Below are 61071 nucleotides of genomic sequence, written 5' to 3'. Positions count from 1 at the left end.
AGATATCAAAAACCCTGTGAGTTGACTTTGCCAATTCAAGGTTTTGGAAGAGAATGGAAAGTGTCCCCTCCACACCCTCCCAGTAAGCCTCATCTGCTTGATGGGGAAGCCTGAGCCCAGGTGGGAATGACTAGAAGAGGATTCCATTGATAATTCTGAAATACCTTTTTTTTTCTTCTTTCACACCATATTAAAACACTTAGGAAATGGTAGTTGAATATGGTCAGTACTTTCCTGAGGCAAATGCAGAGATGAGTACCTCCAAACTTAGTTGATCATGATCACTGTTACAGTAGGAAAATGACTAAATCCAAGGAAAAAGATATAGCACATTAATACAGACTAGTCACTTCCATTCTGTCAAACATCCCTGAAGCAGGGCAGTTACATCCAAATTTTCTCTTCCTCGTCCACGCTCATGCCTGAACTGCACCCAGGAATTTTTTTGGGGGAGACTACAAGCAGTACCAGGCTGTCACCATGCTGTAGTGACAGATCAAAGTCGATGTTGGTGTCTTTGTCAGTTTAGTAATTTACACATAGTTACAGAGGCAGTGTGACAGAAGAATGCAGCAAGGGGCAGAAACCACAAGTTTTGACAAACATGATGCCTTGGTCGTGTGTGTTTTCTGTAATCCCACTGTTTTTTTCCCTGTGTCTCCATTTAAATTTCAAACTGTGCTCAGCAGGCAGGGAATAGCCAGGCTATGGGCAGAGTCCCACACATACATAATTCATCCACTGCTTTGCATGGGACCATAATGTTCCTGCATAAACTGTCATCAAATGTGGCTCATAGGCCTGCAGCCCTCTCAGACCTTCCCACCTTCTCCAAAGTATGCAGGATGAGAGCTTCCCTTCCTGCCTGCAGGCACCACAGACTGCAAACAAGACCTGCAACGCTGCCATTTGTATATTTTATTGTTGTCATTAGCATAGCTGGAAAAACTATACAAGCTTTTGAGTTCACAAACCCTTCTCTGGGCCTACAATAGAAGTGGAAAATGCTCTAACTTGACTGCTTTCATTTCAAAATTAAAGAAGGGACTTTGTATCTCGAAATTAGTGGAAGTGCAAATACTGTGTAAATACAAGAACATCCCGCTCCTCAGGTCTTCTAAGTAATTTTAAATCCAGAATGATATTTCACTATTCCACTGGAGCAGGATTATAAAGAGTGTGGCCTGTAATAAACTACATTCTCTCCACATCGCTACACCCAAAGTATACTATTATTCCACATTATCCATAGCCTGATTTCCTTTTCCAACATATCTTTGTGATAGTTTGAGTGGGAACTATAGGAGGTCTTTATGAATGGGAACAATTAAAAAAATATACCATAAGAGCAGGATTCAATTACCCTGGAATTCAAGGAGCCAAAGACTCTCAGCATATTTTAGGACTGGTGTATTAATAGTGAGTTCACAGTGACTTCTGAGACTCACCATACATATCCCCCCTTTTTCATTATTTATGTTTATTTATTTTATGAGGAAATAATATAACATCCAATATTTTTCTTCTCTCTTCTGTAAAATAGTAAATGGTTAAAAAGCCATAGCTGAAATATATGTCAAATCTTACCCAATACATGTGGTAGGGACTTTTCTCTAGGGGCAGCAGTGGGTTTGTAACCCACCTGTTATTAACCCAACCTGAGAGGCTCAACCATGAACAGCACAAAAACATCTCACTGTTATTCCTTTTAGTGTAATTCGTGATATACCAATGACCTCTACCTTTGGAGTGTATTTCTGGTGGGACAACCTCACAAAGCAGAAACATGATGTATTTTGGAAGTGTGCTCAGTTTAGAAGCATGCTTGGTTGGTCACTAGAGGGCAGGAAAGGAAAGGAGATAAAAAGGAAGAAAAAAAGAAGGAAAAAAAGAAAAAGAAGAAAAGTAAAAATAAAAATAAATAGAGAAAGATATAGAAAATGAAACAAAAAGAGGGACTGTTGTTCTTGGAAAGCCTTAAAAATAAATGCTTTTCCTTTCTGCTTAGAAGATTAAGGTTTACTTATAGGGAGAGACATTGTTCATGCCAATCTACAAGGCAGTCCATCAGATTTAAGATTTTCAGCTGGCAGCCCTTCATGTTATGAGAATTTTCTAGTTCTTTCTAATTGGTCCCTGAAGTGCTTTGCCTTGCACATGGAACGCTAGAATAAAATGCTAAAATAAATAGAACATTTCAAGAGTTCAGAAATTTAGCTTATTCCAAACAGAGAATGATTTAAAATTTATTCAATTTAAAGTATTTCCAGATGAGACTTAGAAAAAATCCCAAACCAGGGATAATTAATGTGTGCATCAGGAAATAATAAACAATTCCTACAAAGAAAAGGGTTTATTTTGGAGAGAAACAGAAGTGATCTGTTGTTTATTACTAAGTTTTTATAAATATAAACTTTCTCAGTGCAAGCTTCTTTTTCTAAATGAAAATATCAATTTAAGAAATACAGGCTCACTGCAAAATCAAGGCAGTACAGGCTGTACATACATCAGTGACATGTTTAACACTGGATCTTTAAAGAAACATTCTCCTTTCCCCTTCTTATGTCATCCATTAAGTTCTTTGGCTATGTCTTATAAACAAGCAGGAACCAGTTCTTTTGTCTGCCTGGGTGTAGTTAGTGGTGTTTTGTAGGTACCACCTTTATTTTACCAGCAGATGGGGGTAAAGTGCAATAATTAAAAAATGTTCTGGAATAATGAAGGGATTAAAAAAAAAAAAAAAAAAAAAAAAAAAAGAAAGAAAGAAAAAAAGGAGACATGGAGATGGTGAAATGTTGAGAGACTGAGCTTTTCATAGAGAAGTAAACACAAAGCTGAGTGGTCCCTCCAGGAGATGGGGATACACTGTGAGTTGTTAACAAGCTGTAAGGATAGGCCATTTAGTTATCAAGTTACTGTATCTGTGTATGCAGCAGCCTAGAAAATTGTTCAGCAGCTTCATGACCAGCTGTGGTGACTGCACTTAGAGAAGATTCTTTTTAGTGGTAGGGAGAAGCTTGTGATTCAGACACCAGCAGCACAGATAAGTGTATGAGAGTTCGTGGAAACTAGATTACACAGAAAAAAAAAAAAAAAAAAAGCCAGTCTTTGGTCCAGGATGCCTGTGATTTGTTTAAAATTGTTCCAGTTTTCTGTCAAAAACTGCTAGACAGGAATATGTCTAGAGGGCTTAAAGGGAGCTCTTGTTTGTTTTTCTGTAGTGCCTGGAACATTCTGGGATGACAGAGAGCTTTTTTAAAAGCGTAGGCTCCTTCCATGCAAAGCAGAATTACACAGGGTGCCAGCATGGGAACATGGCAGAGGCCTGGGAAGGTGTTATTTTTTTATTGGGAAGAAACCACAAGCAGCAGAAGAGCAGTAGGGCCAAAGATCAGCCTTGACTGGGGATGCTAGCAAAATTCAGATACAGATTCATCTGTACCTCAAACAGGTATAATAGTATGAAAATGCTACAAACAATTAAAGGCAAACAGAATATCTCTCCAACCATGAAATTCATTTTTTCTGAAGCCAGTCAAAATCTAAACAATTGTAGGCTAATTAGGTTATAATCTGTGTAGAATGGACAGAGATAGTAATAGTGAAAGAGCAATTCTCTTGAAAAATTATCTTAAGGGAGAACATTTCAGAGGAGTAATCAACAAGTAGCGAGAGACTCTCCATGTATTTAAATTGCAGTTCAAGTGACATTTATTAACAAAATTCCCTGGTCCTCCAAGTAATTGACCAAGCAGGCAGGTTTCTCAGTGTTTTATACTTAACTGCCTTCTGAAGCACTGTTCCTCTTTCCACTGATGGCATAAGAAGCCCACACTTCTAATTTTGATACTGAAATTGGTTTCCTATAGTACGTAAATACCATACAGAGCAGGCAGTGTGAAGGAAAGCAAAGAAGAAACTAAATGTAATGTTTTTAAAAAAGCAGTACAGTATCACTCCAAATAGTTGCACATAGGTTGTCAAGTTGTTATTTCAGGACAGATCTTTGAAAGGCAATTTCTCAACAATTCAAATGATGGCTTCTTGGAACAGCTAGTTCCACAGTCCAGGGAAAAAATAAGAAAATGAACAGGCTATTCTTGACTTCAGCCTAAGAAAAAGTTACTTAGTTTGAGAAGCTTTTATAGTTTCACCATGAAGTAATTGTTGTCAAATCCAGTGAATTTCAGGGTTTCTAATGGAAAGCTCTTGCTGAAAAGTAGTCCATGGCAGTGATTCAGAAGAGGAATTGTGATGAGAAGAAGGAATGTCATTACAGTGATATTAAAATCCAACATGAAACCATTAAAATACTAAGACTTACTGTGAAGAATATATTTATGCAGATTTTCAACTGAGTGAAGGAAGTAGGAAATGTTCAAATGGTTGTTGGAGTCACACTCCAATGGCCAGAAATTTTCAGTAAAAACCTATAAAAATAAATACAATTTTTTCTTTTTAAAATGAGGATTATGAGAGATCAACACAGTTATGTATATGTCCTACTAAGCATAAGTTATCACAGATCTAAACCAACATTGCAACTGGAAACTTCTCCTTTGGGAGGGTTTTTCTCACAGCTTAAAATTAATTGTAACCAGTAATGTCTCAAAAAGGGTAGAGTACATTTTTGTGAGGGATATTCTTTAAGGAAAAAAGTGCTCTGTTAAGACAACTCTTATGTACCTGGAAGCAAGGTTTAAAATCTTCATCCAAAGAGATTTGTGTCTTTAACAGAAAAATCTCATAATACTCAGATATTTACTTGGTAAGGATAAGGATATTTGCCTTCCTACCTGAATGCAGATCAGCCACATCGCAAATAAGTGGCTAATCCTCACTTCAGTTATATCTATTTCATTTATTTGTTCCTTCAGTCAAATGAAGACAGAAGCTCTTTATCAGACCCCTGAGGTAAAAAAAAGCAACAGAACTGCTGGTTGCACCTTAAATTTATTGAAGACTCAAGTCTAACAAAAGTTAGAAAACATCGAGTAGTCAGAAAGTTCTAAAATAACTGTACACTCGAACAATGCTGAAAGCAAATTAAATTGCAAAAATAAGCTAAAAGCCCTTAATCTGGCAACATTTTAAGGCTCTGTTACGTAGTCTTTATTTTTGTATGTATTTCTTGACTAAATATGTGCAAGAAAAAGAATGTTGCAACAGTTTCACTGATACTCTACAAAAGGCTTACACAGAATTTTACATTGGAGTTTATTAAAACATTTTAAAAGCCAAATGTCTTTGGCATCATTCTCTCTCTCTCTCTCTCTCTCACACACACACACTACCCATGAGTAAAGCAATTTTTAAATAGAATAGTAAATTGGTTGGCTTTGTTTATTGTCAATATTGTACATTTAAAGGATGGGAAAATATTAACAAATTAAGTATCATTGGTTTTCATCACAGTTCAGGGGCATAAATGCATGGGAACATACCATTCATTCATGTGTATACACAGCCTTTCTCTGGATTTTGGGGTTTTTTTTTAGCAAGATAGAGAATATTTTAAAGACTTTATTCAGGCAGTTTATTCTAGGATTATTGCTGTGATCTACTTTTTAAATTCTCTAATTATTATAAGCAACTGAGATTTCTTCTATATAGTTTATATGAAGCCTTATGGCAGTAATTTATGTCTTTATTTGTCCATGGAAGTTAATTTTTCCATTTAGTTCAGAAAATTACTGCTTTTCTTCTTTTATCAAAAATGCATTGATTGATGAAATATTGCCTCGTTGTCACTCTCCAAGATCAAGGGTACACAGTGATGTAATCTGACTGCCTAAAATAGTAAATGGTGCTAAATTTCACCTGGAATGTGATTATTTGGCATGGCACTGTGTACTTGGCCAGTATAGCCAATGCCTAAGACCTGATAAATTCCTCTTTAAATGGCGGTACTTTTTTTAGTGTATAGGGTAATTTTGTGTAGTGAGGATTTAAGCTGTCTGAGAAATATATTTAGAAGTTTTCCTTTTTATATTTTAGAGGTTACTGAATACATTTCTTTATAATTAAAAAGTGGGTAATTTTTACTTTTCAATGCTAACTATTGCTGCTAAGTTACTAACTATTGCTTGTGAAGTTACACAAGATGTCATTTCAACAGCAAGGTTACTTGGGGTTAAAACTAAATATGTCTCAAGTTCTAACTCTCTGCAATTGTTGCAGGAGCATGAATGGTCATCCTTCTCTCTTTCCTTTTCAATTCTTTGCCTCATCTGGCCAGGCTCTTTGGTCTTAAAGATGAGAAATACTTAACTGAGTCTCCTACCTCACTTTCCCCCAAAATGCCCATTTTTGGGAGCCTATTTTACTTCCAGATGTGTCTCATGACTTGAATGACTTCAAGGCTGGAAACAGAACAGCTGAATGGAAAGTTAGACCAGTGTGGAGAAGTGGGCATGATGAAGACCTTACAACCTTAAAGACATTTGAAATGCACACAATATATGTGCACAAAAATAAAGCTCCCATAGGCGTCTAACAGCGAAATAGCTTTTCCACATTAGGTTGCTAACTGGTTTTCTTCAGAAATAATTTCACTGATGATCCTTTCTCTTCTGTCTAGACAGCTCAGAGAGCAGAGCTGCTGCTGTCTTCCTCAATACTGTCCCTGCATGGAAACTATTCAATGTGGACCAGAACAACCCTTGCAGTCTAGATGATGGGACCCAGATGTTCTTGTGACCCTCTTAGCTTGTAAACAGAAGTCCTCTGCAACAGATAAACACTGAATACAAGTTGGCCTAATTTGTATTTGATCCAAGATAAATGGTATCCCTGGAAAAAAAAAATACATGGAATGCATTCTAGTTACTAGGAATCTTAAATTGTAGGCAAACAAATTTGAGTAGTTTGAAACAGCCAGCAAAGTCAGCCATGCATTCAGAAGGGTGGGGAGCACTATAGAACTGATGACAGCATGAGCACAAATGGCTCAGGGGTTTTCTTCTCCATTCAGGCACTTTACACTGTAACAGTATTTAATAATGCTATTAAGAATATCAGTTTCCCTTTTTATAGCTGCACTGAGTGATCCAAAAGCAGTCTGTGCTGTAGCAAAGATCTGAGAGGTCACAGTGCAGATGTATCGCAACAACTGATACATGGCTGTGTTCATTTTATCCAAGACAGAGCAATCACAATAAGGAAAAATCAGGAGGTACTAGGAATCCTCCAATTTAGCCAGAAGAGCTTTTAGCAAAACAAACTTGGAATAAAATAAAATTGTACTTTTTCTGACCAATTCTCACTTGGCATCTACTTAGGTAACACAGAGAGGGAAGTTTTGGGAAGTTGGATTTACCTTATAGGGAGTGTGAAGTAGAAACTCTCTTTAGTATCTAACATCACAGTAACACCATCTTCTGGGGGAGAACAGGTCTGCTTTTAGCAGAGATCTCACAGAGTCCTGTAGGTGTAGCCCACCTTGGCTAAAAGCTGAATTAGTCATTTTTTCCCCATGTGGCCTAGTTCTGTCTAGCAAAGTATTGGAATATTTGGAGTAGTCATGTTGACTTACATAGAGAGACCTGCATATGGGAAGTTCAGTAACATGCCTAAATGCTTTGCTAATTAAGGTGGTCAACTGCCAATCCCTTTAGGATAGGAGAAGAATCTGAAGGCTTTGCCTCTTAACTGGCAGAATAGTGGGAGAGAAAGAAATAAATCTACTATAGATTCCCTTAGCTAACATTCCTCAGCACTGTGTTATTTATTTTTAGACAGATTTATAATGTACTTTGATGCAGAGCTCATAACATTCTTAAAAGGAATATTTAATAAGCCCCTGAAGAGAAGAACCAGAAATCAGAAGATAATATGCTTTAGTATAGTAAGAAATTAAACAATTATTCATGCTACTTACATTGTTAAAAAAAACTATGGGAAACCATAGTAATTATATCTAAGTTATCCATTAATGGCTGCCCTGAGGCCACTCTCTGAAGCAACATACCTGTGCAGCAGATGATGACTTGGAAGCTTGGGTTAAGACATGGTGTGAGCTGGTGCCTTATGCTGCACAGAGCCACTAAGGCTGCAGGCTGCAAGGAGCTTGTGAGGATGGATGGTGGATGGGCAGGGATACAACACTGCTGCAAGAACTCTTGGAAAAAAGCATTTAAACAGCTATCTTGTCTTTCTTATTGACTTACCCCATTGAGTTTTTATTGAATTACTCGGGATGGTAGAAGAGCTCACTGTAGGTGTGATGAGAGTGAATTCAAAAACGAAAAAAGAGTGGAGTAAAAGCAGACCTTCTGCAAAGTGATATTAGAACCACCTAAATAGTTCTGTTGGCAGAATGGAGTAGCCATAGTCTTGCTATTATTATTAGTCTGATCAGAAACAGTGAAATCCAAGCTATGTTCCCACACAGGCCAAGCTCAGAGAATTACTCAAGATAGAGATCTGTATGTATGGACAGAAGTGACCTTGGCACAGCACTGAAGCTCCTCCTTTAGGAAATCAGCCTTTAGTTACTGACTTACTTAGGAAATATACTTTTTCTTGACAAAAACAAGGAATCCATGATCGTGTGTTTGTATTTTGAAATTGCCTGGTTACTGATTCTTTTTAATTTCTAAGTTACACTTTGTCCAGATACTTTAGACAGAAGATTTATTGTCAGTTTGGGTTTTTTTCAGGCAAACAGCCAATGTCCTCTTTTAAACCCCTGCTTCTGCTCTAGCTGTTCCCAACACAAATGTGAAGGCTTAGGTGACATTATACTCTTTGGACAGGGGTTCCAAATTCAAACTGGGACAAGGCTTAATATAGCCCCTCTGTGTCTATATTGGGAGGAATTGTGCAAACCAGCTGGGCATGTGGTTATTACGAATAATGGCAAAGTCTGATGGTCTTTCTAATTCTGATGCCAAGCACCCTGATAAATCTTAGAACATGGTGTCATTTGGAAACCCTGCCTTCTGTCCATTGTTTAGGAAAAAGAAGTTGAATGAAGAGAAACCACCATAAACACAATATGAATTATGTGTCAAAAAGTTTCAAACCAGAAATTGAAAATCAGTAAAAAAAAAAAAAAAATCTTGATTTTTTAGGTCAAAATGGTGCTTTTGTTATGCTAAAAAATGCACTAGAAATATGGCAAACAAATTAAATTGTAATTCTGCACACAGGATAATTTGTATCCTGTTCTTTTATGAAACACCACAGCACTTAAAATTACTAAATGGAAATTCTGACATAAATGTTAACCAAGAATCCTAAACAATAAAAAAACTCCATATAAAAAAAAGTCTAAGATTTATTTTTTTAATTTTGGGAGGTGAAGGGGGAAATATTTTCAGCAGTTATTGACAATTATCTGACTTTGTGGCTACTTAACAGGAAAATTTATATTCCTTCTCTTGTACAAAAAAACCCCTCAAACAGTAACAATCTTTCCAGGGACTAGTCACAGAGAAAGATCTATCAAAGTTTTTTGGTACCTTGATTGGTGTTCACATTCTATCTTTCAATTCAGGGATCTCTAAACAACTTCTTAAGTAGCAAATTTTCTGTCAGCTATTGGAAGGTTTTAAGTTATCAAGAAGGAAAAATATGAAAGAAATAATTGAATGTTTTTCTGTTTGAAGCTTAGCTTGGACCAGTTCTGTTGTGCTGTGTACAAAACCAACTTGATATGGGCATTGACACTCCAGGCTAAAATTGGAAGGAATTCAAAGCAGGGCCACAGTGACCTGCAGGGATTTATTTGAATGTTCTTTTCCTTTGCTATGTACCTTTTATTATCTTATGCCAGTCCTCCAAGTTTATCTATGTGAAGCCAACTCTCCTATTTTTAATTAGCTTCTGAATATGGAGTAGAATATGGAGTAGAGCCTTTCCTTTAAAATATATATTAATATTGTGCATTTGTGCTACCAACTTGGCACGTGTTTGCAGCAGACCTACTGACACACTGTGTTTTTGCACCTGTTTTGTCAGCATATGGCAAAACTAATTCACTGATTGTGTGAGGCACCACTTTGGAACTCACAGGCTGCTCACCAGCTAGAGAGCTGCCTCCCAGCTGCAACTGAGAGCAAGACTGATCTTTGTCATTTTGCAGGACAAAGGAGCTCACCTCAGGTCCTGCTCTGTCTTCAGCAAATCCCTGACATGACCCTAAATTTCTTGTAAAGACTTACTGAATTAGTTCTTGACTGTCTTTTGTTAGCTACAAGTGGGAAGAGGCAAGGATGAATCTGATGCCCTTGTGTCCTCTGGGTAAGAATGGCACATTGAATCCCTGTTGTATTTCCTCCAGTAACCTGCCTTGCCTCAGTCCAGGGATGAGTTTTTCACACTGGAGAGTTTGTTGTGCAGATATGTAATCCCAAGACTGGCACACAGAGCTGTTAGACACTCGTGACAAGCACAGATCCTCTAACTGTAGGGACAAAAAAAAAGAGGTAGGAGGAGAAATGGGATGTCAGGAAAACGTGCTCCTTGAAATGTCATGTGTTATTTTAGCTGTCACCTTTTCCTAAATTTTGTGCTGCAACACTTGAGGCACAAGGTGAAGGAGACAGAGCAAAGGAAGGGCAGTGGCCAGCACCTCCTCTGAACTAGAGACCTTGTGCTTAGCACTGCTCAAGGACACTAAAAGATTTTGGTTTTTTTTTTTTTTTTAAATAACATCCAAGACTGAATTTCTATCAGAGTAATGAAATTCAGATAAACTCAAAAGTGCTACAAAACACTTACCTGCAGTGAAAATACAGAATTTATGAAGATTTAAAATTTCTCTTTGTATTTAGACAATGTATCTAAATTATTTTTGCTGGTTTTTTTCTTGGCATATATTAAATATTTAAATATTAAATATTTAAATTATGACATTTGTGATGGGAGAAAAGCACCAACATCAACTGGCAGTGCTCCCTTCTGGGTCCCTTTTGAAGAAAATGCATGAGCCCATAAAAATAGGGCTCTGTCATAGCATCTGCTCAGATACAGAAGAAAGCCTCTAGATACAGAGCCTCTATCCCAATTTTTTCCTAGCCCAATATCCATTTTTTTCACCATGATTTCCTCCTGCTCTTTGCTTCCTACTCCAAATTAACCCAATTTTAGTAGGCAATTCCAGACCTTCTTATTTGGAAGTATCCCCTGGCAGGAAATCAGTGCCCTATTTTTTAGATTAAAAAAACAGCGAGCAAACTAAGCATTTTCTCAGGATGTATGCTTATATCTCACCCACTCTAAATCCATGCACATGCTTTTTGCATCAGCCATCCTATCATCAACTCTCTGAGCCTGCCTACCAAAGCCAAATTTCAGGTGGTTGAGTAGTGAATTATCTGCAAGAGTGAAGTCTCAGTGAGTAATTGAACCCATCTACTTATAAAGGAAGAAAACTGCGTTTATATTTGATACCATATATCAACAATGGAGTCGCAATACATTTTGGTAGTTGTTAAAAATACTGTATGACATAGCAGCAGCTCTAAGAGTTCTATGGTACTTTGATTACTACAAGGTGTTGGAGTGTGTACAGTCTGGTTTATCTGTAAGTCATGTTTCCTTCCTGCTATGAAGTCTTGCTCTAATTCAGATCTTTGACTATCTATTTCTTTTGATAATGCATGGAAACATCATGTTAAACTTATATCAATACGAATCTGCAGGGACAGTGGGTTTGCTCAGTTGGTCTGCTGAACCACTCCTTCCATAAACAGACAATACAGACAGATGAAATAAAGTGTTAGGCAACACTCCACAAAACTAAGTTTTTTATGACATTTCTTTTCAGCATTACAACAGATTTGGGTTGGTTTTTTGCCATTTGATCTGATTATAGTATACTGGTGCTGAAGTACAGAAACCCACGGATTCAAAGGAACCCCATGCTCTGTTAAATTTCTGCAAACTGTTTTGGCTGTGGGGATGATGCACAGTGAAAGTATAATTGTCCCTAAACTGGGAACACATCCCACTGAATGCATTTCTAAGCATCATCTTGCCCCATCAAGAAAAGCCTGGCAGGAGTTTCAAGTGGGAGTTCCCACCCTTGTTATTAGTTGCATTGTAAGGGTTACACACTGAGTGTGGTAACATTGCTCAGGGAGAGATCTGCAGGAGTATAATTACTCTTTCAAATCCATATTGATAAAGAAAGGAAACGATCCTGAGAACAGAGGACCTCAGAGACCCACAAAAGCAAGAGTCTGTATCTCTATTGGCTTAGCTGAGAAGGTATCATTAGAAATGTCAGCCAGAGAAGCAGGGCAGGGATGTTTTATATTTATGTGGTAGATGTTATTCATACTTCACACCAGTCTGGTGTGCTTACACTGGAGTAGGTCTCATGCAGTTTCATGAGGAACAGCTGCTTTTTATCAATTTTGCATCCAACTCTAATAGTTTATACAGTTTAAACAAAATAGAGATTAATGCCTCATTTTGATAAAAATGGCAGAAAGAATGTTTTGCTAACTTTGGCAAACTAAAGTAAAAGTAAAAGCCATAAATGTCTGAGTTCAGGAAGCTCCTGTCTTGGACAGAATGACATTTTCCTGCAAGGAGGATTAATTTGTCTTCATTTTTGCATATGGCTATCATAAAAAGCAGGGCACAAACATAAGCCTGGAATAAAATGCAGTAGTATGCTATCAACTATACAATGTATTTTTAAAGTTTCATATGGTGTTTGAGAACACAGAGCACAAAACAAGTATTATATCACTTGCAGAACTTATAACAAGGAATGGAAGAAGCAGAATATACTGGAAGAGATGTTAAATGCTGCTGACTCCAAGACTGATTTAGACCTTTTGATTTAGAACAAGGTCAGTCACAGAAAGCCCATCTCCTGTGCACAGCATCTAGAAAGATGATTTGACAATAGTCAGGAATATGTTTAGACTTGTGAAGCTTTAGGATGCAGTATGTGAATCAGCATTCTTGGTTTTTGGATGAACAGATAATGAATCATCACTTCTCTTCCCCTATCTGTACTTACGTTGTGTTACATAAAAGGGCCAGGATTACTATTTTATTTTCTGGTATTATACCTGCAGGGCATGCATAACCTGATTTTGAAACTAGTAGCCCTGATAATAGGGTGTAATTTCTAAAATAGAGACATTCCATTGACCAACACCCCATCCTGCTTTCAGCATTGTTGTGCTATGACTAGCAGTGAAGTTTCTCCTTAAATACCTTCTTCATGAGATATTCAAATACAGACTCTGTAAATTATAAATATGGCTATTGAGAAGCCAAATGTGTAATATATGACAACAGTGATAAAATGAATGCATCATTTCTGTGCTACCTGTTTTATACAGAACTAGAGTTTATTTTCTGTCATACTGTCTTTATCATTGCTCTGAGAAAAAAGATGCTAAGGGAGCAACTTTTCTTTCCCTTGGGGTACAGAGAAATTAAAAAGTTAGTAATTTAAATGACATGGAAAAGATTTATTGTGTAAATATTTTACTTTCCTCCATTCCCACACTTGTTCCCAGAGGACAAAACTACAACTTCCTCTCCCATAACAGCCAGTTGTTATGGCCAGGTCCTGGCTTGGTGACAGCCAGCTCCTGTCCTATGAATAGGCTGAAAACTGCTTTGACTGGACTCCATCTCTCTGTGCCTCTCCTGTTACAGCTATGCATCTTTTCAAGCATAAATATACTGCAGATAAATATATGGGTGTATAAAAAAGGATCAAGTACTTCAGGATGGATTTTCCCTGACCTAGGAGAAGGACATGAATTCCATGCCACCAATGCCATGTGTTATTTTGTGTCTCATCTCATTCTCTGTAAAGGGATCCTTGATAGAACTCTTTGCTGAAGGCAAAGAGAAAGGTTGACTTTGTTGAGTTTTATTTTTTAAATGTTATGTTTACAAGAAACATTCTGTTGGATATTAAGCATTTAGACATTAGAACTTCATTAAAAAGAAAAGATTCTAACTACCTCTGGGTTAAGAGAAGATTTTGATTCACCTAGTCTGGGAATAAAAACCTGAATTCCTTTTCCCCCAAAAACACTCAATGATTTCTCTTCAGATGAAAGCCCTCAACTCCTCATACCCTTAAAGTGTACATTATGACTAGGAAATGCATGTCAGTGTCACCAAGGTGAGATCCATGCCTTTGCAGCAGAGTGAAAGGTAAATGAAGTTAGTTAATTGAGCAAAACACAGCTCATGCCCTAAGCCCATCCAGTTAACACAAAGAGGTTAAAAGAACCAGCCAGGGAGGATGTGGGGGGGATTAAGTTTGCAGTTAAGCATTAGGTTTGCATGAAGAGCAATGGAAGTTCACCAGCATGGTGAGTGCCTGGAATATGCTGCAGAAGGTGAGGCTGAGGGAGCTGGCTTTGCTTCACTTGCAAAAGAAAAGCCAAGTTAGAGTGGTTCAGAGTGCAGCCTCACACTACTGAGAGGAAATTGAGAGAAGATGGAGCCAGACTTTCCCTTGAGAAGTACAGCAAAGGGAAAAGAGGCAGCGGTCACATGTTGCAGAACAGGAATTCCAGACAGATAAAGAGAAAAAAATCAGTTGTTTGCTCTGGCATAGGTTGTCTAGAGAAGCTGTGTCCTTGAAGGTGTTAAAAACTCAGCTGAACAAGCAACCTGAGCAGCTAGATATAATTCTGAAGCTATTCCTACTTTGAGGAGGAGACTGGATTATGTGACATCAAAATGCCTCTTGCAATCTCCACTATTCTGTGACTGCAATTCTCCAGAGAAGCATGCAAGATTATTCTCACTGATTAAAACCATTTTAAATCTTGCAAAACTTACTGTAAGCATTATTGCATATGTGGAGCAAGCACATTTTTGACAGTAAACCATCTGTGTTCTGGGAAGCAGCATCTAAGAATAACCCAAAGAAACCAATTTATTTCAAATATATTATTTAGGCCACAAATCTTTCTACACTCAGGACCATAACTACTTCCCCTTCCACTGCAGGATGAAAGAGGACTGATAATGTTACAGCCCTTGGATTGAAGAGCTTCATTCTTTCCAGCAAATCTAAAAATGAAGTGAATGTCTGCATGAAATTTGACCCTCATGAAACTGGGGAAATATACATTCATATACATATGTATGCTGCACCCAAATAGGGATAACTAGGTCAGATCCTGGGAAGTGGTTAGAAATTAAACTAAATCTGAAAGAGAAAAGATTCATTCATTCACCTCTTAGACGTTTGCCATAGGGGAGCTTTTTCCCCACATAGAAAATCCAAGAAAAACTTGGCACAGAATTTTACTGTACTGATTTCCAAGCCCCATTCTTCCCTGTGATACAAGGACTTTTTAAGAGAACCTAAAATAAAGACATGGGGTCATGTCTCTTGGGTGGCAGAACAAGAAAAGGAGTGTTACTCAGACTCTTCAAGGGCTTCTAAACTGTGAACATCTTGCAGCTGTTAGCTGGGCTGCTGTCAGATATAGCAATGCTTATTCAGGATTAAACATAAATTTTATGGGAATGGTAATCATATTGAATACATATATTCATGAATATATATATTGAACATATATGGCTCCTGCAAGTCTGTAGGGAATTGTGCACATGTGGATAAAAAAATCACATTTTTCCTTGAGAAATTGCAAAGAATGGGACTACTGCCCACATAGCTGATGGAAGTGTCTGCTCAACCAACATTTGCTTCTTCCCACAACATTGAGCATAAACCAAATGCACAAAGAAGCATTTCACTTACTGTTTTCTTTGGGAAAGATTATTCATCAGCAGAGGTAATTCCTTCACCTGGGCCTAGGAAAAAGAAGAGAGAATAAACACTGCTTGTCTACACAACAGCAATATGATTTACATTTATAAAATGTTTGGCCACAGATTATCAAGGTTCAACCATCTCAGTTGTGTGGTTAAAAAAAACCCCACAAAAATTGGAGAAAAATAATGTTGTAGTATTGAAGTACTGCATTCATTTCAGACATTTGAAGACATTCTCAAAAGTGCATCTGGTCTGTACTTATAAGCCAGATTTATAGACATGTATAAAATAAATGTATGTGTTTTGTTTTCTGCACTCTTATAAAATACTTCAGGGAAAGTTCAGGTTATTCCAAGAAGGAATGCCTACATTTATGCTCTTCCTTCTTTTTGGTTTTCTTTCCTTTTTTTACTCTATATTGCAGTAATATAGATAAATATATAGATAAATAATGTGGCATTGTTGTTATTTCATTTTACTACATATTAGCAAAGCAATTATACTTCAAAAAGACTGCATTTTGCATAAAATCAGTGTAAGGAATTTTGCTCAAAATATCCTGAATTTAATATAATCACATGACATTAAATATTTGAGCAGCCTGAGATATATTTTCTTGCTTTTTCTATGTCACTTTTTTCAGAAAGCAACACACTTCTCTGCCACTTTACATTTCCAGTGATGACTCATCTATGATTGACTAATTTATCATTAATCAGCCTTAACAAAATCAGTCCAAAGCTTTCAGTTTCAAGGGATTTAAATGTCTTTAAATTTAACCTCAGAAAGTTCCAAGAGTAGCAAGAACTTGCACTAATGACTGAAATAAAATGAGACCTAGAACCCCTATGAATGCCCAAAGAATTAGACCCATGTCCTGTTGCTGTAAGAAAACATAAACCCCATTCATCTTTACACGTGCATTTGGCTGCATGTTTCTTGCCATGCTTTCTAGGGGATGGTTGTGGCAGTATTGCAGTGAGAGCAGTGCAATGTTTTTTCCAGGCTTTGATTTGCTTATTAGCAAGTGGTTAAAATTTACAGATATCTCAGTAAAGGCTTCCCAATGGCTGTTGCATGTAGGATGTGGTTGAAACCCTCCCCCCTCCCCTCAACCATAAGAAATGGGCTAATAAAAATTCTAAAAATATAAAAAAAATTATTTCTTGCTTCTATGGACTGTGACAGTACTGAAGAAATTCCTAAAACAATAACAAGGTTTCTCAGGACTAGTTTTTTGGGTATATATTTGCAACCATACTAATTTCCAAAGCTCTCCAAAGGGTTCTGAGAAGCAAGTAAAGAATACAGCCTTCCATTAAGTCTTAATAAAACTTCTGCTCACTGTATTTAATCAGACAAACCATTAAAGTAATTAAAAAATTTTCAAAGGCTTATAGGCTCAACTGACTTGTACCTGAAAAATCACTGCCACATTTGCCTCACTGTCACATTCATAGAAAACTGATAGAAATAGACCTTTACAAGGATTAGTCTTAGTAGCAGAGAACAAATATTGAACAGAAGAGCTCAAGTCAAGGAAAAAAAAAAAAAAAAAGCTGCTGTAAACCTTGTGTGACAGAATTGTCCCTGTTACTACAGATGCTCTTTAAAGTCATCAAAAACTCTGCATTCACAGGTGTTGTGTGAGGCTGCAGGAACAAAATATGTGCCAGCCAAAATAAGGTGAACATACTCTGTTTTCTAATGACACCAGCCTAGTGCCACTGGCCTAACAATTGGTGTTAGTCTCAAACCCAAAACCAAATCAAAAGCTTCCCTGCTCAATTACATACTATAACTGCATTAAGCTAGCATTGCTCTCCCACCTAGCAAACTGCATTTCTCAAGAGATGCATTACTATGCAAGTGAAATTGAGATATGTTTTTTCTCTGTGGACTTTTTAACCTATAAATGTGGTCATGACTTTACTTTGCTCTGAGAAAATATTTGCTTATCTTTGCTTCAAAAGGCTTTAATTAAATGCTAAAAGCTCCTCTAGTCTTTCTGTATCTTCCACTGCAATGTATCTTCCCTCCTGAAGCTGTGGTGGAGGATAGCAAAGAGGCAGAGAGACCCAAAAGTAATAAAGTCAGAGTAAACCACAAAATCCTTGTTTAATTACTCAGTTTCAGAACAGAGGTTGAAAAAAGCAGTTCTTTCATTCTCATAAAATGACAAGAGCCAGCAAACAGGTGAGCAGAGCAGCCCATTGTGGTGTGATAGCTGACAGGAAGGCACAATCACTCATTATCTGTTCCCAGAACTGCTGATTGAAAGGTCTGGGTTAGTTCAGGTGAGGTGAAGAATGGCCAGACCTGGAGGACCATCTGCATATAAAAGCATTCACTGTGGAGCTAATACCATATATTTGTCTTCGAACAGAACAGTGTGAACTCAATTGCCTTTTTGTCACCCAGCAGCCTCAATGAACCCCTTGAAATCGAGCCTATGTCTTTACATTGCATTTGGACCATCTAGCAGCAAATTGTTTTTAAAAACATACATTTAAGGTTTAGTGAAACTATGATAGTTATAATAAAAAGCTGGGTTTTCTTTAGCTAACTTGTTACAATTAATTTACTACATCTAATGTGCCACTTTTTCAGGAGAAGTGAAAGAAGTAGTCTGGGTGATCAATTTGGGTTTGAGTTTCTTTCTTACAGAAGCAAGCCCCCATGATGGGGCTTGATTTTATTATCAGCCATGCTTTTTCCAGTAATATATTTCTGCCATTGTGCACCTACAAATGTCAGAAAAGCTAATACTGTGCTGTCAGCACAGTAAGGTGGTTTTTTTTTCCCCTCTGGTGCTCCCATTTATCAGCACTATTTGAAAGGTAAGACAGACACATACACATTTTAAGATGCCAAACCAAAGTATCTGGAAACCTGAGTCCTCTATAAAAAGCACAGCCAGGGAACCATCACTGATGAGACAAATTGGTGTGCTAACTCAGATAACCCTATCAGTTTGCCTCGATGCAAGGACACCTCCCTGGCTGAGGAAAGAGTTACTCTGGCTCTGCACAATGCTCTCTGCTTGCATTGGCAACCAGGAACTGGGACACCAGTCCACGGCCATGAATGTGCTCCAGATTACCAATTAGGCACAAAGTTACTATGTCCAGTCTGTATTTACTGACTTGAGCAATGATCTGCCCATTAAAGGCTCTGGATCTTACTACTGTTTTTTTTACTAAACATATGACTTTAAACAATCTTTCAAGATGCTTTCCCAGTCGGGCAAAACAGGTATTTTACACAGCAGGAGCAAAATATTTTATAGCACCAATAGTGCAATGAGCTACTTACATAGCAACAGAAATATGTGTAGGAAAGCCTTGAGGCAACTCCTTTTTTACAGGCTTCAAGTGGCTCTTATTCAGTGCCTGCAGATAGTGTGACAGAGCAGCCCCAGCTACTGCACGTGATCCCTGATAACACAGCAGCCCAGCTAAGCAGCGTGTGGGAGGCTGCATGTGGGTCAAAGATTCAAGTAGCACAGGCTCATAAAACTCCAGAGTTATTTAGTTGTTTTTTATAATGGGTAAGTAGAAGGGATTTGATAAGTGCCAGCCATGTGTCCAGTCCTTCCTTATACCCATGGGTATGTCTGGCTTACTGCAGGTAGGTGGCCGGGACTGAAAGTCTTTGTAGCTCCCCAAAAGAAAAATAAACTTGCAACTAGTAAGGCTACTAACAAGGCTTCCAACACACAGGTGCTGTTTTCTGTCACTTTCTGTAGACAAACAATGAGAAAATATCATCTGCCTTTGAGAGGGAGCCAGCAGTCACCAAAGGATAAGGGAAGGGAAAGGAGAGGAAGAGCAGCAGGGCTGCAACTCGAGAAGCAGAGGAGCAGGGAAGGTTTTCCTGAGTATCGAGTATCTGGCTCCAGGGAACCAGCAGGATCTTCCAAAGCCTTGTCTGCATTGCCAGTTACTGCTTCAGGCTTCATCTGGGTAACACTTAATGTCAGGTCCTTTCACAAAAGGCAGGAACTTCAGTCACCAAGGGGCAGAACTAAGAAACTGAAGTGTTACTGTCTTGTGAATACTGTCATTATATGACATTGATCCGTGTGCCATGCATCCATCAGCAGGAGCCTCCAGCCTTTCCTGACTGTTCCCTCTGTTCATATGTAGCTTGAATCCAAGACGGAAGTGTCCTTGTCATCATCTGCTATGCTGACACCCTGTCTTCTAAAAAATCCTCACACATAGGCAGTAGAGCTTCTATCTTAAAAATTTCTTTTGCTCACAAATCAAGAAGAGTAAAATCCTTCACTTTGTTCATCACTGTAAGCCACCTTTGCTTCATGTATAACACAGGACTTCCTGCTATCCATTTGTATGTGGTCTCATCTACTGGTAAAAGCTGTGAACTCAGAAAATCACAGTTCACAGACTCCCTATCACATCTTGTTGACTGCAAGTCACCTAGCACCCTTGGGAAGGAATAGCTGAGCAGCAAGAAGGTAGCAGTAGAACTACTGATCCACAGAAGACCCAGAGACAAAGTTGGCAGCCAGGACATGATCTTTGAAGAGCAGTAACTCAGGGGTGAACCTTCTCTAGCAGGATTACTCACAGCCTGCAGATGCACGCTGTCGTCTGTGGGCTGTCCACAGCCTCTGCAAGGGCTTGTCTGCCCCGGGCTCTCTGGGAGGAGGGACAGCAGCAGTGCCACGATATTGCTATGGCTAATGCTTTGGGGGCTGCCTTCCACCAGCTTTTGTCCCTTTCCTGTGCAAAAAGGCAGTAGATAAAACGTGGGACCTCTAGCAGGGCCCGTCATCCTCAGCCAGTGCACAGGTCACCAGGCGTGGGAGGTGAAAAGCCATCAGCACCATTCACATTAAATGTTCTTAAGTACTTTTTCACTGAGGACAGAGGCAGTTATATTCCAGGATGATGGAATATAACTTACGGTCCCAGCTCCTTTCCAAGGAAGCAGAGAAGTCTATAATCTAGCAGGGTTTGTTGCACGGGCCAGGTCCTTTACGGCGCCCTGAAGCGGCCCCACAGGGGCACGCGTAACATTCCGAGCACGCGAAAAGCCCGTGCGGCGCATCCCCGTGTGCCGCCCGGCTGCTGGAAAATGCCGCATGCTACAGCGAGCTCCTCGCAACCCGGCGAGCCCGCAGCTGCTGCTGCCCTTCCCGAAGGACGAGGCAGCCGGGCCAGCTCCGGGCACGGCGCGGGGAAGGGCGCCGGGGGAGTGTCCGGCCGGGCAGGGCAGCCGCGGTTCGGCCCGGTCCGCCCGCACCGCCCCTTGGCCGCGGGCCGCGGCCCGGCCCCATAAAGGCGGCGGCGCGGCGGGGGCGGCCCGGGAGCAGCGACAGCCCCGGCACTAGCCCTGCATAGCCCCGGCACTAGCCCTGCACAGCCCCGGCACTAGCCCTGCACAGCCCCGGCACTAGCCCTGCACAGCCCCGGCACTAGCCCTGCACAGCCCCGGCACTAGCCCTGCACAGCCCCGGCACTAGCCCTGCACAGCCCCGGCACTAGCCCTGCACAGCCCCGGCACTAGCCCTGCACAGCCCCAGGTAAGCGCCCCCCGGGCCCGCTGCCCCTCCAGCAGCCCGCCCCGCCGCTGCCGCCGTGCGGCTTGCACGCTTGGCTGTTCTTTGCTATTTCGGTGTCTCCCACCGTCCCCCCACCCTTTTTTTTTTTTTTTTTTTTTTTTTTTTTTTTTTTTTTTTTTTCCGAATACTGTAAAAGCTCGGTTAACCAAAGTTGTAGAGAGACTGTTTCTGAAGCCTTATTTCTTTCCCTAATAAAGAAAAAGCAAAAGTTGATTAATTTGATGTGGGTACTCTCCTCCTACTGCTTATTATGGTAAATACTCCGCAATAAAAAAAAAAAAAAAAAGGCAAGAAGATGGGGCCAGCATAACTTCTGCTTTATTTTTGGCAGGGCTCTGGAATACCAGCGAGAACTCTGAGACCAGAAAGCCATTTATTTAAGTGACAAAGCAAATGCCTTTCTGTGACTCGACAAAGCTCTGCATTTTCAGCAAGGATTGCATCCATCTCAGCAGGGATGTGCTACAGTTGAAGCCCCCTTTTTTAAATATTCAAGCTATCTGGCCTGGAGTGGGCCATGGCCTTGCACAGTAATTTTGATATCAATTATCTGGGAGGCAAGGTTATACGTAACTCTTTACAAATAAAACTGTAGCATTCTTACTGAATATTTGCAATAGACTTTCAGCATGGTCTTTAGGCATTATCAAATCAAAAAGTTTTAAAAAGTTGTTTCAAAGTTGATTCTTGAAGCCTAAGGAAGTGAAAAAATAGTATGTCTCTCTCTTCTCCCACTTTTTTTCCCCTGCTTCACTCAGCAGTTGACATTAACAGTGCAAAGAACCCTATTGCTTAGACCTGGGTTTGTAGCTCATAAAAATATTTCTAAAGGTGCTTTTGTATTTTTATTCCACCAAACAAGTGCCTAAAAAATTGGCTAATATTTGTTCAGAGCCACAGAATGATGGTTCTGCATAAGGATAGATAGAATCCCATCTCATGCTCTTATAGGATAGGCAGCTTGCTTAATATAGTGCTGTCTGTGCTCAGAGATGAAGCAGCTGATCCAGCCTGTTGGAATTTTAAGACCCCACTCAGGGCCTCTATGAGGGAAGTTCAAGTGGATGAGCACTTCCACTGTAAATGGATCTGTTTTACTCATGACTAGAATGTTATTTTCTGTATTTTCAAGAAAATCTGTTCAATTAGCTTTCACTAAAGTCTCTTTTTCAGAAGTTTGAATAAAGAAAGGAGAGTAGGTTTGAATTGGAGAAGTTTAGGATTGGAAAGAAATGACTGACTAGTCTCACCCTGGTTCCTTAGGAAGAACTGTCAATTTTGATTTAGGCTGCATTGTTTAAAGCAGTGCAGAGATGAGGCTGTGAATAATTAAGAGAATGGATGAAGTAAATACACATTCTTGAGAAGGTTCTTCTCTGATGTAATAAAAGGTAACATTGTGTGTTTCTTTTCATTCAGAATGATACAGATCTTGGACCCGAGGCCCTTGTCCAGCTCCAGCATGCCTGTGGATATGGCCATGCGAATTTGCATAGCCCATTCTCCACCACTGAAGAGCTTTCTCAGCCCCCTCGAGGACTGCCAAAGAAACAACTTTGTGAACAGACTCAAACCTCTCCGGCCGTGCCTTCATGTGAAGTGTGACTCCCAAGATGAGCAGAGGGACTGGAAGCACTCACCAGCCCGAGCCAAGAAGCGAGTTGTGTTTGCAGACTCCAAGGGGCTGTCCCTGACAGTGATCCACACCTTCTCCGAGTTCCAGGAGCCTCCTGGGTGGGATCTGCAGTTTGACCTCTTAGGCATTGAGGACCTAACATCCGACTTAAAACTCCATGAGGAGAAAAACTTCATTCTGGGTTTCCCTCAGCCCTCAGCTGACTACCTGGACTTCAGGAACCGTCTGCAGAAGAACCTGATCTGTCTGGAGACCTGCACCCTGCAAGAGAAGGTGCTGTCAGGCACTGTGAAAGTAAAAAATGTGAGCTTTGAAAAAAAGGTTCAGGTTCGTATTACATTTGATACGTGGAAGACCTACAAAGATGTAGAGTGTGTGTATATGAACAATGTTTACAGTGATTTTGAAAACGATACCTTCTCATTTACCATTGATTTTCCTCCTACCGTTTCCTCTGAAGAGAAGATAGAGTTTTGCATTTCCTACCAAAGTAGAGAACATACCTTCTGGGACAATAATGAGGGTCAGAATTACAAAATTGTACATGCACAGTGGAAGCCTAATGGTGTTCAGATACCATCTGCCAAGGAAGGCTATGAAGATCTTCAGACCTCAAGAAGAGGACAAGAGAGAGAACCTGATCAGCTGGGCAGTCCAAGGTTGTCCAGTGGCCTCTTTCCCCAGTGGCAGAGCTCAGGTCAGATTGAAAGTTCATTACCATATTGGTGATCCACACTACCAAGGAAGCATCCTTCCATTTGGCAACAGAACAGTGCTAGTGTCCTGGTTCACACATTGCATGGTGAAACCAGCTGGCAGGTTTTGTTTGCTGTCTGAACAAATCCAAGTTCATTAGACTCTGGGACTTGTTAAACCATATTATGCTCCTGAAGTTCTTAGCCAAACCTTATCCTTGGAAAGAAAGAAAACCAAGGTGCCACTCATGTGTATGCCACGTGCTATAGGAGTAGCTTGCCTGTATCTCAGTTATATGCTGCTTTCTTCCTGCTGTCAGCTCTCCTGGGTCTAGGAGAGACTTGCAAAGTAGTAGGGAAGGCAGTGGTGTCTCAGCAAGCTGTGGTAACTGTGTGTGAGAGTATGTGTGTGCACAGGGATGGAAACAGAATGTCACAACTCCTTTGCTCCTATCAGGAGTGCAGTAGATACTGTTGGGAGGCTTGCTGTGACCCTCTACGTGCTTATAGCAAAGGCATGTGGGGATGCATGGCAAAGATTCGTGGCTTCAGTACATGCTAAGAAACTTGGAGAGGATAATGGAAAAGTGGGAAAAGGGGAAGAGGCAGAATGTGCTATATAAATTGGAGATGTGCAATGTTCTCATTACTTCTTTCCAAAGCTATTTTTCAAAATCTTGGAGAAAGATCTTTGGGATAAAAAGGAGACTAAAGAAAATAATGCAAAGTGAGTAGTAGAAGTGGCCACTGCTTTAAGAAGGCACCTCTGTCCTTACTGTCTTTGTGAAGCCTTGCATTTGATAACAAATGTAACCTTGACTTCACCATCCTACTTATTTAGTTGGCAAATGGTTGCCTTTCAATGTTAAAAGAAAAATGTGCCTTTGAAAAAATTTTAAAGCTGCCCTAATATGTCAAAAATAAGATTAGGCAACAAAACAAAGCAATTTGTGAATTTCCTACTCTGTAGGATCATTAGGTGATTCCACTCATCACCTGATCTAATCTTACAGCATCTGATGGTTGAGTATCCTGCTCCTATTTGCAACGTTAGCCATGACTTTTCACAAGTAACATAGGCAAGGTCCTTCATATTGAAGACAGTGGATTAGCTGCACTTTGTGAGAGCTAATTTCTTTAAAAGAGCAGGGTTGTTACTAGTTTTTTCTAGGCTGAATATAGTCTTGCACATAGAAAACTGTTCTGGTGTATTTTACCTCATTTTTTATGTTTGGTTTTTTTTAGACTTTAGTAAACTAATATGTATTTTGTATCTGTATGCTTATAATTTAGCTTTTTGAGCTGTCAAACTAAATGTTATCTGGGTTTCATGCAAGACTTGTGTGAGAAATGCTCAGCAGGTGTGAATGCTGGCACACCTTTTAACTATACAGCAATGGTGTTAACATCAAAAAATAAATCACATTTTTGTTCACGGCTAAGAAGTATAATAGCCTGAGTGTGAAGCTACTTGCAGTGCAGCGAGATGTTAAATATTAAGGTGAAATAAGCCTCCTCCACTAATTGCACTTTTCCTTATGTAACCTTTGCTGTTATGTGTAAACTAGCCATTCTAAGAATAAATTTTATTTTGATACATCTGCTTCTCACTCTGTCCGCTCAGTTTATCTATTTTCTTAGCTTTGTAAAAACAAATTTAGCTGTGATGCAAGGTACAAACAGTTTTTTCTGTGCCATGGGATCTGCTAAAGCTGGCTGTGGTATGGCATCTCAGGTCAGAAGCTAGCATTACCCTGAAAATCAAATCCAAGCTCTTCACTAAATGAGAGATCCTCTAAAGCATTCACCTTGCAAGTTGTATCATTTTTAAGAACACTGTATCTCACTAAATTCACCTGGGATATTTTAGTTTGACCAATTTTTTCAAGGATCTTGCTGTGCTGTGGGCAAGTCTGGCAGGACTGTGTCTTAATCTGAGGGCCAGATTTACCTGCTGAGCTAGAGCATATGTGATGTGTGGATGGGTGAATATAGACAGCAGCATTTAATGTTTTCTGGCTTGGTTTCACCTTGACTTGGCTCATTGTTCTCCCTCCTGCAGCTATGCTGCTGTTTAGGGCAGAGGGAGGCTGTAGCCAGGAATCCTACAGAGCTGCCATCAGTCCCAAAGGACTCCCTGCAAAATAGTGTCTGCTCTGAGCCAGCCATGCACCTCTGATGCTGCAGCAGGCACTGAGAATGGAGATAGGGGTGGGGGTGGTGTCCAGGGGCCCTTGTTCCCTGGGGTGTGGGCAGAGAGCATCCCTACTTCTCTTCCATGGCCAGGGACAGCTGCAGAGAAGGGCATTTCTCAGTACATTAACTCACTGACAAGATGCAGTTTAACTCGGTTTGCTGCATGCAAAGTCAAGGGTTTCCAGCAAGAAATCGAGCTTTAGTTGTGAAAAAGCAATTCCCAAAAGACATGAAGCTAACAGCAAGTTGCTGACCTGAGGAATTAACTTAGTGCTTACATGTGGCTGGACATGGAGCCCATCCACCAATTCCAAACTCAGTTACTGAGGGTCTTAATGGACAGGAGCTCTTATATACTGGACCACCAGGTCCCTTATCTAGAAAATAAACTAAAGAGAGATTTGTAACTGAAACGGCTGAAGGCTGCTCTGCCTCATTGTGAAATTTGGCTTCAACAAGTTGTAATTACGTAAGGCTACTGGGTAAAGCAGAAGCCCTCTAGCATGAGGAAAAGCAGCACTTCTTATCCTCCAGCCAGGCTTTGAGACCAGCCAGCCCAACTGCCCTGATTCTGACTGAGACATAAATCACTTAAAAATACCAGAAGACAGATTCCTTTGGCCAAGCCTTGGCTTTAAGCCAGATGCTTTGCAAAGATGCCTTGCAAAGTCCTGCTTACCCAGCAGAGAGTCAATATGGTGCTGCAGTGTCACTCAGCAGCTCCAAATCCCTCCCTCAGCTGAAAGGGCAAGGGATTTCTCATTTTTCTACTCCTACCAAAGCAACACAATTTCACTCCTTCCCCTTAAAACAGCTCGTGTTTAATGCTAAGCTCACATCAATCAAAAAGGTAACATCCATCATAAAGGTAATTAACAACACTAAGGTATATTAACTGAGTAAAATACTAGTTTTACAAATCCTTTAATTAAGCACTGAGCAAAACATCCCCATTGGAAAATTGTCTTGGCATCTTAGATGCTGCCCTTTCAGCCATATCTGTTCCAAAATCTGAAAGTATAAAGCAGATGTAGTACTTGGAAAAAAAAAAAAAAGCTTACAACCTGTGGCATCATCTCATTCTCTTAGGAAGTCGCTTTTTCAGCTGCACTGTGGGTCTGTATTTCCATCACTAATGCGACAGCAGTGAATAACTGGATTCACTCCTATACCTCTGGAGTGTTTGACTGTCAGTTATAACCTATGGGTGGCACAGTGTTTATTATTCAAACACGAATGTTTCAAGTTGGGTTCCTAATAGCTGTGCTCACTTTTGAGAAGCTAGATCTAATTTTGCCTTGCAAAATTAAATTAAAATTTGCTGGTGTTTTATATTAACAAAGATCTATCACCCTGGAAGATCAGTGTCTGAACATTTCCTGAGAACATAATTAGAATTTTCACAGGCAATTAGTGAATGTCTTTTTCTGTTGTTAAATATAGCTAAGCAAATCACCACAATTTATATGGTAAATCTGGTATATTAATGGTAATGTGGCAGATTTTACGGTATTAAATATGCATAAAGCAACAACTCTCATCTCTCTCAGACACTTTTGAGATTTAAAATGAAATGTAATCAAGAAAAAAATATTTCCTGAAGATAAAATAAAAGAAAGTAAGAATGTGCTAAATCCTCTTGAGAGGTCTGTGCTGTTTCAAGAACCACCTGTACTTCAGCCTTTCCTGGCTGGCACTCATTTTACCTATTCTTACAGCTCTTGAGTGATGGTGGCTTCCATTATTCTTTCCTCATTTTAAGAGTCTTCTCAGGTCTTAGCCTGATTAAAATTAAGCTCTTAGCTTCTTGTTTTATTCTGCATAGGCAAGAAGGAACACTTATTTCTTTTTACAATAGCCTGTAATGACTTGAAAGCAAAGAACAGTTTTCTCTCCTCTCCCCACATCCCTTCTCTAGGCTACGTAACACTGCATGTCATTAAAATGAGCATTTTGACTTTCCATCCTTGTTTATAACCTGTTAGAGCTTTGAATTTTCCTTAAAGCAGAAATATCACTTCTGACTAAAAGCCTCATGGTGTGGTCCTCAACGTCACCAGTGAAAACTTAGCACAGCTCAGTACCCATTTTTCATTGCTCAACTGGCTTCATCTATCTCATTCAGAAAGGCCTGGGGAATGCACAGCTCATTTCAGTGCTGGAGAGCCTGTCTGTGAAGCTCATGACAGCTGGGATTGAATCACTGATGCACTTCACTGACCATTTATTCTAACAATGGCATTTCCTCCATTAGAAACATTTGTCTTTTTCCTGTTCCTCCTCCCTGTATTGCAAACTGCTCCTAACACTCCAGGCTTTGCCTCCTTTCTGAAATAGTCATTAACTTAGTGAGCTTTCCTTTCTTCTAGGTGAAGTGCAGCATTTTCTGTTCCCTTAACAAAATTCACATTATCTTGGCAGGATTGGTGCAGGGAAGGCCCACTGACATTTGTTTTTGTGCTGCTTGCTGCAGGTGGGCCAGTGTCAATTTTGGTGAGTGCACCTTTCAAACAGTGAGGTAGGAAATGCCAGGGTTAATTCTGGTAAGGCAAAGCCTGAACAGGGCAGGGTGGGGCTGCTCTTAGGCACTGCAGCCTGCATGCACAGCTGTGCTACATGTCCTGCATGGATGTCCTGCAGCTGTGCTACAGCCCCAGTGCTCTGAGCACAGGGGGGAAAACAAGGCTGCTCCACAGCTAAAGGCTTGGCTCTCTGGGACTGGCAGTGGGATTATGGTTACAATAAGATAACAACCAGAATCAGGGGAAAGGAGTCAGTATTGAACAAGAAATCAAACACAGCATAGCAGAAACTGTAAGGGTGCAGCCAAAGTAATTGGTCTACAGTTTACTACATAGTAAAAAGAAATAAATGGGGAAGAACTAAATAAAATTATTTGCCCCAAAGTTGTTGCAGAAAAACATCTGCATATTTCAGGTCACTGTAATATTTTATATGCTTTTTGGACTTGCAGCACTTCAAATGTTACTTTCAGGAGCAACATGATAGCAGCTATCACTACAGACTTGATGGCAATGAGAGCATTAGGGCAATTCCCCTTGCTTGCAAAAATGGGAAAACAAAACAAAAGCCTTCACACAGCAAAAATCCTGCCCTAAATAGTCCCCTCATCCCTGAATCACACACACAACAGTAGTTAACCATCAAGTCATATCTGTGAAATTGTTACACCAAAAGCAAGTACCTCAAATTTTTTTTTTTTTTTTTCAAAAAAGTCTCTTACTGATATCCCTTTGAGAAAACAACATTTTAACAAATGAGTTCAGAGTATGCAGCAAGCATCATTAACTGAAACCAGTGGAAGGGCAGGGTGAGGTTTTTTTTCTATGTGTTCTCTTGGGTTTTGTTTGTGTGTGTTTTTAAAGTGCTTTTCTTCAGGGAGCTTTTTCTTTTGTTCCTGCCTTCCCACTCACAATCTCCCTCCAGTTTTCCTTGACTGGAGCTAAATCAATATTGAACCAGGAGACAGATAAATTCTCTGAGTGTCCAGCTTTACTTTGGCCCAAAAGTGAATAGAATCTATAGAGATATGCAACAGAATTTATAGAGCTATATCAACTCTCAAACACAAATCCATAACATACCAACAAAGCAAAAAACCAAACTCCCAGTTCTTGTTTTCAATTTAAAGCTAATTACACACTGCAGTTCTATCAGGTGAGGGGCCAAGAATGTCATGGTACAGTATAGACATCTTTGACTTGGCTCTGAGCACCATAGCAAACCCACCCACTGACTCCAGGAAAATAAACTGAGTCTATAGACTCAAAGCTCAGCCACAACCATTACCAGCCACCCTTCTTCTACCCATCAGAAACTCAGGTCACACACTGATACAGCACAGAAATACACAAGCTGCAGAGTTGGATGGGGAGAGTTAAAGATGAATTTTGTGTTCAGGTGACACTGCCATATGTCAAATATTGATACCCCTCAAACTCTCCATCTAGAAAAGGCAAGTAATGGAAGACCTCCTAATATTTTCTGCTCCACTTTTATCATCGTCTTGGAACAGTCACATTTTTCCATACTCCAAACCAGCCTGGGTTCTCTGTGTCTGTAACTCTCACCTCAGCAGCTGCACCACCAAAAGCATTTCCCTTTGCTCTGCATTGGGAAGTCAGGAAAAGTTAACTTCCAAACCACCCTCTCCATCCTTAGAGTTTATTTTCTTTCTCGATCAGGCTGAAAAAAAATCCTCCATTTCTTACCTGCCATAATCTTCTGAAAGACCATAGTTGTCTGAATTTCTGGAAAATATCACTTTCAGAGGTCTGTCATCATCTTTGTTCAGGAAGGACATCCAGCAGGATATAATCCTAGTGCAAAGGAATTGTCTACTGGTGCAAAGGCAACCCCAGGAACAGAGATAGGTTGAGTTAGGATCAATCATGACTCCAAAGGACAGGAACTAAGAACCACTTCCAGTCATAGGAGACTGGAGACAGCTTTAGGGATAGCTGTTACTGCTGAAGCAAATTTCCTGTAAGCCTGATGTGATCCTGGGGGTGGTGGGTGAGTGCTGCACTAGCAGCACCTGAGAAAATGGGCATAGCAGGTGCTGCTGGTAAGGCACACATGGTGTTTATCTGCTAAATAACAGAATTACATTCCTCTCCAAATCAAATCTTATCATGCTGAAGAAAAACAAAAGGGGTGTTTCAGAGCCCCCCATCTCTGCATCCCAGGTGTACTGGGACCAGTTGCCCAACTTTGTGCATTGAATCATGGGGAAGCATGAGTCCAAGTGACCAACACAGGAGCAGCTGGGGCTGTGCTGCATGCAGTGCAGACCCTGCTGGAGTAACAGCTGTGGTACAGAGCTTCTCTACCCAGCTGGAGGAGAGCAATCATGCACTACATGATAAGAGTCTGCTCCTCTATTGCAAAATCCATGTAATGAGGCCATGGGTTTATGCACAAAATCATAAATGGGATGGGACTGCTGTGGAACACATCTCAAGCTGCTTTATTTTTTCTAATCATCAGTTTCATTACATGGTTGGACAATGGGAAGATGCCAGCAGGTCACATCCTTGGCAGCAGTTGCAGAATGTGATGTTACAATGCACTTTGAAAGTTTTTGACCAATCACAAAAAGCAAAAGCACATTGACAGTAGTTCTATCCAACCACTATAAGTACATGTACCTTTGGTTAAAACAGTGCTTGCTTATTTTGAATACAATACCTGCTTGTAAGCCTTAAAATACAATACACTCAATTATTAAGCTTAGACCTTCCTAATATCTTGCTAGATACACTTTTCTGCAGCTTAGAGTTATTCTAGCCAAGCTTTAATACAAAAATCATTGTTCTATTTGTCCTTGCTTTCTACATCTCATATAACTTTTCAGTTGACAAATCTTATGCCTACAGCTTAACTCTAATTGCAGATTTCTGTCTCTGTAGCCTGCTTTTTTTCAGCTTTCCCAAAACCTTCTGATTTTAAGGATTCCCCCATCCACGAGCAGCTGAATACTGAAGAACTGAACTCCAATTTTAGCTGAAGAACTGAACTAATTTTAGCTAGTAATTAGGAAAAAATAGTATTTTTTATTTTTGGTGAACTTCAAATGTCAATTATTGTATTATGACATCATGTTTTATTCTACACAGTGAAAACTATGCTATCTCAAATATAAAATGTCATACAAATACTTCAAGTGTACATCCTGGGCATGTGCAAGTTAAGGTGCCATGTAGCTACAGCCTCAAGCAACTAACTGACAGAGATTTCTCTGGATTTCTCCCCCTCATGCTTCAGTCCTTATTCAAAAGGGGGAGAAAAAAAAGAGAGATGAAAAGTGTTTATGAGATTACATCCTGCTAGCTGGTTATTAGAACTCCCATCTTGCTCCTGCCAGCTCCAGGAGAATGCCCAGGGCAGGGTCATGGTGACTGTCAACTCGTTCACCCTGCAATCTTTCTTGTCTCTTGTGGCAGTGTGAGAAAGAATCACTTTCTGTCAGCATGGCAGTAATGAAGCATCACAGAATCAAGGAGAGGTGATTCTGAACCACAGAATCACAAAGAGAAGACTGTGTAGTCATTTTATATAATCAGTCACCTTTCCTGGACTAAAAGCTCCTTAGAGAAGGAAAATTTACCCTTTAGGACCTATGGCTCAGAGGAATGTACTAATGCCTTCTTCAGTCACTGTTGAACATATTGCAATGATTAGGTAGAGACATATATTTATAGTTAATTATCTTGTTAAGGCAGCAAGAGCAGGGTGAATTCCAAATGCAAAATATTGCCTCCCCCTTCCTTTCCATATGGATTATATTAGCCCCTCTGGTATTTGCTTACTCCTCTTGGGAGCCTTTTCAAAGATTTCTCAGCTCTGAGATGTAATGCCTGGCACTGCTGACGTGCAGAATTAAAACTGAAAAGCGTATTTACTATCTTCTGTTTTTAGATTAGCAATAGAGAAAATGGTCCTTGGCCTTCACCAAAAGCCAGAAGGGCCCAAGGGACACAGCTGCAGTGTGAGCAGAGTGGGGAGAAGAAAGCCATTGCAGGGCAGCCTGGAGGGGTGGAGGCAGAAATCCCTCTGGAGCCGCAGGAGCGACTGGAGGAGAGGGAGGCTGTGGATAAAAGCCCTATCAAATGCTCATTGCTGGCATGGAGATGTGTTGAAGTGTTATTTCAGGAGACAAGAGAAGAGTGGTTTTGTCTATGGGCCAGGGAAAGGATTGAGTGGCAGCTTTACTGATATCTTCAGTTAGTGTTCAGTGGTTTGAGGAAAGAGTAAAACACCATAATTTTCACTGGATGTTTCTGCTGCACAAAGCTAAAAATAATTAAAACAATAAAGAGAATAAGAAGAGTGTTTTTTCCACTTTCAGGGAACATTACTAACAGCTCTAGTATTTGCTCTTTGAAGTGGGGTACAGATAGTTTCCAGACACCATTTAACCTATTTTCCAATTTGTCTTGTTTACTGAATATTTTTTAAACCCTCAAGGCATAGCTATTAAAGCAATACTTACAAAAAAAGTTTCTCATTTTTGAAGGATTTTCTCAGACAACAAGGTTGCCACACCACCCTTGCATGACTAGAAGCCAGAATAAATTCTTAGTATTTTAGCTCTATTTTTATATTGCTCTTTTGGTAAATAGAGCAGTGTCATTCACAGGTACATAACCTGAGGCTTAGGTGCCAGAGGCTTATTTGCCACAGGTTTAAAATAATCTTGGGACAGTGGTGGCTTTTTTTCATCTATGGTTTCAATTTTTGTCAGAGCAATTGCTCTTGCAAACAGCTCTTGCTTTTCCTGCTCTGAGTCACAAGTTTGTGAGAACAGAAAGCAACTCCTGAAGTAATTTACATAAGGGTTTGTTTGTGTGCCTTTCTAGACACAAATCTGCACAGTGGTTTGGGATGCATTCTTTCTCTGTTGAAGTTCTGGCCTCCCACAAATAACCTTTCATGGTACTATTAATTTTCTGGGTTTGGGACTACACTGGTGAGGGAGAATTGTCAGTAGGGCAGTTCCTCTTAAAGTCATGCCAGTCCTGCTGGAAGTGACTTTGGCACCTTATGTTCAAGCATCTTTTGTTCTCCAAAGGGCATTCCTTTTCAACACCATGAGCCCACATGATTTCTTGGACAGCTTGGACTTTCCTTCACATAATGGTGCAAATTAAATGTCTCTGGCCTTCAGTAAGATTGGGATGTGTGTGGCTGCCTCTCAAACTGGCGAGGAGCACAGAAGTGAAACAGGGCAGGTTGTGGACTGAAGTGCTGGATGTTTTCCACCATCTGGCTGCTGGTGTTTGCCACAGCTGCTCCCTTCCCACTCTGGCTGCCAGGCAGAGCCCAGGCAGCTCCAGGGGAAGGAAGGGAAGCTGAGCAGCCAAGGGCAGGGCTGCAGCTCAGTGCTTCTAGAGGAAACATTCCTCTGCTCTAAGGAGCTGCTGAAATAGTTGTACTGCCAGCATCTGCTTCCTCTTAGACATCCATTTTACTCCTACATTTGACAGATGGACCAGTGATGGGGAGATGGGTGCTGAGAGCCTCCTGCTAATTTCACTGATTTGGAAACAAAACTGAGAAATGCATATATTTTTATCTCTCACTTCTTTCACAGGCATTCTACTCCTTCATTCAGCAAGGCCAGAGCTACAAATAAAACTTGGATTTTGTTTAGCAAGGAATGGAGTAGAAGATGGAGGTGTGGCTTATCTAAACCATTTCACCTGTTTTCAGGTTACTGCAGGCCTGAATATTTCAAACATAATTAAAAAATATATTCTTGGTGCAAAGACTGCTTTTGAAGTAGAAAGAGCTATTTTTCATTATCCAGCTGAATTTCCAACTATTCTGAACACGCAGTAAACAGTTAGAATTTCTCTTGGATAGCTCTCAGTTCCGTGTGGTCAGGTGACATAATAATTCTGCTATTGTGCTTGCCCCGCTCTTGGGCTTCCTGCAATTTTTCTTGTCATACACCCTTGATTCTCAAACTTTCTGTGGATCTATTCTCACCTCCTGCCCTGCCTGAAATTCACAGGCTGTATGTGCTAGTGTGAGTCAGCAGTAATTACATTTCATCTAGGAAAGGTGTAGGAAAGACAGTGGAGAAGGAGTTGGAGGTGATTCAGCAGAACACTTTATGGACAGTATCACTGGAAATCACCACACCTGAGTCCTCAGGTCGAGGGCTTCACAATTCCAGACCATTGTGTAATAGCCAGCCATCCTAAAGGCTCTCTGCAGCAGTCTGAAATTTGCTATCCCATTATACTTAGACTGCCAATTGAAGCACCATGGCAGGGCAGGGATAGTGCCTAAGTGCTGTGAGCAATTTCCCATTTGTTCTCCGTGTCAAGCGTTCTCTCGATTCTCACAAAACACAGCACTGTAGTTAGAAGTCATTTGAATCTGATGAGTCAGAGCACACAGTATTATTCTGGCACAACTGAGGCACTAGCAATTAAACCTTATTCTCCAGTTGTTCTGCCTTTTTAATCACTGCCAGTTCTCATGTGTTTCTGGCTTATTGGTTGCTTTGGAGGAGCTGGTGGCATACAGCTGATCAGGTATTTCAGAGATGTGCCATGCTGATGTCAGTCCAACTGCAGAGTTAAAATCTAATGTCTGATCAAAAATGATTTGATTTGTATTATGAATCCACCGTGGGGTTATGTTGCCATATTCACTAAAGCAGGAGCAAGACAGGACTGCATACCAATATCATAAAAGGAACCAGCAGTTAATTGTGTGATTTGCTGAGTTAATTTTTGTTAGAAACTACAGTAATTAGCAGTAAACCAAAGTCAAAGTAATTTTTTCCAAAATATATCTGGTTCTAATTTCTTTTTAACACTTTGTGGCTGGGAATAGCTCTTTATGAGGCTGAGGGAACCCCTCCCTGGGCTGGGCTGCCCAGAGCAGGCTGCTTGTGGGACGTGTTCCTCTGCATGTTCCTCTCCAGCCCTGCCAGAACTCTAACCCTGGGTGTGGCTTCTTCCTTTCTGGTCTCCCCTTCCAAACAAAGCCCAAGAATTACATGACACTTCATACAAGACAAATCAATAAAGGGTCAAAACAAGAACAAGAAACTCCTAGCTTGTGGCTTAAGAAATATGCTTAGCATATTTTTCCTATAAGTATTTTGCAGCAATGACATGCTGTCCTCACAGTGCTTTATAAGGCCAAGGCAAGATAATCTTTCCTTATCTCCTAAATATGCATAACACCCAGAACAGTATTTGCAGATGGCAATACAGTATATTTTATGGATGTTCTAATTTTACAAAACCACATTTCATTATTTGTTTATTTAGCATATTCTCCAAATATTTTCTCTAATTCTCTGACAATATTTTGTACACATGTCAGAACTGAAGTACTGGGTGTTTAATGTCAGCAGAGGAGACTGTCTGAAGGCCAAGTAGGGAAAGATGTGAGTGGAATGAGAGCACTGTGGCTGTGGGGGGGGGGGGGGGGGCACATTCAAGAGCAGATGTGGAAGCTGTTAAGCCTGTTGCTGGATCTTAAACATGTAACAATTTCCCCCTAAATTTAGAACTGAGACTTCTCTTCCTAAGGAGAAACAAGGCATTTCAAGAATAATTCTGTAAAAGTTACGTGATTATGGAGACCATTGAAGTTAGCCAATACGAAAGTGTGTGTTAAGTCTTGCTCCTTTCAATAATTTATTTTGCATTTTACTAAATTATACTTCAAAATTTTCTCTTAATTCACTGCTGCTAAATGCTTTGGTGCTTTTGGTTTTCTCTCTTTTTTCTAAAAGCCTGAATTAAAACCTAATCATCTCCTTTTAAGATTCCCATTTCTGTCAAATAAAAGAAACAGAAAGATGGATATAAAGATAGCAGAGAGAGATTAAATGGAAATGGGATTTTGGTAGCTTGGTGTGGACCCTACTGAAAGCTCAAGGAAAAATCCAGCTTGGATTTCTCCCAGGCTGTTGGCATTCTCGGCTCCAGCTTGGGTCTTTCCCAGGCTGGGGACTTTTCTCAGAGACAAACAAGGAAAGGAAGAATGAATAACATAGATTAACACCTGTTGTTGATCACAGAGCCATGTGTGTGCTACGTGATGTTTTGTAGAAAGCATGTTTTCAAAGAGGTGCTGCCTTCTTGGACCAATGAGCCTTTTCTATCCTGCATTGCACGATCTATCCTATACAAGTGTGGTGGCCTTTCAATAAACTGCTTCTTCCTGCTGCCTTGGAAGAAGTTGTGTGTGTGTTGCTGTATTTCTCACCATTTCTAATCAGACAGCGACAGCTTGGCTCTGATAACTCTATCATTTCCTCCCTCTTTGCCTCTCAGGCATTGAAGCACAAACTTTTGCAAGCATGGAGTTATTGAGTTGCTGCTCATCACTTCTCCTTCCTGCAGGACTGACAGCACTGCAGGCATCCAGGGCTGTGAGGAGCACCCACAGGCATGGAGCCAGTCAATGCCCTCATCACCTGCTCAGTGTTGGCACTTCACTGACGCCACAGGGAATGGTGGATAATTCAGATGGCAAACCTGCCTTGTGGAGAGCAGGCTGAGGGAGCTCCTGCAGCCACTGGTGTCTGACATCCTCATTTTTAGATTGGCACTACCTCAACACCAGCACAGGACATCCTTTCCAAATATGAAAAAACAAATAAATATTTTCTAGAAGCATCTCCTGCCCACAAGCTAATGTTCCTTTTGGATCTCAGTGAAAATGCTTGGAAACATTTTCAGGGTACTGCATTATGCATTTTAGTCAAAAAGCTTCCTTGCATACAATAAAAAAAAAGAAAATATCTTAACAGTCTACTGTTTAAATTATTAGCCTGGCTTGCCCTGTCCTATGAACACGTAAATATTTTAAATTGCCATTGGATAAAATGCACAAGCAATTCCTGAAACTGTCCAGGGGAAATGTATTCCTCCACTTATCTGCAACAGAAGAAAAATGGCAGAATCCTTCTCTCAAATGTGTACAGTATTTGCCCTTTCCAGAATGAAACTAGACCAGATTTCTCTATATGGTTTTGCAGAGTTCCTATACAGTTCTTAGCTCTAAAAAGTTAAATTTTTTCCAAGTATGTATAGATTTATTATTTAACAATGGCTAGAAACAGTCAACATTGTTAAGTTCTTGATAAATACCTTGTTTAAATGTAGACAAGATGCCACAAAATACTTTCCCTAATAGGCAATAAAACATAGTCATCTGTTCTAACTGCAGTGATACAGGTGCAGCAAAATATATATTCATCAATTCACTTTATCAGGGAGTACCATAAGGACATGCCTACCACATATCTAAGGAGATCCCACAATAGATCACATTTAAACAATGTTTCAGCTTCATTTTCAATGAACAGGATTTTCTTTTTAATTTAAAAATGAGACATGATCTGAGATGTACATACACCTACTCAAGCTGTGGATTAATGAGGCTCTGCCTCCAGCTGATGCCTCTATTGTGAAGCTTGTAACAGAAAGTGTTTTATGCCCACCCCAAGCACAGCTCTGCTATCTTTTGGTTAAAGATCTTTTTACATAGCTGATGGCAAAGGCGAGCACACTCAGTATGTTTTTATAGTCTCATTTACATATTTTTTATATCACGATTCTTTATCTAGGTTATCCCACCTCACCCTTTTCCTGGAGAATTGAGCAGTGCTTATACAGCAGAATTGGGTAATGAAGAAGAAATACCTCAGGAAAAGTCTGTACCCGCAACAACTTTCCAGGGATCTGCAGGGAGACTGAAGGGAACTACAAGTGCACTAAGTCAGGTTTGCACCTTCTGGATCTGGCCAGAGGGAAAGAGGAGCTCAGCTCAGTGAGGAGCTGCTCTCGTCCATGGTGGCTGTGAGCATGGGCTGCCCTAAAGTACAAGTTGTGTGTCCACAGAGCACTTTGGACTGATTATGTTTCTGACTCTCCAGCTTGCTCCTCCAGACCTTTCCTGAGGTCAGCCTGACTCAGTGACTACACGTGGTGCTACAGGAGCAATGCAGACCAGCAGATTCTTGGGCACCACAGCCACATAAGTCATCACAAACAGAGGAGGGAGAGGGGTGTGCATCTTCTGCCAGGCACTTTATGGCACAAAGACTGCTAAACACCCAAAATATGCAGAGTCAAGATGCAGGTTTAAAAGCATAGATATGAAGAGTATGAGAAGGACACACAATTGTAACCTTTTGCAGAGTCAGAAGAGAGATGTATTTATAGTCTTAAATATCTGAAAAATGAAGGGTGTGAGACCTCTTAGTCTTAGAGCCCTCTGGACTCTGTGTGCTTTTGGGATCTAACAGTCATATCATATCTCTCAGAACCTGGAACTAAATGAACTTAAAAACAAAATGAGTGCAATTTAAGAGGTGAGGAGAGATGCCAGAAGTGTCAGTGGTAGGTGTCCTTTCCAGCACCCAGCCATGCTCGTGGGAGGTTCTCCTTGCTGGAGCTGCATTAAAAACACTTTGTCCTGGACTTGCTTTCCATGCCAGAGCTTGGCCCCAAGCTTACATTCCTACAGTCAGAAGGCACTCTTGTGCTCAACACAGCAACTTGATTTCAGCCTGCCAGCCACACACAGTTTTACACTAAAACACGGCAGATTTAGACCAAATTTAAGGAAGAAATTTTTATGATGAGAGTGGTGAAACACTGGATGAGGTTCCACAGAGGGGGTGGTTGTTACTGTCCCCAGAGTTATTAGAAGATGTGTTAAGTGATGTGGTTTAGTAGTGGACTAGACAGTATCATGGTTATGGTGGGACTCAAGAACCTTAATGATCATTTCCAACCTAAATGATTCTACGATTACCTTTGAAATCCATTGTAGACAGTGAGTCCTGATTGTTCCTTATGCTCCTCTCCCCTTCTGAAATATTTCTCTGCATTTATCTCAGCTCAGTGCACACAAGTCCCAACTCTTTCTCCACTCCTTTGGAGGCTAGAAAACAACAACAAAAAAGAATTCCGAAGTGTTTCTTTTAATAAGAGAGAGAGTTCATGTGAAGGCAATATGCTATGCTATAAGAAACACTCATTCTCTTCATAGAAAATTAAGAAAGGACCAGTGAGATAGTAGCATTCAAGAAGTGCTTTTTTACAACACTGTGCTGGCCTCATTGCTTCTTGAGAAACATATTTCTGGGTTTTCTCTGAAGATTTCATTATTCCACCCAGTGAATTCAATTTATCCCATATAAAGAAGTTATATTTAGAAAAGTTGCAGTCAAAACCATGATGCCATCACTGATTTATGTGCACAGCAGCAACAATGAGTAATAAAGTTAAAAAGCAATAAGAGAGGTCTAACAGATGGGCAAAACACAAGAATAAATGTTCTGATAAAAACACAGATTCAGCAAACCACCAAACCCAGCAGATTCTTGGAAATTTGTCTTTATTTGAATTAACTAAGTATATTTCCTATAGTTGTTACAGTGTTGTAATATTAAGGAACAGAGCATGGCCAAGGGCAGTGGAACATAATCTGGATATCAGGGAGAAAATGCAGAACATACTGTAGCTCAGTTGCACTTTGCCCCATGACATAAACTTATAAATCCTTCTAGATGAGCTGCCCTTTCCCACAATCCATGCCACTAAAACTAGATGCAGCAATGGTATTTGTGTACTCAAAGCCCTCAGCTACTGTTCCTCATGTCATGCCTTCCCATTTTATAAGAAATTGATTTTATTTCAGGAAACTGGGCTTAAAGTCAGGGGAAAAGTACAATAATATAAGTGTATAAAATGTTGAGCCATCATAATAGAACATGTAAATTTGGCAAATAACTTCTCATTAACAAGGTTTTGGCTCAACTGGGTTCCTGTTTCCTGCACCAGGATAGGAAATATTAGTTTAATAATATTTTTTATTGGGGAAGGTGGCTTCATTATCACTGGGAAATCCGGTGCCATTGCCAGTAGTGGCTTGGGTGAAGATCCTGAAACTCAGCAACTCCCTTGTTTCCCATACCTGAGAGCTTTGAACCTGCTCACAAATGGGTAACCCTTCCTTTTGACTAGAAAAAGACAGTCACGGGCTGTGATAATAAAAGATGATTTCTAAGTGGTCAGCCCTGCTGCACAACCCATTGCAATCTGAAAATGAAATGGAAAGATTATGAGGAGCATGGTTTTCTTGTGTGCACAGCTTCTGTACAGAACTGACATTTAATTAAATCTTTTTGTGCTAAGAAGATGTGAAAGTAATTTCTAACTGCAATTATAACCTGTGGATGGCAGAACATATTTCCAGAGATAATCACCTGTTCTGGGCAGATAATGAGATTTACATGGCCTGAGACCAAGATTGAAGTTTAGAAACATTTAGAGAAATAATTTCTATCATGGTGATTTCTCAACAGCCCTAAATCAATCCAGCTGTAATGTGCATTTGCCATCCTCCACTGCCCTTTGCTGGACCTGTGGAATCAGGCAGTGACAGCAGCAGGACACAGCTGTAAGCCAGGCTCTCTCTTGGTTTTCAGCAGACCCATGGTTTTGGCTACAGCAGTGCTTTTGAACCATGTACAATCCCAACATTTCTTTGACTGCTGTAAATGAATAACCTGGTTTGTGCTGCAGCAGCAGCAGCTCAGGAGGATGGGAGCTGCAGAGTGCTCACCCTCCAGCCCTGCCTGGCCCCAGAGCCCCACCAGGGACCCCAGCCTTGGGCAGAAACTCTGAAACATGAAACAGAATGACACACTGAAACAGAATGACTGGGAGCAGGGCTGGAGGATCTGCCTGTTGCTGCCAGCTGTAATCTTTGGGCCTGAGCAAACTTCCTAATGTGAACACTCACAGTGAATAGAGTGTTATAAAAAATATGGCATTCAACTCATGTAAGCAGGTTTAATCAGAAACGAAAGCTGGATACTGTATGAATGAAGAAATTTTGGTCACAGGAGACTGTAGAGCAGTTTTCTCAAATATGCATTTGTTGGCTATGGCTGCCTCAGTCTAACAATTCAACATTTTCTAAATTAGGAGGGATTTATATAAACAGAGCATGGTCTCTAAGGTGCTGTTTATGGTCTATCTGGTATAAATATTTATGATCATTCTAAAACTAGTGGTTTTTCTAAAGTGTGCTTTTGTTTAATAGAGCTCCTGACAGCCTCTGTGGTAAATATGCAGTCTTGTTTCTTATGAGAGAAGAGAGGCAACAGAGAAACCCACTGGAAATACTGCTACAATGGAGGCTAATGAATGGAGGGTCGTTCTTAGCTGTGAACTGCAGACTCTCTGCTGTCTGAGAAGAATTCCCTCCTACACACTTTTCCCCTGGGCATGCAATCCTTTTCCACGTGCCCTTGCAAACCTATCCATGTCATGCAGAATATAGATAGGAGCAGAGTGCTGGGAGGAAGTGCTGGAGCTGCTGCCTCCTGCAATAGAACACGTGTGATCACACGGAGTGCATCTGCTTACTCAGATCTGGTGTCAGAATGATAATTCATGTCCTCTCTGCAGGAATAAAAATAAACTGGGTTCAGGCTGAGTTCAACAATCTAAGGTTGCATTTTAGCAGTTACCAATCTTCCTGGGAGGTGAGGCATTTTTCAAGCTCCCACTAAGAGGAAAGAAACCAGATAAAAACCTGGTGCATGATGAGGAGCATGGTGCTCACAGTGACATGACTCATACCCACTGGTCGTGACTTCAGTGGGTTTCTGTGAGCCATGACTACAGCATCTTTTAGCAGGATTTCCTTGAGTCACTGGCCTGTCTATTACAGATCTATAGATCTGTGGAACCTAAGCAAGTTTATAGAATAGACTGTTCCTGTTCGTGTACTGCACTATGAATTGTAAAGTGCAACTGTGGGTAGACTGTCAATTCATTTCTATCTTAATCTCTTTTTTGAATAACAAAGCTGCATTTAAAAAATTGTAACCCTCTCATTTCCAGATCTTGCAAGTAAAATCTGCTCTTAGTACAGAATCACCAAACAAGAATAATAAATGACTGAAAATTATTATGAACTTCCAAATCCTTCACCAAATTGAGTAATCCAAACAGTGTGCCTTCTTACCCTGACTCTTTCCAATCCCACTCTTCTCCCTTGTTACACAGCTAGGAACATGGATTTCAGAGCAAGAGCTAAGCAAGTTCACTATGGTCCTCAACTTCAACCACTACAGCAAATCTCAAATACAGAAAAAATTCAAATTCATTTATGACAATTCACCAGGAAGATGAAAAAATGGCAAACTGTAAATATGACAACCCACTGCTATAATTCAATTTGCACAGGCCAACAAGGTGAATGATTAACGTACTTTTGCAAACGGGAATGAAGTTGTCCAAACTGGGAGAAGCCAGGTAGTATTTATTAAAAGGGAAAGAAATGGGTTCTAAAGAGAATTTGAGACCACAGGGAATACTTAACTGAACATTGTATTATTGTGGATAAATACCTGATAGTTGTGTTGAGAAGGGAAGAAGAATGAGCCAGACTCTTCTCTGCAGTGACAGGACCAGAGGCAATAGACAAAACCTGAAACACAGAAAATTCCCCTTAAACATAGGAAAACACTTCTTCATTGGGGTGTAGTGAAACACTGAAACAGTAATAGAAAAACACTCAACCCCCAACAGTTACCCAGAGAGATTCTGGAGTATCCACCCTCGAAGATATTCAAAGCTGGACAAGGCAGATTCCCTGGCAGCTGCTCTGAGCAGAGGACTTGGACTTGACAGCTCCCAGAGGGCTCTGCCAACACCCACCTCATGTGGCTCTTCAGTACCTACACTGAGACCAGAAATAGGAGAAACTTATCCAGGGGAAAAGATTCAAGAAATAGAAGCTGATAATAAATGCTTGGTAATAAACGAAGTTAATTGCAAAGTTTTGACCATTTGACTTGCTGGATCAATTTGCTAAAGACTGTTGTGGATATTCCAACAATACCAACTTGAAAATCAGATTTTTTTCTAAATATAGTGATAGGACAAGGGGGAATGGCTTTAAACAGGAAGAGGGTCTTTTAGTTAATGGTCTATTCTATATAAAATACATTCTTATATTTCATAAAACACATTCTTTAGTGGGACCTGTGTCCCAGTGAATTTAAGTATCTTGATGCATCTTTCAGCTTATGATTTTCATTACATTCTTTTGGCCTCAGAAAATTGAAAAAATGCAAAATATATTTTTTTGCATAGCATTGTTACCAGGTAGACAAATCTTACAGTGAGAAGACCAGTGGATATTCTTTTTTGAAAAGAAAGCTCCATACAAACAATATTTCTCCCTGGCTTGCCCTGCAGGATTGGTCTTGGCAGGGAGAAAGTATTGGTGTATCTCTTAAGCTATGGTTTTAAAAAGTTTTAAAGAAAATCTCCCAAAGTACATCTGTAACAATGAGTCCAACTTTGGTAATACTTGCAAATTTGTGGAAAACATGCCTGCTTCCATCTGACTACAGAGGATGATGGGCACAGAACTGGAGCTCATTTGTATTCCAAGCTAGCTCAGACCATGGGAGCACGTGCACCTGAGCAGCACAGTCTCTAGCTCACTGTGTCACTGGGACAGCTGCCAGTGTGTGGCACATGCCTGGAGAGCCTGCTTCAGTTCAAATATTTACCTTGCAGATAGCAGGCTGACTGGGTCTGTGCTGCCTCTTTGTCCAGCTGCAATGTGTTGGAAATGTTCAGGTTACAGCACCCATTTTCTGCATGTCCAGCTTATGTGGAAAGCAGAATATCCTTCCCTTTGTCTGTGGCAATTTTCAGAAGGGAAGGTGGTACAGCTTGTCAGCATCTTCTGGAGGATGGCTGGGTAGTGACAACCACTGGCTTGAGACAGACCAAGACAGAGCTGGGGGCTGTTCTCCACAGCCCTCTGTCAGCAGCCAGACCAAATCTCTTCTGACACAAAGAGGACATTTTTAGAATAACTAATGTTCAGTCAGTGACAAGCTAGACAAAGTGATGTGTTTCAGAAAATTAATGCTCAGGAAAGAAAATTTGAGCTATTGGGGAAAGAGGATTCTCAGCTTTGCAGAGCCATATTGAAGAAGTGCTGAATCTTTTCAAAATGAAAAGAAGTAAAAGTAAGTTGACTAAAACCACCAAGTGTGTTTGACCTTTCTTTCCTGTAAGCAAAATCTTTGAGTTGAGCTGGGGCCTCCCCCATATGAAAAGAAAAGATCTTGCTCCCTCTGTTATGTTATTCCTCTCCAGATGTGGGGAAGATGCTGTTTGTAATCTATGTGATTCCAGCCCTTCACTCTAACCAGGAGACCTGTCCATGAGATGGGACTGCATGGCAGATCCCCCTCCCCTCAGAAAGCAAAGCTGTGCATTGCCAGTGCCTCAGAGCTCTCTGGAACAGACCTCTGAATCTGCAAGGATCAGGACTCAGAAATGCCCAGGGCATCTCACACCAGCCTTCCCCCAGCCTTCAACCCAACTGTGTTTAACAGAAAACCAAATAAAGATATCACGCACTCACAAAGGTAAATACAGAGAATGTTTCTCAGAGTCACAATTGCACTGAGCCCAGGTCCCTTCCTCCCACCCCCAGAGTCCCCAGCCCCAGGCACAGGGACTGGAGAGGCTGCAGCAGCTCTGGTGCAAGAGAGCAGCAAGGGCACAACTCCCTCTCACATGAGCAAATATCAAAATACCCACCGTGAGCAAATTAAATACCAACATTATTTACTGGGTCTGGTGCTTTGTTTAAGTGATTCACCCACAGAGTTCATTTTGTAAAAGAAGTGCAAATAAGCACTGCCATTTAATTTTTGATCTGAATCTGATGACAAGCAGAGTCTGTACCAGTTTCCTGGGCTGCTGCACAATGGGCCACCTGCCCAGCACAGAGCTGGAGGGTACCTCGCAGCTTGTAAAATAATTGTTGGTGCTCTTTAAAATCTTTTCATTCCTTTAAGGAGAGGAGATAAAAGAAAAATAATGACTAACTTGGAACATTTGCTGTCTTTTACAAAACACACCAGCATCTTATAATCCATTAAAGATGAAACAATTCAAATTTTGTACTAAAAAAGTTGCATTTAATACCTAAGAGAGAATTTTTTTTGATCAGCCTCCATGTGTTTACTAATGTGCAGATGTCTAAAAATACGTATTTACCAATCAGAGGTTACTCAGTTTAACAGATTAAATAGAAACTGTAATGTCTGTTAAAATTTAACAGTCTTCTTCTAGCTTGTGTGGCTGCAGACTCTGAAGCCATGGCCAAAATCGAGTAGGAGTTCTCTGGGCCTCACCTGATTTGAGCACAGTTAGAGGGTAACCTTTGAAGGACTGCCAATACAAATGGTCCTTCCTGATAACATCTGCCTTGAGCATGATGAAATGGCACTTGGATCCAATTCACTAAAATATTCTGTCCTCTTTGAGCACTTTTCAAGTTTAAAAGCCCCAAAAAAGATCAACAAAAATCCCATGCAATTTCAATGAAAAGTTTACTCTAATGATAGGTCTAGATTAGACCTAAAATGGAATTTCCAAAGCCCTTTTCATGTCTTACTAAAAAAGATATTACTCTATAACAATCCAAATTAATAAATATCTGATGGGTTGATTTGGAGACTTCAGAATGGGACTGAGCAATCAACAGCAGAGCCTTTTCTCATTTAGTTTGCTGCTGAAATCAGACCTCTGCCTCAGCTCTCCTAGGATGAATTCAGAGCAATGCAGATTGTTTGCAAAAACATATTTGCTTGCTAGAGCTGGGGTGTAAAGGCACTGGTATTCTCATTTCCTCTTCTCCCTCCTTTCCCAGTACAGTACTACCATTTTTTAGTGTGCAGTTTATGCTGAAAGCCCCACAGAGCCCAGATGTGGACAACTACAGCTATGCAATAGAGAATTTTAGTCCACACTGAGCTTCAAAATTCTCTTTTAGGTAGAACTTTGACAAATGGGAGCCTGAATGTGCCCTGCACATACCTTCCTTTTCATCTGGAAAGGTGAAGGGAAACACTGGGCACATCTTTCTGGTCCATTATTCTTATGGTTTCTTCCAATATACAGATTTAAGAAGGTTTAGTCTGAAAGCTCAGTACAACCATTTATCTTCATTTGTGGCAGAATTTCCTAAACTTCTGAAAGCTGATCCTCCTGCATCAGGAAGAGGAGCAAGGTCCTGGCACTTGGCAATTTTCCTGTGTGCCCTGCATTATTCCTCCCCATCCCCATGCTGACCCACTTTGGATAACCCTGAGGCATGCCACCACTGCCTTGGGATTTGCTTTTTCAAAAATACCACCTCAGATTGTCCTTTCAAAAAATAACCCCCCTGACAGTTTCTCTTTAGTGCCAGTATTTTAAGAGGTTAGTTCTTGTCACTGTGAATGTCAGTATTCACCCCATCTACACTTTGTTCAACACAGTTCTCTCCTGCTATCCTATTAGCAAAGTATTATCACATTTAAATCCAATTATCATTAATTTAAAAGACAGTCAGTAGTGAAAGCTCTTCTATGCTTTTAGAGGCTGGAAATAAGTCTCACCAGTTCAACTTTATGATTATCTTTTTTTATAATTAGGTGCTGACTTTATTCCCAGGACTGAGAGCATGAGCTCCTCTAGCTCATTCACAGGATCCCTGGGCATCCCCAAAATGTTACAGGAATCTCTGAAGTCCTGCAGCAAATTTCAGACTCTGTTGGAGACATCATGGAGCAAACTTCTAGCAGAATGAAGAATGTCTCCTTTCAGTAACATTAACAGCTATCACCAAATTGTGTTAACACATACATAGTGCTTCCATTTCATCTGCCTGGTTCAAAAGCATGTGTAAACCTGAAATACAGGATATGACACTCAAAGAGCTGATGGAGGCATGTAAGGAGGTGGCAGTAAAGCTGTAAACTTTTATTGTGACCTCTGCAGCAGAAAGCAGAAATGACTTGTCTGGTTATGGGAGAAATACAACTCCTGACAAAATGTTGTTCCATATATGAACTGCATGATTCTGAAATGTAAGAACCTTCTTTCTCTTAATACATTTTAGAACATATTCTCCCACTAATATCTTCCATAAACACACAAGAAAACTCTGCTGCTGCACAATAAACATTTCTTGGCTCTGTACTTTTTGTATTTCAACACTCTTTCCTGGATTCTGCTCTCAGCTAAAAGAGATGGGTTGTTTCTGTATTTAGCAAACAAAAATGTAAGTACTCTGAAGTTTAATGAACTAAATTCATGTCATGAACTACAGGCCTTCCCTTCCTCTCCTGCCACCTCAAGCAAGCTTTTCAACTGGCCTCTAAGCAAGTTTTTAAACTTCTTTAAGAGCAAGTCCATCAAAAAAATTAAATCAAAGTAGCTTTTACTCTCTCTTCATACCTAATAGCTATTAAATATGGAAATACCTCGGGACTAATTTTCTGACAGGCAGTCCTATTGTCATTTCAGTCCCCTAAGAATATTTTAAGTTTTTTTTCAGTCTTAGAAGAGTAAAAAAAAACCCAAACAAACTGGAAACAGATTTTGTTTAGGAAAAATATTTGTATGTTGCTTAAAACATTCATGGCAAGTTTAGGAAAATACACAAACCTCCCAGCTGATATATTAAAATCACTTTGTTATGAGCCATGAGATAAGGTGCTGGAGTTTTCCAGAAAGCTGGTGTGAGGACCAATGAATTCACTTTCTGCACACAGCAAACACAAACTCCCCTGCAAACAGCTGAAGTGCTGCAGACAATCTCACTCACGTGATGCAGCCCCACAGGTCTCATCCAAACACTGGAACCAAAGCCAGCTCTGGGGAGTTGCACTAAATAAAATCACACTACATAAAAACTTTCAATTATGTTTCAGCAATGAAGATTTCTATCCCAGAGCTACACAGCTGTGATATGAACTCACAGAGAGGATTCACACCACTACAGACACAAAACACAGACACTAAGAGTGATACTGCTCTGGTTCTGGTTCTATTAAACCCTGCTTGGGGAATTTTGTGACCACAGAGAGGGAATTTCATGGTGTCAATGTTCCTAGCAGCTGTGCTGGGGTCACAGCAAGGGCTGCTGTGGCAGGGAAGTGGTGCCAGACAAAAGGCAACTTGGTAAAAAGGAACAAGAGCAGCACTCCAGCCTGGCACCTTGCTTTGGCCCAGGAGTAACAGAGGCTGAGGCTGGCTGTGAGTTTGTGGCATTATCGTGCTCTCACAGACTCAGGACATTATCCTATTTGCCTCTGCAAAGCTTCCCATGAAGAAACAAAACAGTCCTGAGATTAGGTTGGTTTGTAGCAAAAACCATCATTGGCTGTGCTTTCTTGCTCTGCCAATTCAGTGCTAATATTCCTGGGGAAAACTTTTTTTGGAAATATGACCACACTTCTGCTTAAATACAGTGAAGATTTTGGTAAATAATTATTCCATGCATAAATTATGTCTGAAACTTTAATAGTACTTTTAAAGAAGCTGAATATGGATCAGTCTTGGAGGAAAGTGACCAAGAACAGCATTTCTCATGAGGGAAAGTGGCTGCTCTAATACTTATCAGCATAATTCTCTATTGATGCTATCAGCTTTCAACAACTGACTAGAAGTCAGGGGTTTAGCACCCCTCAAGCATAAAAGCATCAGTGCCACACTCTTTGAAGAAATTGCAAAGGATGCCCAGAAACACAAAGTTTGTTTCTTAGGTTGTGAAGAGATTATTTGGAGTAGGCTGAGCTAGACACAGAGAAATATGAAGCAACCATATAAAGGCAAAGAAAGTCTGTTGTAATCACTGGCTGAGTTAAATCTGTGTTTGTAAGAAGTGTGTCAACTCAGCCAACAGGAGCTGGCAGCTATGTGTGTGCAGCTAGTTTTTCCAAAGGAAGGGCAAAGTAAAACTAGAGTGTTTGTTCTGGCATCCCAGCTATGTTTGTTCTAAGTTCAGCAGTATCTTAATTCTATTCAATGTATTATTCTTCCTTTCAGACACAGAGACATTCTTGAAACAAACAATAATCTCCATTGTTTTTGGGGAAGGTTAGTTCTGGTGAGGTTTCCTGACCAGTCAGCAAGCAAAAAGTCAGCCACAGCCTGCTGTCCTTCAGTATCAGCAGCTTTCATAAAAGCTGCATTGCTCTCTCTTTTTCATAAGGAAAAATGGAAGCCTAGGAGATCATCTGATGTACTGTAGGGCCAATAATTACCAAAATTTTTGCACAGTCATTTGAGAAAATTGACAACATACCATAATTCCCAGGAAAAGGCTATTGGTTTTCAAACCTGAGCAGTAACAAAGCTCACCAACGTTTGCAAAAGACACGTCACACACAAACTATACAGCTCAGGGAGTGAGGCGGCTGTACTGAACCCAAAAGCAAAATAATCACATTTACCTTATCAGAGTCTGTGGCTGCCTCCATTTACACAGGCATTATCTGGAGGAGTTACCTGGGTGCTGCAATGAGATGGGAAGAGCACCACTGGAGCCTTGGAGAAAGCTGTGGGGAGTGAGTGGAACATTGCTGTGTTTTCCTGGGAAAGGCAGAGCTAAAGGGACCCCCATGCTCTGCTGAAGGTGGGAGGGTGCTGCTGAGTGCAGGCTGCAGGGGATGCCTGCCCCAGGGCTGTGGGTCTGCTCTCCAGATAAACAGGGGCTGGGCAGCTCTGTGGGATGCTGGTGACTCTGCCCAAACCTGGGTGAGCATCAGCTGTGGTCACACCAGCAACAGCTTGGTGCCCCAGGCTTGACCAGGGCTGCTCCTGCACCTCCTGGCTGGCAGGGAGGGAGAGTGTGGAGCCACCAAGCTCTGCCCAGAGCCAGCTCCATGTCCAGCATACCTTGTCTGCTCCCCATGGCCTGCAGAGCTGCACCTGGGTACCAGTGCTGCCTGCTCTGGATCACACAAAAGCTCTGATACAGGGCCAGGTGCTCTGCACAAAAGCCCTTTCCAGATCTCTGGAACTTCAGGCCAGTTCATCACCAAATCCCCTTCATTTTCCATCAAGTCACTTGCACTTACTTGTTACAATTACGTTGAGATGGACTGAACTGACACCATCAACAGCCCTTTATTAAAACTTTTCATGCCTTTTCAGGCAATTCTGACTCCTTTCCTCGCAGGCAGCCTCACACAACTCTGCTTTCCTCATTAGCTGTTTCACACAGTACTGACTCCTTTTCTTACAGGCAGCTCCACACAGCTCTGATTTCTCTCCTCTCCTCTCAGCAAATTTTATTCTGCATTACCAGCTAACCCCAACCTGTCCCTTACCTGCCCACCTAACTCTGTCTGTCCCTCACACAGCATCTTCTCACCTTCTGTCCCTTCCTCCTCACAGCACAGCCAGCACACTCCATCCCAAACTGCAGCAGACTCTGAGTCTCAAACTCCAGCTGCAACTTGTGTCCAGTAACCCATCCTTTTATAACACCCATCCTCATTGGGCAGGCAAGGCTGTTTCCATTCCTTGCTAATCAGTACAGCTGTAATTCATTGGGGAATATTGCCTCCTGCACTAACCTTACAAACTATTCTCCTACACTTCTTCTCCAAGGTGTACAACTGCCCATAAAAAGAACATGAAAAATATCAAAAGAAATCTAAAAACTGCAATTACTTTATTGAAAAATCTCACAGAATACAAAAATGAAGACTGAATTTTATAGAAAGAGCCCCATAGAAATTATAATGTGAAGTCTAAAGAATTTTATCAAGAATTATTATTTGTTCTTTTCATCCAAACCTGTATTACTGCTGGAGATTTCTGCAGCAAGGCTGAAAAGTCCACTTATAAATCAATACATTATCATTTGGACCTTACCTAAAGATTTCCAGAGGAATCTTTCCTTCTGCAAATCAGCAATTTCATATTTAAATGAGAGTTCACCTTTAACATTCGTTATTATTGTTCTAAATGAACAATTCTATGAAATATTCTTTTGCTACCTTGCAAATGCACTTCAGTAAAGCACTGCAAGATAGGAAAGATAATTACCTTTGTATCTTTATATGGCTACCTATTAAAGACATCTACAATAGGAATGAACATCATCATCTAAGCTCCCACAAACATATTTATGTGTCATAGCAGGATATGAGTTACATTCAGAGCTAGATTTGTATCTTTATTCATGGGATGCCAGCTGTGATGAAAGCATTAGGGACATTAGTAACTAATTGCCAGTCCCAATATACCAGTGGATGTAGCAGGCTGCTATTCCTAGGTGGGAATTTAATGGCCTGCTAGGCTTACATAACCACATACAGTGTCTAGCTGCTGGAAAGAAGGACTTTGGTACCTCAGTGGCTCACAAGAGACTCATCTCCCAGAGAAGGCAGACACACAAAATGCATCAGAGCCTGAGTTTAAAATATGATATAATTTTGTAAATTGTATTATCCAGACTTATCATGCATGTATCAGCTTTGAATTTAATCTTGGCATTAGCTGACTATTCCCCAGAGATGTACCTTGCCAAGAAGATGTACTTTCATTACTTTCCTATTTGATTTTTATAATACTAATCCTGAGGCAAGCTTGAAAAAACAGAACAGTAGTTAAATCCCCATCTGGTTTTGCAGAAAGTTTGTGGAGGTTGGAGAAGGGCTTAGCAAAGGATAATTTACAACAGATACATAGCTTTCAGATCAGATTTAGCAACACGACCAGCCTTAGGGAAACAAGAAAGGCCTTGCTACTGAAACCCTTGCAGATTTATTGCTGTATCCATGACCTTACAGTTTGCATGAGATGCTGCCTCCTGCCACTGGCTGTTCCAGATGCTGATGCTGTGCCCTCAGCAGTAAAGTCTGCCCTCAGCACCGGGGTGAGCAGGCTGATGAGGTGGCTGATGAACCATTTCCATTTGGTAGTTTGTTTTTTTTTGTTTTTACCCTGGCACCTGGTAGACGACTTGGCTTTTGTAATCTGAATCCTGTGATCACTCATTGTCTTACTGAACTGGTAACAGCACAGGACTTGGGGATGAGTGGGGGAAGAAAAGAGCATTTACCTTGTCTGCCATTTCCCTTTTCATGTGTCTGTTCAAGCTCAGAAGCCTGACTAGAGCAGAAATGTGTGAGCCTTGGGGAGTGGGCTCAGACAAATACATTTTGCTAATAGAGGCTCAGAGGCAGCTGCTGCCACAGACAAGGCCTAATGCAAACCAAAATTCACAAAGTCAGAAATTTTAGGTAAAAAGAAGATAAAATCTGGTTTCTTTTGCTTCATTCCCCATCTCTTTGCAAGCTGCTGTGTTCACCTTTAAGAGAAGTGTCTGCAATGAGACATGACAGTGAGAGTATTAGAAAGAAACCCAAGAACAGTCTGAAATAGCATTTTTGCTTGCCTGAAGTGTGCCTGTGATTGCCAAGTCATGCTAACACACTACAGCCAGAGCCTTGTTACTGAGAGGGGGGGCTGATAGCCTTGGCACAAGAACCTGTTCCTTCAGCTGCAGATCCAGTCCAGCTCACACACAGACTTTGGCTCCATCCTGGAGAGGCAATGTTGGGTCCCTCCCCTGTGGGCTGTTACCAGAAGACTTGAAACAGTACAAACAAGGGAATTTATTCCTTCTCAAAATCAGCAATTTCGCCCTTGAAGAAGGGAGAGGTCACCTTTAACCAAGCTAAATTAAATAAAGGTAAATTAAATTACAGTTTCACTGGAACAGTTCAGTGAAACTGTGGGACTGGGACTGAAGGCACAGCTCTGTGCCAGGAGAAAGTTCCTGCTGATGAACCAGAGCAGTGGCAGGGCCAGAGCCCACAAACCCAGCTTTAGAGGGAGTGCCAGACACCAGGTTACTCTGCTCTGAGTAGTCTAATGTCCACAATGCACAAACCCCTGCACAAATTACAGCATAAAGTGAAAACTCTAATGTGCTTCAAGAATGCATTATTGTATGTAAAAGGTAGAGGTCACTAGGTGATGATTTGGAATTAGGTAAAGAAAACATTTAACAATGGTTAAAATTTGATAATGCAAGACTGGGTATGCTTCTGCAGAGGAAATACTTTCATGGTTTTCAAGAACAGTTGGGGTTTTTGTTTTTTTTTTTTACATCCTAAAATGTCATCACTCTTTTGGGAAAATACTCCATTGCACTGAAGTGAGGATTAATGTGGAGATAAAGCCCCAGGGGCAGATTCCTGCCTTGTGTGAACTTGCACCTTTAGGATGGAGGATGGCTCTGCTGGTTTGAAATGTCTTTCTGCTGCTCCTCTGAATCCCAGCTCTTGGTGCTGACACCATACACGACTCAGCCAGCTCTCCTCATGAACTCCATGCCTAGAGCAGCAGCATTTCTTGCCTTGGACTGAGCCAAAGTTCTTTACCAGCTTTAGAGGACAACTGGCAAACACCTCACTGCTGCTGAAACAGAGGGAAAAACAGCAACTGATCAAGAGATTAGTGGACATTCTAGATGCCACAATGGAACACAGGGTTTTTATTCAGATTATACAGAAACCCTAATCAGCACTGCACATGAAACCAACTAAAAATTAACCTGACAAAGCATGACATAACTGCTCCCATCTGGATTACTAATTTCATTAACCTATTAACTAATATGTTTCCCATGCCCATGGGAAACAGACACAAAAGTGCTCATGCTGTTTTTCTTTTTTCTTCATTGTATATTCAGAACCAGAGTGTTCCTGCAGCTGATTATGGTCTCTCCCACAGACTGGAGAGTTACAGGCCCATTTCAATCTAATTTCCTGGTCTTGACAAAAATCATTGACTGAAAAATGAGAGGTTCCTTGAAAAATATGTATAACATTCAGTGCAATAGCACTTCAAGGCAGAGGGGAAAACCTACATGAATGCTATTTACCTGAAAACAAATACTTCCTCAATTAAAACTGAAAGTATTTGTGTTTCAAGGGTTTATAAGAAGGAACTTAATAATAAGGCAGTTTAGGAATATACAGAGGGGATAACAGCTTTATGTGTTTTGGTGTGCTCTATGCTTTATATAAACATTCACAAAACATCCAGGTTTGATAAAGGGAAGAAATACTAGGAAATAAAGATTGAAATATGCCTTTTCATTGTGTAGATTGCAATTAAATGCTCAAAGTTATGATTTCCATAAATAAGGAAAGAATGATGAAGTCATTAAGTTTGGGGAATATATGTTGTAAACCATGGAATATGTAAATAGTTGCATTAAAGTCTTTGCCAATCAGGTTGTCAAACTGAAATTTTTACAGTCAAAACTTGAGTTCTGTAATGACAGCATTTTTACAAGTTGGCAAGTATGGGATTCATCCAAAGCCTTCTGAAATCAGTGAACATTTTTGTGGGCTTGAATAAGTACTTTAACAGGATATGCTCCATAATGCAAATCTCAACACCTCTCTCTGCAAAACTGCTCAAAGCTTTATAATAAAAATGGTTTATTTTCAGCTTAGAATTTTTCAGCATATTGAGCATATTTTCAGCTCATTGAGGCTCCAAATGCATACTTTTCAATATAATATTTTCCAAAGCTTTCTGTATGTCATTTACCCATATGAAAACCCCCCAGTTAATTAGTAGAACAGAGAACCAAAAGTCATGAAGTCCAGGTTCAAATCTAAACATGATTTTGTGCAATATAGTCTATTCAGTGATGGAAAGAGTTTCAAAGTGCCATAGGCATGCTTTCCTCCAGCATTGAAATAAAAAGATTTTTCTACTAACAAAAACTGCAAAAAACAATTAATTTTTTTTTTAAATTATGTGCAACCCAGTAGAGAGTTTTGCAGAAGAAATGGCCTAGAAAGCATTCATAAATTTTCACTGGCTGTTATAGCTTTTGCAAATACTCATTAAAAAAACACATATACAAATCTCCCCATATGCTATAGAAGTGGAAATTTTAGGATCACTTAAATCTTGCTTGCTCACACAGAATTACTATCCAGTGTGAAATGTGGACTTGAATATTAAAAAGTAACAGTAAGAATTGGTGATAAGGCCTCTTTCTCACACAAGAAAACAAACTGGCATAAGGAAATAAATTCCACAGCCAATGTGAAGGGTGGGTGAGTGTGGGTGCCTGAGCTCAGAGCCTGACCCAACACCAGAGCTCCCCAGAGAGGGCAGCTATTCCACAGAAAATAATCCTTTCAGAGTCCAGACTTGTTCACAGGTTTATGAAGGCTTGAAAGATAAATGCAGCCTGAAGATTGTAGTGCTGATAAAAGGATAAAAAACCGCAATTTTCAGAGTTTGATAATCAAAAAAAGAAGTTAGTGCAATGTAATAAGTGGACAATTTTCCAGGATGACTTTCCTAGTATTCTCTGTATTTTCAGCCAATAAGGTACTTCTAGCTTGTTATTTCTGCACATTGCTCAGGAAAATTGCACACTGAGACATGAAGAAGAATGGTAATTTAGTTTTTAGACTTACCACACTTCCCAGAATACTCTACCATTCTCAGCCCCTTTTGTCCATGGTTCACACTGGCCTTGTGAGTAGGAGGAAGAGTTTCAGGCATGATTCTTGGGCACGACTAATATTTGTATTTAGCTAACAAATCATTAGATTCACAGGAAACAAAGATTGTAATCAAATCACACAATCATAGAACAGCTGGGGTTGAAAAGGACCTTAAAAATCACATAGTTCCAAACCCCTTGACACCTTCCACGAGACCAGGTGACTCACAGCCCCATTTAGCCCAGACTTTGGCATCTCCAGGGATGGGGAGCCAGCCCACAACTTCTCTGGCCATTCTATTCCAGCATCTCACCACCTTCACAGTAAAGAATTTCTCTCTAAAATCTAACCTAACCTTCCCTTCTTCAGGTTAAGGCCATTTGCTCTTGCTCTATCACCTCATACCTTAGTCAAAAGTCCCTCTCCAGCTCCCCTGTAGCCCCCAGGTACTGTAAGGTGCTGTGAGGTTCTCCTGGCACCTTCTCTGCTCCAGGCTGAACAGCCCCATCTCTCTCAGCCTGTCTTCATGGAGAGGTGCTCCAGACTTGAGATCACCTTAGTGGCCCTTCTCTGGGCTCACTCCAACAGGACAACATCCTTCTCGTGCTGGGACCCTCACACTGGGCACAGCACTCCAGCTGGGGTCCCAAGATAACTCAAAATAAAGGTGCATTTTAATTTCCTAAGGTGAGGAAGTAGGCAGCCATGGTTCCCACTGAAGCAGAAATGAAGCTTTTATTCCACTTGGAGATGTTTAACTAGAGAACTGCAGGAGATAAAAGCTCATGCAGCACTCATGATGGTGGGAGAACCCTGCTCTCTGTGAGTGACTCAGTGTGCTCACCTGGAGGAGGAGGGGACCAGCCTCCCTCTGTCTGACTCAAACCACAGATTTAGGAACTCAAGGGATACAGATAACAAAAATTCTGCCTTCAGAATGCCAATTCCCCTCTCATTGGTAAATGCTCTGACCACCTGAGTGTTGGATGGGACAGATGGAAAACATGACATCTTCCTCACATTGTAAATCAAGTATTTCTCCCCACAAATAGAAATTAGCCACTAAATTTTATCAGCAATTGTGGATCAAATTAAAACCCCCAGTAGGGTCTGAATGCACGAGAGATAATCACTATAGGTTCGAATAGCTGCAAGTATGAAAAAGCTGTGGCTGTATTTTATGGATACTCTATTTACAAAATGCAATTTCTGATGTATATTGTATATATATCTGTGGTTTTTCCTACTGCAGAAATCAGACACCTTTGCTACAAAAGTAAGCCATTGGTGAAATAAGCACTTACACTATTGGCTGGATGTAGGGCTGAAGGTCAGGAGCTGTTAAAAAGTAGAACATTGCCCCAGAGTTACCTCGGTGTTCAATTTCAGCCAAAGCCAGACTGTGCCCTGCTTATGGGCAGTCTGGAACCCCACCAATAAATCCACTGAAACAAAATTCAAATCCAAAAAAAGTGCCTTTACAAACAGAAAAATGAACAAATATTTTTTCTTTATATGCAAATTGCCAACATGTGGTTTGATAATTCCTGCAGTTCTGTCTTCACATTCTGCCTATGCTAAAATAGTGAGGGAGATGGGAAAGGCTATTATACAGTTTTACAAGTTATAATGGACATATAATGCCCAGCATGTTAAGATAATATGAGACTACTTTCTTTAACTGCTTTGGACTGATACTATTCAATAATTGTGATGAAGGTCTGATCTTAACAATAAATTTCTACATTCTTTTTATATCACTGCCTTTAGGTTTGATAAACTACGTGAAAAACACTTTGCTATTACCAACAAAAAGGTCTAAGATGGTGTTTGGTGCAGATGTTTTGTCTTTTAATCTGCAATAATTGAGACAAGTGAAGCAATTATATCAATGTTGCACATTTCCAAAACTGTCTCGATTTCAAACACTCAAGAAAAGTCACCAACCAGCTGGTTGACAACTAGGTAGTAGTACCTGATCCATCCAAAACACAAGCATCTCCTGCTTCCTGGTTTTTTCCTTTGACCCTCGACCTGAAAAGAAACTGGGGTTCAAATTGAGTGAAGTAATCACAGAGATACCCATATGCACCTAATTAAGGAAGAATGGTAATGGCAGAAATGTAGCACTCCAAGGTTTTGCATTTAGGGTATTTTACAGGACAGATCTGGGGTCATACACTACAAAGCATGAGCAAGTAAAACCTAATGAAGGCAGATTTTGGAGCTTTTAAAAATAATATTTTCTTCACAATAAATGACTAGAATTTGACATACTAATGTATCAATTTGGTAACAAGCTTACATTTCAAATTTATTTGCTCACCTCCGCTTATCAATTTCTAGCAAAACCTGTTTAAAAAAGATGGAGAAATCATGAATGGAACACAGAGCCAAGACAGCCAGTGAGCTTCAGCTGTGATCTCGCCTTCATTGACTGAGTGACACAAACAAGTGGCAATGACTTCAAAGTGTAAAACTGGGAAGCATTCAGAGCTGGAGGGAAAGGCTGCAGCTGGCTTGCTGCACTGCCAAACCCTGCTGCAGCCTCTCTGCTGGCTCAGCAAACAAGATCTCCCACCAGCATGGATCAGGCTGGCTGATAAAGGGGTCCCTCCTGTTAAACTCTTTCTACATTTTGTTGAAAAGGATGGGATTTCATATGGTCCAAGACAAGCCTTGGCTTCTTTGTCACCTCCTAAGTGGGGCTCATTTGCTCAATTCTGTTAGTCAAAGCAAGAGAATTCCATGACTAATATAAATTAGGTAAGCATGGGCCATGACAAGATCAGTAGGGAAAAAAGCAAACATCCCCAAGTTTAATGTTGGCCATGGGTTTATGCACAAAATCATAAATGGGATAGGACTGCTGTGGAACACATCTCAAGCTGCTTTATTTTTTTCAGTTATCAGTTTCATTACATGGTTGGGACAATGGGAAGATGGCAGCAGGTCACATCCTTGGCAGCAGCTGCAGAATGTGATGTTACAATGCACTTTGAAAGTTTTTGACCAATCACAAAAAGCAAAAGCACATTGACAGTAGTTCTATCCAACCACTGTAAGTACACGTACCTTTGGTTAAAACAATGCTTGCTTATTTTGAATACAATACCTGCTTGTAAGCCTTAAAATACAATGCACAGAGCTCCATTATTAAGCTTTGACCTTCCTAATATCTTGCTAGATACACTTTTCTGCAGCTTGAAGAGTTATTCTAGCCAAGTGTTAATACTCAGACCATTGTTCTATTTGTCCTTGCTTTCTACATCTCATATAACTTTTCTGCTGACAAATCTTAAATTGCAGTTCTGCTGTTTCTGACACCTGCTTTTTTGCAGCTTTTCCAAAACCCTCTGATTTTAAGGATTCCCGCACCCAAGGTAAATAAAATAATAAACTAGTACCAACAAAAAAGAAGAGCAGATTGAGTTACAAAGACTGATCTGAAGCTTGAAGTGTTATCTCTCAGGGATTTTTGTCCCAGGATATCTTCAGTATGTAGAGTCTGTCTAGCTCCTCAAAATTGAGAGAACAGCACAGCAATGCTCTCCACTTCCCCCTGCCACCTTGAACTCATTGTTTCTAATCTTTCTTTTTTTTTCTTAAGAGCAGAGACACACCTACAAGTTGCACCCTAGAGACAAAAGTCATTATTCTTTTGCAGCAGCTTTATCTATGTATTCTTCCTTAATATTAGAAACACTTTGATTTATGAAAATGTGCTGCAAATACAAGATTGACATTGCATGTAGCTAGGATAAGGACAGACAAGCCAAATAACTCATAAGAGCAAGTGACAGCTCAGTTCTTAAATGTCTGTTAAATTCTCCTAAGTCACTCTGTGTTTTGAGTAAATACAAAATAAAATCTGATACCTACTGAAGAAAAACCCAAAAACCTAGAAAAAATGGTGACAAATAGCCAGCAAGATAATTTTCTAATCTAGGAAAATTCAAAGTGAAAGCCTCTATTTTTTTATCATTCATATTAATCACAATTATATATCTACTGTATTATGAATGACAGTAGATCTTGAGCATGGTGAAAGGCAGCAGAACTGTACAAAGAATGCAGATTGTTGCTATAAGTAATGACAGGAGAAACTAATCAAGGATTGATTGTGCTGCATGAAAGTAGCAATTTCATCTTCCCAGTACACCTACAAGTATGAAAATGCTAACTGAATGCATGATTAAGCATAGCAGCTGTGCTTATGTCATACAGAATTAATAAGCCCTACTAATAAAGCCAGCAACAAATAAATTGAGAAGAAATTCAAGGGAGAAATACAAACTGAGAGTACCTTTGCACCATAAAATAGAAAAGCCTTGATGTGTCAGGGTGCTCTGAAGAGGGAAGAGAAACACAGAAAGGTCACTTTATCTTTTGAATAATGATGTGAAAAATGATGCAAGCAATTACACCTTCAGATCCCCAGCTGCAGTGTACCCACTGCAAACAGTTACAAAGGAAAACCACACACAACCACAGCTTCCACACAGGGATGTAACAGAGACATAAAATAATTCCAATGCTGTCACTTTCAAATAAAAACTTACTCCTAAAGCACACACCATGTTTTTGTCACATGCCTCCAGCAGTTTACACAAAAACAGCCAGAGAATGAGGGACAGAATACACAGCTGTGGATGTTGCCTCAACACCTTTGATTATAGGATGGTGTTCAATGTTTAAAATCAAGTATAGGAAAATAAAACTGTTTTTAAATTAATTTCATTGAGAATTTAGTTCAGTACCTGAGAGTTCTTGACCAACATTATAGACTGTTGAAGAAACTGACCTCCCTTTTTGAAATGAAGAATTAATGGTATTAAATTTGTCAGTGTAAGAAATACATTTAAACATTCCCTGTAAGGGTGTGAAACCCATCACCAGTAGAAACTGGGCCAGCATGGGCTAGGATATGATCAATAGGAAGAGAGCAAACATCCCCCTGGTAATTCAAACACAGCTTGGTTAAAATACCCCAGGAGATTTCAGCCCCTATCTGGCAACTAACAACGCAATGTAAACAATTATTAAGTGGGAATCCTTTTCACATATTTGCAGTAACTTCCAGTAGCTCAAGATACTGGAAAGAGAGTTTTCACCTTCCAGAATGTGCCATTTGATGTAACAGCTTAATACATTTCAGCCAATGAGCATAAATATGCTCTTGAATAGATTCTGGATCCCAAAGCAAAAGCACCCAAACCAAAATGCAACAGGAACAAATGTCTGTTATTATTTTAAAACTTCCAGTTTGAATCAATACTGACTGCTTTCAATGCTTGGGAAAGCTTTTTTTTCATGGTAAAAATTACCTGAAAAGTTGAAGTT

At 40.4% G+C, this 61071-nt stretch overlaps 1 protein-coding gene and 1 long non-coding RNA gene across 3 annotated transcripts; one reads left to right on the top strand and one right to left on the bottom strand.

Annotated features, from left to right (window-relative positions):
• Positions 1-5293: 5293 nt before the first annotated feature.
• On the bottom strand, positions 5294-42921 carry LOC306805279. Of its 2 annotated transcripts, XR_013775171.1 has the most exons (5): positions 42775-42921; positions 39162-39290; positions 15710-15762; positions 14779-14850; positions 5294-6792 (listed from the first exon to the last, which is right to left on the bottom strand). It is a non-coding gene; the product is annotated as an uncharacterized lncRNA (long non-coding RNA). The 2 variants fall into 2 exon arrangements; XR_013775172.1 differs by lacking the exon at positions 14779-14850.
• Positions 21254-25244, top strand: PPP1R3C (protein phosphatase 1 regulatory subunit 3C). Its single transcript, XM_079312203.1, has 2 exons — positions 21254-21275; positions 22734-25244. The coding sequence occupies exon 2, from the start codon at positions 22735-22737 to the stop codon at positions 23677-23679; it is 945 nt and encodes a 314-aa protein (XP_079168329.1). The 5' UTR covers positions 21254-21275; position 22734; the 3' UTR covers positions 23680-25244.
• Positions 42922-61071: the final 18150 nt, after the last annotated feature.

Source organism: Erithacus rubecula (genome assembly GCF_903797595.1).
Source record: "Erithacus rubecula genome assembly, chromosome: 9".
Taxonomy (NCBI): Eukaryota; Metazoa; Chordata; class Aves; order Passeriformes; family Muscicapidae; genus Erithacus; species Erithacus rubecula.
The sequence above is the reverse complement of the archived record's forward strand: the minus strand, read 5'-3'. Positions and strand labels throughout refer to the sequence as shown.

Bases quoted from the DNA above. Each gene is read 5' to 3' on its own strand.
- PPP1R3C (XM_079312203.1), top strand. From the start codon at position 22,735: ATGATACAGATCTTGGACCCGAGGCCCTTGTCCAGCTCCAGCATGCCT.